The sequence below is a fragment of the Helianthus annuus genome, chromosome 8 (assembly GCF_002127325.2).
Source record: "Helianthus annuus cultivar XRQ/B chromosome 8, HanXRQr2.0-SUNRISE, whole genome shotgun sequence".
Classification (NCBI taxonomy): Eukaryota; Viridiplantae; Streptophyta; class Magnoliopsida; order Asterales; family Asteraceae; genus Helianthus; species Helianthus annuus.
Window position 1 is genome coordinate 23353251 of NC_035440.2, and position 72089 is coordinate 23425339.

Here is a 72089-nt window from a genome sequence, read left to right on the forward strand (position 1 = left end):
ACTGCTAAGTCGAAGCTGATATCTCTCTGCTGAACGGAAGTTCTGACCTGAGATCCCTCAGTTCTCGCATCTTTCCCCTAATTTATGTACAGACATCATTGTAGTGTTCATACCTGTAAGACTGAATATTGGGATTCTGGATACGGGAGTATATTCAAGAGGTGGGACACATGAATTGAACTAAGTTCATAAAATACCTAAATAGTATCCTGAATAGGTTGAAAATTGTATGAAAATTTAAGAGGACAAATATATCGTCAATCTACGTGAATCATTTAGAACTTAAAATGTCTAAAAGCTTAACGGTGTTGGTGATATGACTGAAAAACTGATATGATCCTCTTGCACAAACTCACAAAAATATGTTTGTTTTACATTTTATATTTTGAAAATCCAAAAAGATTTTCGACAACTGATGTTGAAGAGCTGATTTTCAAAATCTCAAAGGCTAAACTTGATGAACAGACAGGTTGGTTAAGTCATTTGAAATGTTTAAAATGATTCATTAATTTGAATTAGAAATCGGAATGTTTCAAATTTGTAATCAGTGCTTAAATTGTAAAAATTCTCAAATGTTTAGTTGATTCATTAAATTGAATCACAACATTATTTGTTTGTGATAGAGTGTTTGAGATGTATGCAGATGATGCAGATGATGAGCTGAACAGAGAGAAGTCAGGAGATAATTTCTATGGTGGTAACAAATCCCAGACGACTATCCTAGCAGGGTGATAGGGGAGTCTGATGAAAGTTATAGCCAAAGAAAGACAGATCCAGGCAGAATTCTTGAAGAAGACCGAACAATATCCGAGAATGTCATGGTGAAGACTCTCACTGAAGATTCCGTCAACATTCAAGGGGGAGTCTGTTGGTGCAGTTGTCTGTCGACTACATCTTCGTTCGAGTCTTAGAATAGGATTGATAGTAAAATGAACGAAATACGAGAAATAGTCAAATTGTATAGGTTTAAATGGTTGAATCGCTCATATGGACCATTAGGGTTTGGACCGCTCGAACAGTCATATGCTGGACCGCTCGAACGGCAAGTAGGCTGGTCCGCTCGAATAGCAACTAGCTTGAACCGCTCGAGTGACAATCATACTGGACCGCTTATGTGTCTTGTGTATGGACCGCTTATTGGGCCTGTCCAATAAGCGGTTCCAGATCTTTATAAATACCCTATGAGCGATTTCAGTTGTAACAGTTAGAGAAATCGTGCCGAAGTGCTGCCGGTGCGAGATTTGAAGTGTAATCAGCGTCAAATCAGTAAAACAAGTAGTTAAAGTGATCTGTGTGCTATTTCTACCTTAGTTTCTTGTTATTCCGCACCTGAAACCAAGGAGAAAGCCTCTGAACGACTCGTTTGGGTCAGAATACGATCCTACAGTCGTAAATTTTGTTTGGAAACAAATAGGGTGAAATATAATAGGTTTTCATTCGACGATATAAATTTGATTAACTATACGTTTCAACGTAAATTTAGTTCAGTAATGAGTCGGGTCGGGTCGATTGTAGTCTATACTTTATCACGCCGCCTACGACGCCAACACATGTATATATTTTGTGTACATTTTGAGTTGATCTACGTTTCAACGTAAATTTTGTTTGGAAACAAGTCGGGTTAGATATAATACATTTTCATTCAACGGTATGAATTCGGATCGTTCTACGTTTAAATGTAAATTTAGTTCAGAAACGAGTTGGGTTGATTATAATCTATAATTTATCACGTCGCATACGACGCTGCCGATCGCGGCGAGTAAGAAACCTAGTTAGATTATATAAGCCTATTCTAATTTACCTAGTTAGACCCCATTCAAAATAATAAGAGCTTATATTTAAAGTCCAAAATAACCCAAATCTAAGAGCATTAATATCCTTTTAACCATTTTTACCGTATAATTACACTAAAAACAACTACATTTTCTCTCAACCTTCAATTATATTTTTATGCCTTTATCATTACCTTTTCTCTCTTTTCCACTCATTACTACTTTCAAAATATATTAAAAAATTATATAAGGTGAACACTGTCCCCTCACATATACAGATGAACAGTATCATTTTCTCTCCCCTTCACTCACAACCACGTCCTATAACCACTTTTTATAATATATAAATCTCTCGTTATTTGATGGAAGGATTGTGAATGCTGGTATTGTTCATTTAATGGATGTAATAGAATCGGAAATGGAATTAGATTTTAAAGAATTATGTTGAAATCCCATAATGTGTTTGGTTGGTAAAATGACAACCATTTTGTATCCACAAAGAAGGATGTAAACCGGCAATTTAGATGCAATTGCAATTCCATTCAGAATCTATTTCATTACATGAAACAAACACTACCTAAGGGTTTGAGGGTTTGAACAAAGATTATCAGGCCTAAATTTTACCAATTGACACATCATATAACTCAAAACCTAGGAAGGAGCCTGGCCTCAAAATATCAGCCTAACACCATCATCAGTGAGACTATAATATTATCAGGGTGGCCTGAGTTAAAAGACTTAAAAAAGGCATGCATGTTATTACTTCCATTCAGTGAGTAAATATACTTCAATCACACCATACATAGATGTACAATTTCCAGTGATCAAATGTCTCACTTAAAAGACAAAGGTCCATAAAATAAATAAACTACACACCTAATGAAGAGAAAAACAGAAAAAAAGAATAAGAACAAAACCAAACCATAAAAAAAGCCTGTTGCAAGATAGATTGTTTTTTTTTCTTAGATAAAACAAATTTCTCAGGAGAATCCAACTATTCTTAGGATTCCCAAGGTACAACATTAATGTTACATGAAAAGAATGTGTAAACAAACAAATTAAAATATAAATCACCGATTTTGAAGGGCCTCGATCGCCTTTTTCCACTGATATGCTCTCTGTTTTGGATCCTCAAATGTAATGACTTTCTTGGGCTGCATCAACAACCGTAAAATTATTAAAAAAACCGGATTTTGACACATTTACTCATGAGTGAGTTGATATGGGTTCTGTTTGATTTGAAATGAATCCCATGGGTCAGATGAAAAATGTTAACCAAAATCAAAATTTAAAGCACACAACCTCCTTTACCATATCATAACAAATATGTAAGTTATTACTGTCATAACATTGTTTTTAAATCATAACAACACATTTGTTATTGATTTAAAATTTACAAATTGACATAAAGTGTGTGTGTGTCAACCCAGCCTGACCCGTTTTGACCATTACCCAAACCACCTTGACCCGTCCATAATTTAGGGGTGTCAATTGTGTCGGGTTAGTGGGTTGACAGGTTGGTGGGTTGAAATGTGCAAACCCGAACCCGACCCATATTACTATTCGCGTCAAAGGGTTCAACCCTAACCCGCACTCACATAATTTCGGGTCAACCGAACACGACCCTAACCCATTTTTTTAAATTAGTCATACATGTTGACGATTTATGAGCAGGTTGTTGAGTTTTAAGTGGATTATCAGTAACGTGTTTCATGGTGAGTATAAGTTGGACAAGTAGATAATATGGTGTGACAAAACTAACATTATATTATATTAATTATAACTAACCATGTAAAATGGAAAAGGAAAAAAAAACAAAAAAAAGAAAAGTTTCCTTTTTTAACGCTTAAATGGGTTAACGGGTCAACCCGAACCTGACCCGTTTTTAATACGGGTCAACCCTTACCCGACCCGTTTTTTATACATGCCGTGTTAGTCGACCCAAAACCAATATTTTTTCGTGTCGGGTTTCTGGTTGTCTCAAGAATTGCCGCCCCTAGTCCATCCACCATATTGAGTAAAATTCGTGCACATTTTAAACGATTTGATTGAACGAAGGTTATGAATTGACCAACGGAAAAATAGCAACAAAGTGGAAAACAAACTCACAATGCAAATTTTGAAACTTGATGGGCTTGTAACTTGGATGCTAAGGTCATTAGGATCATCAGACCAGATTATAGTCCCTTTACCGGCTAGCTTTGAAGGGTCAACATATATCAACTTCGGCTTGTTAGTTAGGATAAGTTGTACTTTCTTATTCGATAGTTTCTGCAGTTTCTTCACCATTGAGATCATAAGAATGGATTCACCTGGCTCCAAAAATTGTTGCCTGTCAACGATTTAAATGTTTTGAGTCATAATAAAACAAAAAAAAATATTGTACAAAATTGATCAGACTTAATAACACGATTATATACCATTTTGAATCAAAGGAATCTATTGAAGCGAGTTTAGTTATATGGCTTGCATCTGAGGAAGATGTGACGTCAGCAACCATGTTTCCTGTTGTTGTGACATCACCGATATGTGTCGGGTTCCATGATGAATCTGGAGTGTCGTCACCTCCACTTGAGCGGCCACTGGCGGGACCCTGTAGAAAGTTGAAATGAAATGGATAATGTATTAAGATAGAATTACTTCTTCCCCTATTAGTAATCGTTAAAAAATTGAAGCCATTTAAAAAATAGTCAAGATTTACGTAAAGTAATAATCAAAATCTGAACTTCCATACATATGCAAAATTTAAAAATACTTATATTTTATTTATATAAAGGTTGACAAAACGACAAAAAATTACCTTCTCTGGTACAAGTCTTGGAGGGGTTTTTGACCTTATATTACGCCAATCAATTCCTCGAAAAAAAGGATGATTCTTTAGAGACTCGTAGCCATCGGGGCCCGCACCTGGTCTTTTCAACGGATCAATATCCTACATTATTATTTACGAAATCTAAGTTAAGTCTATATGAAAAGATCGGGAAACTTTACACTTTTAGCATCTTATATAGTGACACTCAAGAAAGAACAAAAAAATAAGTGTATTCGTTTGCTTACCAATAATTTATCAATCAGATCTTTAGCATCTTTCGAAAAGTAATCCGGAAATCTGACATCTCGGGCTATAATTCGTTGAAAAATGAGCCACTCACTTGCATCTTTAAACGGAGAAGTTCCCGATAACATCTGAAACAAGGTGCAGCCAAGAGCCCAAAGATCATTTCTGCCAACATAGCAAAAAAGTCATTTTACAATACAAAAACAATTAGAGCAATAATTACAGGTGAATAATAAAATGGAGATAATAATACTCACCCGATAGTTGCAGGTGAAGAATTTAATACCTCTGGAGGGACATATGCAGCCGTCCCCACAAACGTGCTGGCCTTCTCCTCCTCTGAAGAAGAAGAATACCATGCTTAAATTCAAGGTTGTAGAGTCCAGACACGCACTCACACAGACACTAATATTATATATATATATATATATATAGGGTAGGGATCCTAAGAGAAATGCACCTTATTTGAGAAACTTGAGAAGCATTCTGAACCACACATTTTCCTCAAGCAGTCATGCCAAAAAAAATTACTTCTAACCGTACGTTTTTAAGATTTGTTCTTTTTTTTTTTTTTGCATATATGTATAATGTCAATTTTGAATTATACACATATGTATATAGTCAATTTTTAAACTACACATATGTGCATATTATGAAAAATATATATATCCTTAACCTAAGAAGTGTAGGAAACCGGGTCAAACGAACCGATTGAGGTCATTCCAGCGGCATTGGAACCGGCTCGTCGAACACTAACCAAAAACTCTAAACCGTAAATCTAAACCCTAAGGCTAAACCCTATGCTAAAATCTAAAAACTAAACCCTAAAGCCTAAAGCCAAACCCTAAATACTAATGCTAAACACTAAAACTAAATCCTAAATACTAATGCTAAAAATAAATCCTTCCCCTCGAACATAGATGTACAATACTTAATTTTTAATTTTGAACATGTATATACATATATGTATCGTTAAAAGATTGACAATATACACATGTGTATACCCCCCCCCCCCCCCCCAAAAAAAAAAAAAAAAAAGAAAAAAAACTGAAAAAAAAGCTGCGATTTTTTCACACAATTTTTTTCTTTTTTTTTTTTTTTGCATTTTTGCTTAAGATAAAATGTGTGGGCCAGAATGCTTCTCAAGTTTCTCAATCAGCCTAGTGCTTCTCACACAATCCTAACCCTATATATATATATATAGAGAGAGACAGCACCTGATGTTGCGTTTGGAAGTACTGTTATCTGGCTATCTTGCATGGGCTTTACGCTTCCAAAATCAGCAATTTTAATATGTCCATCTGATGTAAGAAGCAAGTTTTCTGGCTGTCATTAAAAGGCTGTCAGCAACAGTCATTGTAGCACATGTGGAGTCTGACGTAAACGATAAAACCATAAACATGCATGTTTGGGCCCACGCGAGTCAACTAGTCAAATCAAAGCAATTTGACCAGTTTCGACAGATTGAGAACTATTTAATAAGGCTCATTGTTCGAAATGGTTAACAATGAGCCATTAAGTCAATCCTAATAGTAACATGAGTTAACTGCCATTTTCGTCCCTGTGGTTTGGTGGAAAATGTCATTTCAGTCCAAAAAAAATTTGCGCCAGTTCCGTCCTCAACATTTTTGAAACGTGCCACTTCAGTCCAAAAAGATAACGCCTAGCGCCAGTTCCGTCCTCAACGTTTTTAATGGCGTGTTATCTTTTTGGACTAAAGTGGCATGTTTCAAAAATGTTAAGGACGGAACTGGCGCAAATTTTTTTTTGGGGACTGAAGTGTCATTTTCCACCAAACCACAGGGATGAAAATGGCAGTTAACTCTAGTAACATTGTAGGTAAAAGAAAATATATAACTGAAATACCTTAATGTCTCGATGTATCAAACCCATATTATGCATGTATTCCAGAGCATCCACGATTTCAGCTACATAAAAGCGAGCTTCATCCTCAGTCAAACGACCTTTCTGTAAAGACCAAATAAATATATATATTAATTATCTTGCAACAAAACCAATACAAATTAATAGTACATGATAAGTTTGGATCATATTAATAGTTATGTGAGTTTGACTTGATCAAACATTAGTACGCATACACCAATAACAATATGTCTCTGAAGCATAGTTATCGATAGCGAATAGCGACAAGGTACCTATATGCTACGTAGCGATAGCGACGAAATAGCGCCCACTGTTTCGTGTTTAGCGACAAGGTAGTTAAAAATTTAAGAAATAAAAATAGCTATTTATAAATTTTTTATATATATAATGTTAATTTTATACTTTTTATGTATAAATTTTGAAGTTTAAGGACCAAATGTAAACTAGTGATGATAGAGGGGGTTAAATGTTAAAATACTCAAACTAGTTTTACACTTTTATGTACATTTTTACAAGTTTTAGGGACTATATGTTAACTAGTGAAAAGATAGAGGGGTTAAAGGTTTAAATCAAAAAAGTTATTTAACCCTAAAAAGCTAAAACACGTAAACAACAGCCGCTCTTTTCTCTTCTTCTTCCTCCTGGCTTCCGGCAGAATATACAGCACAAGAGCCGAAATTCGTCTCCGAAATCTCGCTATAATCACGCTATGGAGTCGCTAAGTAACATATTGCGAGATACGGTCGATTCGCTACGAAGCGAGCGATAGCGAACGCTATCTTCGCTATCGATAACTATGCTCTGAAGTTCATCCAGAATTGATGACATAATTATGTATACTATATCGATAACTATGCTCTGAAGTTCATCTAGAATTGATGACATAATTATGTATACTTAAAATGTATATACATACACACACACTGACACACACACACAAAAAAAAAACTTACCCTGGTTATTTGATCAAATAGTTCTCCACCTTCACAGGACTCAAGTGCCATGTCTTCAGTATATATAACCAAATGCACATGTCAATATACATATCATAATAGAATATATCCGAACGAAAACAAATAACATAAAGGGATTGTAGCCTATTCATAAGACTTAACAAAATCCATAAAATTTTAACACGATGTACTTATATATCATAAGAGAATATATCCGAACGAAAACAAATAACATAAAGGGAATGTAGCCTATTCATAAGACTTAACAAAATCCATAAAATTTTAACACGATGTACTTACATAGTGAATAAGTGTCTTGGAATGTAAAGTGAAGCTGAATTATTCCAGGATGAGTCAACTGATCCAATACAATCCTCTCTAACTTCACATAAGCAGTTTTGTTTTCTTTTGTTATGAATTTTTTATCCATGATCTTTAAGGCGTAAACCTTTCCAGTGTCTTTCTTTTTTGCTCTCACGACCTGACGATGTCAAATTTTAACCAATAAGCATACACCAATGAGTAAGTAATTTGCAAGAAAGAAGCAAACTGCCATATTCGAAGGCAAGAACAAACAGATACCAAGAACTAAAAATGGGCCAAAACAACCCGACCCGGCCCTTTAATCTGTCCTAAAATCCTCATGGGTGGATAAAAATGGTCAACTTATTTCATTTAAACTGATTAAAGAATGCTTAAGATCATATACTTAACCTTGGGCATAACAATATCATATTTCTATGCAACAATATAAAAACATATCAAAAAAAAAAAAAAAAAACAGTAAAATAAAAGCATATAAATAACAGTTAAGGGCATAAATTAAACTCCAATGAATAATCCAAATTACTACACAACCTTACTATATAAGCAACATGAACAAACTACCATTAAAAGAACAAAACCAAACCTTAGAATAAGATCCAACACCATAGATCTTCCCCATTTCAAAATCCTGAACAGTAAAATTCTCCTGTGGTGCCCTAAACTTAAAGCTCTTAGCTTTATTCACATCTGTACCTCCATTATCAGCTAAATTATCCTGAACATTCAACTTAGACTCAAACTCCTTCTCCATTTCACCCCCAATCATTGCCATCATACCTGCCCTAATTTCCCCCAATTTCAAACCCTAGAAAACCGAACAAGTCCATACGAAAATCGCGCACGAAATTTGTTTGCTTTTTAACAAAAACTAAGGCTAGCAAGCATCAATTGGAAGTTTGAAGCAACAGAAAGAAGCTATTGTGGTGATTGAAAACCCTAGAAAGTGAAATTGAAGGGGGAAATTGGGGATCGAAGCATTGGTGAGGGTTTCTTTATCGGGTAATTGATTTTGGTTTTGTGATACTTTTTTGGTTTTTTGTGAATTATTTTGGAGGAGTGATGGAGGGGATAAAGTTAGAGAGAGAAAGTAGGGGTAGAGAGAGAGAGGATGGACACGTGGAAGCATAAAAAGGATGAATATTGGAAATACAAATGTGTAGATGTTGACGATGAGATTTGGCTGTTGGTTTCTTTTTTAACTTTTTTCCGTTTTTGGTCATCACTACAAATTATTATTTTCCATATTTGGATATACAAATAAGTAAATATTAGTTTTTTTTATGAGTTTACTCGTACCTTACGGCAGGATTGTTAAATCATACAAAAAGTGGACGTAAAAACGGTGAACCACGTACGTGCACTTAGAGCGAAATGTAAAATATAAAAAAAGAATAACTAAGTCGACATATGACTAGCGCGTCGGAGTCGTTAAATTGCAAAAAAGTACATTGAACCACACACGCGCCTTGCAGCTTATACCGAGTCTAAGGGAAAAAAAGGAAAATTACACAAACAGAATGACCAACAAAACACAATTTACAACCACATAAAGTACAAACTTGTTTGTAAAAATTGAATAATAATAATATTGTCAAAAAAAATAATGTTTATATAAGAAAAACGACAGTATATGGCAAAACTGAAACTTTAAAACCTATGGATTTAAAGTGTAAATTATATACAAAATAAGAATAAAAAACTGAAACTTGAAAAAAAAACTAACTTGAGTCGATCACATTAAAAAAAACCTTGAGTCACCTACATGTGACTCAATACCTACAAAGTTGAATAGCGAGTGTAAGACACAATTCAAACTTGCAATAAATGTAAGACACAAGTCAAACTTGCAACTTAATATATAGGAAATTACACACAGTATTAGATTTAAGTCTCACAAATGATAGAATTAAAAGAAATTTGTCATTTTAAAAAGAGTAAAATAGAAAGGTTTCATAAAGAAGCTAGAGATCAAGGTTTTAAAAACCGGTTAAACTAGATGCCGAAAGCTTGGCAGGACAAATCATACTGGTAAACTGAGGGAACGACAAAGAAATTATATCGCCGGTAAATTAGGTTATACCGGTATATTGGTACGAGGCTAAAGTTAAAATTGGACTTTTAATTTTTATGCACCCAAAAAAGTGACAATTTACCTTCTTAGGTGGTGTTTGTTTTCTAAAAAAGATTTGTGCAACCTCTTCTGTCTGCGCCGCTCAGACCACGCGCAAACAGTGTCATCTGCAGACTGTTTGTTTTTCGGAAGACGTTTCATTAAAAAACGTATGCGCGAGCTCTTCTTGTTGCAGACTTGGCCCAACCACTTATAAAATCTTCTAAGGTCTGCAGAGGGTTAAACATCACCACCCACAACCCACCACCGTCGATCAGCACCACCACCCACCACCGTCTACAACAACCACCATCCACCACCACTATCGTCTGTACATCACCACCAGTTTATTTTAGAGATCTACATACGTTAAAAATAAAACAGCCTTCTTCTTGCAGACTGCATAGATTTGGTCCACATCTTCATCTACAGATATATGCAGACGTGGTCCGCAAACTACAGACATTTTACCTTTTAGAAAACAAACAAAAACTTAGTAAAACCTAGCGCTCAAAAAGGTACCAACAGTGAACTTTTGGATTATTTTTTTTATTATAGATTAACTTTTGGAATATTTTTATTAAGGAATGATGTAGTTTTGGATTATTTTTTGAGTTAAATTTGCATTTTATGGATTTATAGAGTTAATTAGCCAACCCGTTTACAATACCTTAGTAAAACCCAGCGCTCAAAAAGGTACCAACAGTGAACTTTTGGATTATTTTTTTATTATAGATTAACTTTTGGAATATTTTTAGTATAGAATGATGTAGTTTTGGATTATTTTTTGAGTTAAAATTGTATTTTATGGATTTATAAAAGTTAAATAGCCAACCCGTTTGCATCATCTGATACAACTTGGTTCAACCAATTAAACTATTTATAAACCTAACCCAATATGATTTAAAAACCGGTTTTGAAAACATTGCTAGAGATGCAACAAACAAAGTAATATGTTAGCAAAATTAAATTATTTCAAGCAGACCACTTAAGGATAGTTTTTCCATCTTTTTTATGAATTACTGGGATTGGGATTCGCCCACGCTTCGTCAACCCAAATATACCACCACATACATAATTTACATCCAGGACCTCAGAGAATACTCCAAAACGATCGCAGTCCCTGAAAACTTTCACATAAGCCCCTCAGATGTTGCACATAGGTCCTTATCATACATATGATACCTGTACAATCTGGTCCAACAGAATTAGTAACAACAATATAACACATTATCAACATTACATGTGACAAGGACATAATGAATGATAAACCACATTAAGTGGTATCTTTTTAACAGACACCAACATCAGTCAGTCTTTTGTATAAAGTTCATTTCATAATACTAAATAAATAAATCACCATTGTCCATTATCAAAATTTGCTCATATAACTTATTTTCTTTCATAATTACGCCTCTATACAAAAACATTTTTGCATCCAGCAGCAAAACCGGGTTGTTTTGCCGGTCGACAGACCACCATGGCTCAACCATAGCAATCCGCCGTAAAACTACAAATCCCACCCGTCCTTCCTCCGCCGAAACTCAACTTTCCGATCAGTCAATCCTCCATACAACCTGCTAAACTTCTCCAAACACTGGCTTCTCACCCGGTAATGTGCCTGCGTGTTCCCACTTATCGCCACACCCGAAAACTTCGACGTATCGATAGCCCAAGCCGGTTTCACATACTCCACCGACACGCCCCCCACCGTGGCATTTGCGTATAAAAAGTTCATCAAAACATCCTCACAGTTGAAAACCTCATCTACCATGTTCCGCCCAGGTTCCGCCTCTTTTCCCCAATACCTCTCAAATGCCACGTCATGGTCAACGAACGCCGCCCCGGTCAAAACCATGTTATACCCGTTGTGTTTTCGGGCGTGTTTCTCGGGTCGATACATCAATGGTGGTGGTCCAGTGACTAAGCGCGGGTAAAACCCGACTAGCCGTTGAGGGTTTTCCCGCCATATTTTAAACCCACGTTCGAGATCGTCACAGTTCATCATGATATCATCGTCTAGCTCGAGAACCGCTTTGGTCTTTATTAATGGGTCGGGCCTAAACCGGTTGTTTAACGAGTTTTGCTCCTCGACCCGGAACCTGACCGGAACCGTCGAGTCCAGATCGTTTAGGTCCGGCAGCTTCCCTTTGTTCCAAACCACCACGATTTCGCGAACCGAGGCACATCGAGAGTAATGTTTTACGTACATTTTTAAGTTCCAGATTCGAGCATCGTACGTCATTGCTAATAACGTAAACTGAGAAAACCGACTGTTAACGGAATACGGTTTATCCGCCCCGTTTCCGCCGTAGATGTACCAAAATCCGACGCACATTATCATAACTGAGATCATCACTAGTAATGCAAAAATAAACTTACCCGTGTAAGTATTCGGGTTTATATTCAACCGTAACCTCAACTTTAATCTCTCCCAGACTAAATACGCGGGATTTTTCCTCTTCAAATTGTGGGTGACTAAGCATTTGACAAACCCAAGTAGCCAGCATATAACGTAAATGATCGAACCAGCGGTTACAACTAAACCGCACCCAACTATGCGTCTACGCGTAACGTCACCATAAAGAGTCCTATCTCCGTCTGCAACCGCGAGCCACTTCCCGGTTCTTAACCGGTGAACATTAAGGTGATGAGATCGTGCCCCGTTCCATGCATTTTTACCTTTTGTGGGGTTCTTCATTCCCAAATCAACTTCTACTTCTTTGTAGTTGTTTACCGAAAAAATTTCAATTTTGAAAACACGAACACGTTCGTCATGAGCTAATCTATAGAGATTCCCGTTGTATAAAAAGGGTCGGCCTCCGTTTAGTGGTCCTGAAATGGGGTTTTTCCTGTGTGCGGTCCATGGGCCGAATGGCGAGTTACTATACCAGATTTCAAGATGTTGGCAGGTGATTCGACTTCGAATAGAACCGAATATCCAGTACTTTTCTTCGTGTTGTATGATAAACGCATCCACGAGTGGGCGGCCCAAGATGATCTTTTCAAGTTTCCACTTTAAAGGAAATTCTGTTGCTCGGTAAAGACGAAGATCCCCATTTCTACTTCCATCAGGCATCATATATATCTATAACGATCATGTAAAAGTAAAAAAAAAAACAATCATAAATAAAGAATTTTAACTTCCAATAGGTCTCTTGGTTGGTCGGCCAGCCATTTTTAGCGGTTTGAAAATATTTTTTTTTCCATTATTGTTAGGTTTGCATTAGAAGTTTTGAAATATCAAGATAATTCATGGATATAATGCATACACATAATTGTATATCCCAAAACAATTCGGTTTACAAAGCATGTTTCAGGTTTTAAGCTGCTGACCACACTCCTAAACCGCCAAAACCGAACCGCATAAATCTCGAATTCGCCTACTTGCTTTGGTTTTAGTGGTTCAGTAAATTTCAACGGTTTATAACCCCCCCCCCTCTCTCCCAAGTCACTTCCATCATATTTGTTGATATCATATCTCCCTACAAGTTACGTTTTACTACAATATTCTAATCCATAAAGAATTAGCATGGCCATAAATATTTTACAAGACATATAGATCATGTTTATCGAGCCAGGGGTCTCACTGGAAGCAGCCTCTCTATTTCTAACGGGTAGAGGTAAGGCTATCTACATCTTACCCTCCTCAGACCCTACCTTAGCTTTGCTATTGGTGGGATTTACTGAGTATGATGATGATGATGACATATAGATCATGTTTGATATACTTACTTGACCATTGTAGTCGAATACATATGGATGTGAAAGATGCCAATCTTTATCCAATGCCACACCCAAATGTTCCCATGTTGCTCCATCATCCATGCTTCTTGCAACACCGATATCTCCTTGCCTTGTTATCGGATTCTTGCTTTCAAAGAACATGTAAAGCATATCATCCTGAATCATCCAATTAAATACCAAGTTTTAGAATTGGTACATAAAAATGATATGAAAAGTGAAAACGATGATCTTGTTCACATGCTATTAGCCTATTACAAAGCGGTAACAACACCCGTAACAAGACCAAGTGAATATAAAAGACAAAGATAAGACTATAGGGACGTTCTCATGTTCATGAACGCTTGAAACCGATTAAACTTCATAAACCAAACAGAGTAAATTAAGCAAAATAATAAAGAATTCACCTTAGCATAAAGAAAGGGGTCAAGAACAAAATTACTCGGGATCCCAGCGTCGGTGACTGAAGCACAAGTCAAAACTGGGTTTGCTACAGGCCATGCTGCACTTCTATTGTCCCATATATTCATCTACAAATCATTCAAACCAAAACCCACTTCATACATCAACACCCCACAAAAAAGGTCCAATCTTTTTTAGATTAAAATAAATAATTCAAGCTAAAGATTCTATAAACATTGAGACCCACTTCAAATATCACAAAATACAACAAAAAGGACCTAAATTCTTCAATTTATTTGATTCCCAAATCAGAAACTTTATGTTAATTTCACTTCAAATATAAAAAAAAGGTAAACTTCAAGGGGTTGGCAAAGTTTCTGTCTTTAACCCCTTGAAGGCCACCTACATAGCGTAAGCTGCGTTTTTTTTTTTTCAAGAACTAGTTAGCAGGGTATTGGTGGGGCGTCGTGAGCTTTCCAACAACGGTTTCTAATGGTTGTCAAAAAGTCCATAAAAGATCACATCATCTTTCAAACTAATTAATATAGAGTTGAAATTGAAATAAAAAAATCCAAAAACAGTAACACTCACTTCACACATCAAAAAAGTCAACCAAAGAATACCATTCCTTTGACTATCTTGATTTCCAAATCAAAATAATCATACCAGACCCACTCCACACATCAGAAGCCAAAAAAGTACTACTTTTTTCCTAATAATATTAATAAAACCCTTCAACCCCAAAAGAAAACATCAACACTAAACCACTTGATATATCAAAGAACTCCATTAAAAAAAAAAAAAAAAAAATCTTTAATCATCATAACCCCCAAAAATCACATAAAAGAATTCATCACACACCCACAAAAAAGTTCAATGAAGAACCCTAAACTTAAAAATGATAAAAAATCAAACAAATTAATTAAAAAACTTACATCTTCAATGGGTTTAAGAGAAAAGGGTGAATCCCCATAGAAAACTCCAATCCCCCATGACCCTTCATTATCATCTTGACAACCAACTGATATCTCATAACCCAAATTACTGCCACTAAACAAATAAAACATATAAAAAACCCCAAATGAAATACACAGCAGAAACGAAACAAACAGAGGATGCAAGATGCACGCGCCACCGCCATTGTCGTGCACGCGCCACCGCGACCCGTGGGTTTTATCCGACGTCGGACTCCAACCCATGTATAAATAACCCTTGAACCGTAACCGATTATTATTATTATTATTCAAAACCAATTAATAATCGGTGGAAAAGAAAAGAAATGAATTTCAAGACCAAATCTTGAAAGAATTAAAGGGTTTTGTTGAGGATATTGATGGTGATGGGGATTAGGAAGAAATTTGAGTGGGTGGCGATGGTTTATTCATCTGAAATTTGATAACATTTGCGTAAAATGAGGGTGAAAAAAGGTGGCAGAGACTCAAACGACGGTGATATTGTTGGGATAACGTGACGTGCGTCTATGTGTACGTATTGATTTGGGGGTTTCTTATTTAATTTAATAAATATTTACGAAATTAAATTAAAAAAAAAAAAGAAATGTTTTTAAGAAAATGGATTTTTCTGAAGGGTTACTCATGATATCGAAGACGCCAAATGTCTATTTTGTCTTCCATTTGCCGCATACAAAGTTTCATTTTTGGCCCTTTGAGTAGTTTTTGATTTACAGATTTGGTAAGGAATCATATATAATTAATTTTAATTTTAAGTAGTATTAAGCTTCTCCGTATTGCGGTAGGGACGTAAAACCATGACAAATAGCATCAATGCCACATCATCGCCAATAACCATCAACACTGAAGTTGTGACGGGTTAATGTGAAGAGATTAGACCGAAACATAAAACACAGAAAATAATAACTAAGTCGATTATGACCCGCACGTCGCGATGAACCTATCAAACGAGAAAAAACAGACGGCTATAAAAACGTTAAACCACACACGCACGTTGCGTAATATTAACTTGTAAAATTTAGAATGAAGCTTAAAACAAACATTTTGCGAATTATGAAAAGTGTAGGGTAATAAAGTTGAAAGTAAAAAAGTTGTGAGATTAAATTGGCAAAGATAGAAAACTTTTGGGTTAAAAGTAAAAAAACAAAGTAACTTTAAGTTAAAAGTGTAATTATATAATTTTTTTTGAAAACCCTGTTAAATATAGAATACAACTTAACTATGCACAACAATGTTGTTAATTTATGATGGGTTAATTTTATTTTTTAAGGTAAAGCGATGAGATACTTGGATTAAAATTTAGAAAATAAAAATTGACGGAGGAAAGCTTGAATTGTTAACGTGTACGAGAAGACAAAAAGGTGTGGCGAGGAGGAAATCATAACTGCCGGAACAATCTACTTAACATAAAAGAACATGCAACATGCATGTGTTTTGTTTTAAGGAGGGATCTACACACAATTAGATTACTTTTAGTAGCTAACTCATTAAATATATTTATAAACTAGGTTAATGCTCGCGTAATATGCGGGCTTCAACCAAAACTATATTAATATCCATATATAATCTCATATTCTATAACACGTCTGTAAAGTTTATTAATACGTAGTCTTATACTGTTGCATAAAAAATTCTGTTGATCAATATACATCGGTCGAGTAAAAAAGAAATTATCAAAATATGAACCAAATGTTATAAAATGTGAATGTATTAAATGGTTGAAAATAAAGAACATTATATAAAAAAGATAAAGTCATTTATTCATGTATAACAACTAATTATAGAAATTTTATCTTAAATATATTTTCAAATCAAGTAGTAAAAAGGACTAATCATTCATCACAAATTTAAATCAAGTAATTTTATAGAATCAATACACAAATCATATTAAGTAATAATTGTTATAGAAAGTGTTTAAGAGCATGAATATCATCCAAACACTTGCTAGTTGTCTGAACATCTTGACAATTTGAGATCATTCGACTTCTTCTTTGTACCTAATATGAACAAAATAAATGTCACACATAATGAATCTAGTCATATAAAAGAATTGAATTTATAATCCTAAGAAATCTGTAAAATGAAAGGTAAATGAATAAAAAAAAATTAAATGTTCCAAGGACTTACATATCATTTCCCAAAAATCGCAGCTGAAACCTAGATGTCGATTAAGATGGCTACACAAATGAATTAATCCTGAAAATTAAAAGAAATAATAAAACGAAAAAATTTGATATTCAAGAGCAAGTAATCAATTCAGAAGAACAATAAATCAAACCCGAAAGTTCCAGCGTAATATAACCAACCCGACCCGGCCCGACCCAGGTGACCACTTGTACACATCAAGCATCAGCTTGAATGATCCAATCATATACCCGAGCCGACCCAAATGACCAGTTGTCCTCATCAACCATCAACTCGAAATATCCAGCGTGATATATAACCAACCCGACCAGAATGAATAGTTGTATCCATTAAGCATCAAACAGTCAATCTTGGCCCGTTTAGTACAAACATTTTTTAACAGAATAATCCAAACATAAAAACATATAAAAAAGATGCCAAAAAGAATATACCTTCTTTAATCTTCTTGTAAGGCTTTAAAATTTAGCAAATCATGTGAATTAGTCAAGGTATAAAATAAAGCATCTAAGGTGATCAAAACTGAACCAATCAATTTTCAAAATCAAAAAAATCCTAATTGATCTTAATGTAACAACACATACAGGGTCAGTCAACACATTTAAGATGATACAGGTTCAGTCAAAACATTTATATTGTCAGACTGTCAGGCTCAGATTGTGCATAAAGATAACACCATGGCTGCAAGAGAGGTTGCATGAACAACTGCCATCCTACGACCTTGCCATGCCATAATGCTATCTTCATTCAATTTTTACTCTGATCTACAAAATCATCATAGCCTCATGTTGAAAGGACAAGAAAAATGCACTTTGAATTCACTTTTTTATTCATCTTCACAGTCAACACTAAATGATTTGCTAAAGTAATTCAAATGATTTGAAAATGTCAGACCTCACTTATTCGGGCAGACGTTTGCTTCATCATAGTTTTAGTCTCAGGTGAGAAGCATCTCATCAACATCATTGACTGAATATCCCTTAGGTGACATCGATCTAATTATCATCAACCAAACATCGATTACACCCAACGCTACCTAGAACAGCCGCGAACGGCAGCCAGCAACGATTAGGGCATGTTGCAACAACACGGCAGATCTTGATGTAACAACACATACAGGGTCAATCAACACAGTTGAGATGATACAGGTTCAGGTAATAAAAAGAAACCCTCTGTTGTAGAAGCAACCAGTGAGAGAGTTTTGATGGAATTTTTAAGAAGGGTCGGTTACATTGTCGAGGAGTTTCAGGAAATGCTATCACTTAGCATTTCCTGACACTCCTCGACAACGTCACCGACCCCTCCATGTTTCCAGCAAAACACTCTCACTGGTTGCTTCTTCAACAGAGGGTTTCTTCTTATTACCTTAAACATGTATCATCTAAACTGTGTTTGACACATCCTTTGTGTCTTCCTCTCTTCCTTAATAGCTAAGAACGTGACACGTAGGCAAATCGAGGTCATCCTCTAATCTCCTTTAATAGATAGTATAGATTGTGAAAACACTACATGTAATCAAAATCCCCGAATTAGAACTGTAATTTATAAAATTAAGCAAATTACTACAAAAAAGTAATTAAATTATATAAAAGTGAACATTTCTAATTAGATAAAACTTTAAATTCATTCAAATTGTACCACAAGGCAAACTTTTAAAGAAAATGTGTTAAAAATATCAAAAATAATAAATTACCACAAGGCAAACTTTCAAAATTTACATTTTAAATTTTATTTATGATATTACGCTAATTGGCGATGCGACAATGGGGAATACAGCATTACTTAAAACATATATTAAACTTTTTACACTTAGAATATTTGTATAATATGTTGTCAGTATAGTCGTTGAAACAACAGGTAAAATAATAAAACTTGTGGTAAATTAAACTTCAAAACCATAATCATTGTTAAATATAATAACCATTACTATTTTAATATATATCATATCAAAACCAAACGACTATTAGTAAATGTCAAAAAAGTACTAAGTACGCCTAATATGAGGAACAACCCTTTCAACAATCAAAACTTGTTCAAATTCATCAAAACAAAAATAAACCGTGTCACCCACCTCAAGGCCAGCGGTATTCATGAATCTTGACCAACTCCTAAAAAGCATAACGATAACCTTTCTCTTTCATCTCTCGTCTAGTACCGTTAGGAAACTCTATTGGAGGACTAAGATGCATAAGTCTGATAGTGATACTTTTTAAACCCAAATGCAGTTTGGCCATTGCTGAAACATCATCAGGCAGCATCTGTATTGTTTTAAAAAATATCTGCTTAGAAAATTAATATTAAAAAATCTATGTATTATGTCAATAAAAAGTATAAAATATTTAATATTTATTAATTACTAAAAACATATTAACACTTACAAAATCTTCAGCAACCATACGAACAAAACGAATATAACGTCCAACTTCTTGTTCAGCCAAAACAGGCGGATCATCTGAAATCGGATTACCATCTTTTACACAATCAACAGGTGCAACTTCAACCTGAAAACATTACATATAAAAATTATTAAATGTATTAAAACAAATATAGTAACATATAATTAATATTATATAAAGAATCAACGAAATGTATAGTTACCTCATCGACATTTACATCATCAAAATTCATTTCAACACCATTTTTACCAAAAATTGTTAGATGGAAAGAATAACCAAACCATTTCGTAAAATAAAAATAACAACCGGCCTCCAATTGATATAGACTAACAATAACATCAATACCGTTGGTAAAGGAAACTTTACCACCAACAGTTTCTATCTTAACATGAAACGTCTTGTTGCTTACATAAAAACATATAAAAAAATGCCAAAAAGAATATACATTCTTTAATCTTCTTATAAGGCTTCAAAATTTAGCAAATCATGTGAATTAGTCAAGGTATAAAATAAAGCATCTAAGGTGATCAAAACTGAACCGATCAATTTTCAAAATAAAAAAAATCCTAATTGAATCTTAATTTAACAACACATACAGGGTCAGTCAACACATTAAGCAGCAAACAGTCAATCTTGGCCTGTTTAATTATTAAAAGATAACAATCCATATGAATATAGTTTTCAAATAAGATTCCAACTGTAAACAAAAAACACATAAATCAAGGTTTAATTCTCAACAATAACTTCAAACAGGGGCTGTGTTAATCAAAATTAAGTGGCCATTTGAAAAACTTTTGTTTCTGCATCCCTACATTATCAGTTTTGTTCAAATCAAAACTGGAAGATGCTTGAATGCTTTTAAAAACAATTAAACAAATGAACCCTGTTCCTTCAACCATAACTGGAAACATGTGGAAACATGTAGTATTTCATCATAGCTTCAAAATCCTAAAACTGAAACACACTAATATCAAAAATCAAACAAAATAAACACAAAATCGAGAATCTCAAATAAAACCGAACCCCTAAATCGAGAATCTCGCTAAAAATGTAAACAGACAAAACCCTAAAAGTTCAAATCAAGGGTTAAGAGCTGACAATCTTACCTTGAATATATGATGTTGAAGTGAGACGATTATAATAACCTTCAGCTTGAATATATGAACAGAGGACGTCGGCGAAAACTTCAAACCAATCGAAAACTGTTGCCAAAAACCAATACCAAACAGAGAATCAAACATGGATCTTTAACTAACATTCAGTGCCTAAATCAATAAATAACGAAACCAACGATTATTCTTTAAATCAATCGGAAAAGAAGAGCATATCGGAATCCTTACCGTCGATTATCACTGATGAAGGTGAGGAGATTGATAAACGCCGTGGAACAGGATCGATTGAAACGGTGAGAAGAAGAATCGCCGTGGAAGAAGATCGAATGAAAAGGCGATAATCAAAATCGCTGTTTAGGGTTTTAGGGGTAAACGGTTGATGTGAATGATTGAATGAGATAGAGAATATCAAAGAAACGTACCAAAGAAGCTTGCCCAATCCTTCAATTCTAGTTATGCCACATGTACTGCCACATATGCAGCTGAGTTGTCTTAAACCATAGGGTGACAAGTGTCCCCCAATGGTTTTGTTTATTATATATATAGATTTTTATGAATGTCTAGGGTAGGGTTGATGTAAAAACTAGTTTTAAAGAAAGAACTTGAAAGCTACTGTTAACACAAACAAAATAAACCTAAAATAAAAATAAATAAATAAAACACAAACAATGAATCCCCCACCCCCAGAAAAAAAATCTAATTCCCCACCCCCTCACCCAAGCCGAAAACGAAACCTAAACTAAATGCCATTAAATCGATACTTTTTATTAATAAAAAGTCTCAATTTTAATGGAATTTTTTTTTAAATTGTGTGTTTTTTAAAGTTTTTTAGATAGTTTTGTTTGTGTTCACACTAGTTTTCAAGTTCCCAATCTAAATGGTGATTCCTGAATAATCTTCACCCTCAATGTCTATTGTGATATGTTATATGTTATATGTGAGGTCAGAACTCTCTAATTACTTGGTGAAAAACACATTTATTAAAGAGTAAACTTTCGTACTCCCTATGGTTTGGTCGTTTTAACGGATTTTGCCTCAATCCTTTAAATATAGCCATTTTACTCCCTGATCTTTTGGTTTGTTGCCAATTTGCTCCACGACCTTAACTCCATCCATATTGTATGTTAACTGAAAGAGTATTTTGATAATTTCAAGTATAAAATAAGGGTACTTTGGTAATTTATATTTAAATGTAAAGTATTAATATATATACCACACAAATAACAAATACAGTATTTACTCTCTCTGCAAGATCTCCCCCTCTCTCTCTCCCTCTCTTCTACACCACCACCCACCACCTGACACTACTTGCCACCCACCAACCGCCGTGCCACCACCCGACATCACCACCACCCTTCACCACCTCACCCGACATCACCACCACCATTCCCCCTAGCCTATATTGCTTAGATTTACAGTCTCACTCTCCCTCTCTCTTGTGACAACCGTCAAATTTGCATACATCCGTACAATTAATTAATACTGATTTATGCTTATGACTGTGCTTAATTACAACTGATGACTTAAACTGTTTTCTGATTTCTGTATCATACATACATATGCATCACATTTCATACTGTCACGCCATTCATTACACACAAACTTTAGTGACAAACTTGATGCACAAAGCACAGTTAGCACAGTGAGCGGATAACTCAGAAATGTACTGACAGTGCCAGTACATAGACAGACAATGTTTTGAGGCCAGTATGAGCCAGAGACAAGGTACTACACTAGTATGGAGTGTAGGGAAGTAAGGACCATAAAACTGCGTCACTAGGTGATAGTTTAAGTGTCGGAAAGTGCCTAAAACTCACTAATAATGCTGAATTCTGCATTATTTATCAAAAATTCAGCACTTTATCATGCTAGTAATGTGCAAAAATATGGCAAAATGATCCTGTATGCTTTCCTAAGTATTGGGAATTAAATGTGACACAAAAAGGTACATAAAAGACACTACGGTATCTAACCGAACAACCGGACATTACCCGGGACACCAAATTTTTGCCAATGACATTGTTTTATTATTTTTGGACTAGTTATGGTCCCCGAATACCCCAACACATTGTGTAATATAACATACACATAATACACTAGATTTTTACACTTAACCTCCTAAATATTTACCTACTATCATTCAAATTTTACAATTACCCCCCCCCATACCTATCTACGGTCACCAAAGGGACCCACCAAATTCACCCCCTTACCTCTTAGATTTGTTTCCATTTTATATTAGATCCTTACTTGTGATTATGAACAAAATATTGAAATGAATCTTATAAGTATGGAGTGAATATTCATAAGATCTTTACATATCTTCACAAGATCACACTCCATCTTTCTCACTCTCTATCTCTCTCTCTCGGCTCTACTAAGAACGACCACCACCACCATACAACCCTCATTCACCCATTTTAAACCCATTTCAAAGTGCAAGTAGGTGTTACATGGAGCTTAGTGCTTGTGGAACTTGAAGAACTTTCATCACTTGCTTTCATCGTCCTTTTTCCTCATCTTTTCTTTAGTAATCTTCCCTAGCCTTTGAGCTAGTTGTAAGACTTCTTTGAACTCTTGTTTACTTCTATTTTGAGTAGTTAAAAGATATAGTATGTTGAAATTTACAAGAACACTAAAAGGTTTAAACAAGAAACATGAACATAAAGCTTTACATAAAGATGCAACATAATGAAATATTGTTAGTAGGATGTTGTTGTAATTATGTTGATTTCTTATTGATTCTTGGTTATGTGATGTTAATCACCATATGGAACTTGTTAAATGATGTTTAGAAACATGATTTAACAAGATTAGGAGGTGGTTATGTGATACATGAAATAATCATCTTCTAGTTAAATATGGACTTGATAAAAATGATTCTTGAAATAAGTAAACAAAGTAAGTTGATGATCATGTAGATCCGAGGTTTCCAAAAGACTTTTCTAAACAAACCAAGTTCAAGAATCGATTTTAAAAAGATTATAACTTCTACTTGCATTTATACCACTTTTGGTGATAAAATAAGTGTAAGAACATTTTATTTACAAGAAGAGTTCAAAAGATTAATTTTTGTAAAAATTGTTTACAAGTTGTAAACACTTAACTCTTTTAAGAAAATGATTTTTAAAGAAGTGAATACACTTTGGAAGGTGACTAAGGCCACTAAACGCTTTACCAAGTTACTACGCGTTTTTGTGATATATCAAGTCCATGATTAATATGAAACGTATATAGTTTTTGCTCTTGGTGATGTAAAATTGTTTAAGGATTGATTGTTGATTGATTTTGAAAAGAAAATGATATGCTTAATAGCATGGACACCTCCGTTTTTTAGGGGAAACTATGGTGAAATTTTCTGAAAAATATAAACACTTAGAAATTATTTTCTAACAAGTGTTTACAAATATGTTTTAAACTTTGTTTTTCAAAAATAAACTTCGCCATAGGTTTTGTTACAAAAATACAAAGTATCGGAGGTTGGTTTTTGTAAATAAAAATGGACAAATATATATTTAGAATATATATTTTATAACAAGACGCTTGTGTGAATATTTGTACGAATTGTGAACTAGTTATATTATTTTAGGATAGAAAAATATATCTTAACAAAATACCATGGGAATTACAACTCCAAAACAATACCAAAAATCTCACGGAAGAAATATTTAAGTTACACACTTAATATTGTGAAGCCAAACGATAAAACGTAACTTATAGAATATCCCGAAAAACACCGTTACAATAAATTTTTGGTGAGTATTATTTTGGACATGAAAGAATGACTTTATTTCAAAATATATCATACTGTTGGGCAAGGAGAAAATATGTTATTTTTGGGAGATAAAAATATATTTTATTGGGTTTATTTAGAAGATATATGATTTTTGGGAAAAATATATATTTTCGGGAGATACAGTATTTTTGGGCAAAATAAGTTTATACATTTTCTAAATGAGATTTGAAAATATATTGTTTTGGAAATATATATGGAATACTTATTAAGAAAATACGTACAAACCGAAATATGACGCCAATACATGGCAAGGTATACCAATACAAGAATACGAATACACAAGTATGAGGTACTCCCATCCTTGGGAAGGAAATACGAATAACAATACTTGAGAAGTATTATTACAAAAATATTGAAGACACTTTGAAACGTAACTCAAAAACGTAAATACAAAGGCAAAGCACGACCCGTTCATCTAATCGACCCTAGTACATTGTAGGAGTCGTATTTGCTAAAGAGACTTGAGTTACAAGCACAGAAGACGCAAAACAGTAAGTTCATGTCCCCCTTTTCTTTTAACCGTTTTCAGTTTTATACTTCGGGGGTGAAATACATGTTACGATGACGTACAAACATTTTATACATGGTATGGTTAGCTTAAGGAGGGTTACTACTTAGATCATGTGAATGAGTAGGGCGATTAAGGCCATCAATCCTCGTTGTAGGACCGAGGGGCATGAGTGATAGATCTATTTGGGTGTAGCGAGCCCCACTCCTGAGTCCGCTGAATGGACCATGTGGTGACTATGTCTTACAGCCGGAAGCCCGGTACGAAATCTGCTAGGTTTGAGTCTTCCTGCATCACTTCACACATACCATTGGCTTTGCAACCCAGTGGTGATCTCTTTTTCCTTATTGCTACATACCAGGGACTTACATACATACTTACAATGTTTCAAAGGTTTATACATACACACAAACGAACACATGAACCCGCTCAACTTTCGTTGATGTTTTTCAAACTACATGTGTTTCAGGGGATTCATAAAGTGGATCTGGCGGGCGTTGGAAGTTTTATGCTGTGTTAAGAATAAAGATGTCATCCATGGTCTTTGAGTTTGGTTAGTGTGTCTTATTCCTGGACAAGACACGTCTTCCAAACCTTGGTGTTATTCATTAACTTTCTGACTAGTCTTTAATGAACTCATAATCAATTTGTAAGATTTGTGAAACTTGAATCTGAAGTCTATGTTTTAAAACGATTTTGTTATGTTTTACACTTATGTAGTGGATGGCAAACCTATGGTTTTATCATATAGTTGATGTTATGATTGAATGCAATGATATTAAGAAAGTCACACCATAATCACGCTTCCGCAAAAAGTCAGGGTGTGACATCTCTCACTTTCTTTCTCTCTCATCCCAACTACCACCACCTGCCACATCGCCACCGCATGTCGTCTTTCTCTCTTTCCCTCTCTCTCTCACTCACTCACTCACAAGAGCACAACCATCTCAACCCGATCCGACCACTGCATATGGTTTTAAACGGATCTCAAACCAAATCCGTCGATATCATCATACATCATTACTAGTCTGCTCTGATGTCAAAATCCCATTGCCTCCGTTGTTCCATTTCTTTAGGGCTTCTTTTAAAAGCTCAGACAACCACCATATGGGTGTGTAGGGCTTAGATTTAGGGTCGTCGTCGTTCCATAACATCTAGGTTTGCGATGGTCTGAGATTAGGGCTCCGATTACCGATTGTTAGCGTTTGCAAATGAAATCATATGCGTGTGTAAAAGTTTGGGGATAAACAGGTTGTTTGTTTGGGGGTTATGGTCTGAAGGTTGGGTGTGCGTTGGTCTGAGATTAGAGACTCACATTTTCATATGGAATATTTGGGGATAGGGACAGTGAGAGAGAGGCAGTGAGCAAGAGAGTCGCCGGTGGTGGTCGACATGTGATTGTGGTGGTGGGTGGTTGGTGTCAGCAGGCGGTGGCCGATGAGGTTGTTGATGGTGAGGGGGTGGTAATGGCGGCAGCGTCGGTGGTAGGAGCTAGTGGGTGGTTGTGGTGGTGAGGGGGTGGTAATGGCAGGGGCTGGTGGTGGCATTGTCTAGTGGGTGTTATAGAAGGTAGAGGGAGAGAAGGAGATATGGATAGAGAAAGTGGGTGGTGAAGTGAGGAAGAAAATGATCTGATTGATTTTGTTATACATGCTTATATTTTTTATTTTTATCTCAACAAAAAGACAAAACGAATAGATTTTAAAAATCAATATAAATACATATTTATAGAATTACTGTAATACCCTTATATTTAACAAACATTTTAGATAGAGTTAGGGGCGGGGAGTGAAATGGAAATAAGTTAAATAGATCAAGGAGTAAAATGGTTATTTTTAAAGGATTTGGGCAAAATCGTTAAAACGACCAAACCACGGGGCTCAAACCAGAAGTTTACTCTTTACTAAATTTTCTTGTGTTGTATTACAAACCCTTTTGATATGTATCGGCTATTAGAGACATAATGTGTATATTTGTCTCCATTTTTTTAATTACACTAAAACTTACTATATTTTATATTTTTTATGAATATTAGTATTTTTTTTACTTTTATCATTGTACTTCATGTCTCCTTCACTCACAATCACTTTCAAAAAATGTTAAAAAATTAATAATGGGTTAACACTTTTCCCCAAATATATGTTGGGGAATTTCGGTTTGCCGGATGATCAGAGAGGCGTGTAATCACTCTCAGGTCAAATTATTTCGGTGGTTCACTCGAAAAATTCAATCGGATACAACTCTGATTTTATGAGAAATTGAACCAGGGTATGTTCGTGTGTGTGAATTTTCAAACCAGAGGATTGTGACCAAAGAAACTGTCTACGAAATTGGAATTATTGGGGTGTAACTGCCTAGTGGCAGTTATCTCGATTTGGAACTCCCGTAGAGTACGGGCTCCGCCCGTACACTTTGAATTATAATAACTCAAACAAGCGTGCACTCACGCACCTCCTAACTTGCTTGATGTGTATTATTATTATTCGCTTTGATCACCAAGTCAATTCTCGATTACACTAAAATATCTAACATTCCTCCCCCATTTTAGCGTAATCCTTGATTAACTTAAACAAATTCACAACAATCAAACTTATGCATAAATGAAATATCGCGACGATTGAATTTCACATTAGTATATTACACATTCCAAATATTCGAATATAGGGGTGTCGCTAAGGATTGAACCCTTTCTATTCAGTGAATACATGAAGATAATATACACACAAGTTTACATACTCTAATGGTTTTTGTTGACACTATTTTTACTAGCCCGTGTCCCATCCTTTAATGAACATATCAAAGCCAAGTCCTAGCTTCTTGAAGCGGCTAAACTTCATGCTCATATAGGTAGCTCTTTATTCTTGCACCCGCATATGCAATTTTTCAAAGAACTATTAAGAAGAAAACCTTCAACCTCCTTTAACTTGCAGGTCTGAACACATACCTTGGGATGATGCTACTAATGTGTTCCAATTTCTAGATGTTAAGCTTTCCACATTGAATTCAGCACCTAACGTCATATTAGGTGGGAATTGGGTATCTTAACACGAGAAATCTCAGGTGGACTTTAATCCCATCCCTACAGCCGCCTTGTGCACAAGATCTCTACATAACTCTTTGGTTAAGTGGTCGGCTAAATTCTCTTGAGTTCTCACAAACTCCACCGATATCACCCCTTGCATGATGAGCTCACGAATCATGCTGTGTCTAACACCTAAGTGTCTAGACTTCCCATTATACACTTGGCTATAGGCCTTAGCCAAGGTAGCAGCACTATCACATCTGATAGATATTTGTGATATAGGTTTAGGCCACAATGGAATCTCATAAATCAAGTTTCTTAGCCACTCAGCTTCTTTGCCAGCTGCGGCTAATGCTACAAACTCAGACTCCATTGTCGAATCAATAATGCAAGTCTGTTTCTTAGATGCCCAAGATATGGCAGCTCCTCCAAGTAGAAAACTACATCCACTTGTGGAAGAATGATCTTCCTTGTTCTTAATCCAGCTTGCATCTGAATAACCTTCTAGAACTGAAGGAAATCCGGTACAAGTCAAACCATATTTCATGGCTCCTTTCAAGTACCTAAATACTCTTTTCATTGCTTGCGAATGACTTACACCTGGATTGCTAGTATACCTACTAAGCTTTCCAACAGCATAAGCTATATCCGGTCTAGTGCTAATCATGGCATACATGAGAGATCCAATAGCCCTTGAATATTCAAGTTGGCTTACAGCTACACCTTCATTAAGTGAGAGCTTGAAAGCAGGATCCATTGGAGTGCTAACCGGAGAACTATCATGAAAATTGAACTTTTTCAATATCTTCTCAATATAATGAGATTAAGAGATAGATATGCCATTGTTCTCTCGTTTGATCCTTATACCAAGGATCACTTCCGCCTCCCCCATGTCTTTCATATCAAAACAAGATGACAAAAATTTCTTTGTTTTATCAACTTGATCCTGGTCAGTACCGAAGATCAACATGTCATCTACATATAGACAAATTATGACTCCTTTCCTAGAATCATCAAATTTGCTAAATACACACTTGTCTGCTTGGTTTAATACAAAACCATTAGACAAAACCAGATCATCGAACTTTTGATGCCACTGTTTTGGTGCTTACTTTAAGCCATATAATGACTTAACTAGCTTACACACCTTAAGATCATTGCCAGGCATAACAAAACCCTCTGGTTGTTTCATATATATCTCCTCATCTAAATCACCATTCAGGAAAGCAGTTTTCACATCCATTTGGTGAATAACAAGATTGTGTATTGCAGCTAAGGCAACCAACAATCTAACAGTGGATATTCTTGCTACAGGAGCATATGTATCAAAGTAGTCAATTCCTTCCTTTTATCTAAAGCCTTGGATAACCAATCGGGCTTTAAACTTATCAATTGAACCATCTAATTTCATCTTCTTCTTGAAGATCCATTCACAACCAAGTGGTTTACACCCAAGGGGTAGATCACACAATTTCCAAGTGTTATTATGCATAATAGAGTCCATCTCATCATAGCTTCTTTCCAGAAAGCTACGTCCCGAGATGCCATGACTTCACTATAGGTTTTAGGATCTTCCTCAATATTGAAGCAATATTGATATTGAATTTTAATTTCATCTCTAGATCCTTCAACCAAGTATAGCTGAAAATCATCACCAAATGATTTAGCTTTTCTTGCTCTACCACTCCTCCTAGGATCCGGAGGAGTATCAATCACTTGATCAGCCAAGTGAGAGTTACTAGAGCTTGGAACCATGTCTCTAGGACTAGGTATTGAAGATAATTTATTCTCATCACACTCTTCAGTTCTTGCCTCAATTACCGTATGCACAGGCACGTAGTCATTTGGTTCTATAACATAGAACCTATGAGCAAATGAATGTTCCGCATACCCAATGAAAATGCAGTCTATACCTCTTTCCCCTAAGTTCCTTATCTTAGGATCAGTGAGCCTTACCACGGCTCTACAACCCCAAACTCTCAGCTTATGCAGCTCAGGTGGTTTTTTATACCAAAGCTCAAAAGGGGTGGTCTTGTTCCTTTTATTTGGTACCCTATTTAGCAAATAGCAGACTGTCAACATAGCCTCACCCCAAAAGCCATCACTTAGGCCCGAATAGGACAACATGGTATTGACCATTTCCTTTAAAGTCTTATTTTTCCTTTCCGCCACACCATTTTGTTCCGGTGTGTAAGGAGCTGTGGTATGGTGTATTATTCCAGTAGATTGGAAATACACCGGATCAAAATACTCACCACCTCTGTCCGTATGTAGGGTTTTGAACAACCCACTCCGATGAAGCTCTACTTCTTGTTTATAAATCTTAAACTTTTCAAGAGCTTCATCCTTAGCATGCAACAAATAAACGTAACAAAATCTAGTAGCATCATCTATAAATGTTACTACATATTTTTTATTACCTAGAGATGGTGTAGCATGAAAATCACATAGATCACTATGTATCAAATCTAACACTTTAGTTTCCCTATGAACATGTTGCATGAAAGGCTTTTTGGTTATCTTATTCAACTTACAAACATGGCATTTATCATTGTTTATGTTAATAGGCGGAATTAAGCTCATTTTAGACATTTCTATAACTCTTTTATAATGTACATGTCCTAGTCTAGCATGCCATAATTCCGATTCAGTCAAGTTGTTTCTACTACTAGTTGAAGCTATGCAATTTGCATTACTAGTTGAAGGTACATCATTAACATTACTAGTTGAAGCAACACAAACAGATTCATTCATAAACGAGACATCAACATTCAACATAAACATACCATTACATAGATGACCAAAACCAACAAAGGTACCATGTCTTGACAAGATATACTTGTCACTTTCCAATACTTGTTTGTACCCACAATTATTCAACACAATGCCACTTAACAGATTCTTTCGAATTCCAGGCACATACAAAACATTGTTCAAAAGTAAACATTTTCCAGAAGTAAAAAACAAGATTCACAGTTCCTATTCCCTTGATTGGTTCAGTTGCAACGTTCCCCGTCTTGATGATAGATCCGTCTTCGATTGGTTGAAAGTCTTTAAACCAACGAAGATCCTTGCATACATGACTTGTTGCACCTGAATCAACCCACCAAGCAATGTTATCATCCTGCACATAAAATGCCTCAGAAATTAGTGACACATAGTTCTGAACCGAATTATTTAATTGTACTAAATTCTGACCTTGCTTGCCCGGGGCCTTGGGCCCGCTAGAACCAGCCTCATTCTTGTTCTTTGAACCAGACTTATTATTATTCATCATCATCTTACAGTCCCTCTTAAGGTGATCAACCTTACCACATTTCCAGCAACGGTAATTCGGCTTTTTGTTTGAACCCGAATTGTTGTTTCCTTGAAATTTGCGTTTCCCTTTGAACTTACTGTTTCCTTTGGATGATTCACCCATTTCAACCATGTTCACAGAACTTGATCCAGCCCGTTTCTTATCATCATTGACCAACACATTTTCCTGTGCTCTCAAGCCTTCTTCAATTCTGAAGTGGCTTCCAAGTTCAACCAAAGTTAACTCTCCTTTCTAATGTTTCAAATTATGTTTAACATCTCTCCAGGAAGGATGTAACTTGTCAATGATACTCGAAACAGAGATGGATTCATCCATCTTCATACCATGTTGGGCAAACTGCCCCATAATTCGTAACAATTCATGATATTGTTCCATCACAGGCCTTTCATCAACCATTCTGTAATTATTGAAATTACTGACAAGAAATTTCTTACTAGAAGAATCTTCTGCCAAGTATTTGGCTTCCAACGTGTCCCACAGTAACTTTGCAGTTTCAACATTTTGATAAACATCAAATAAGGGATCAGACATACCATTCAGAATGTGGCCAAGACATATATAGTTGTTGTTCTCCCACTTCGACCTCTTCCTAATTTGCTCCAGATTGCCCTCCTCCAGTATCTCCGGGATTAGAGTAGTCAACATGTACACAACCTTCAACGAAGTCAGAAGAAAGTGCATCTTCTTCTGCTATCTTCAGAAGTCCTGCCCTTCGAACTTCTCCAGTTTGTCAACCTTGCTTGTCATATCCTTCATCGATCCGCTTGCCATCTTCACAGAAAATAATTTGATCTTTGTTGGGGAATTTCGGTTTGCCGGATGATCAGAGAGGCGTGTAATCACTCTCAGATCAAATTATTTCGGTGGTTCACCCGAAAAATTCAATCGGATACAACTCTAATTTTATGAGAAATTGAACCAGGGTATGTTCGTGTGTGTGAATTTTCGAACCAGAGGATTGTGACCAAAGAAACTGTCTACGAAATTGGAATTTTTTGGTGTATCTGCCTAGTGGCAGTTATCTCGATTTTCAGACAAAATTGCCAAAAAACCGCCAATTTTTTGTCATTTCGAAAATGTGACAAATTCCAGAAAATAAAATTTTCGGATGCAGCTCGACCCCAGCCAGGGGCTCTCCCCCTTGGACCCCGCCAGGGGCTGCCGCCCCTTGGTCCCTGCTCCCAGGGGTGCTGCCCCTTGGAACCCCCGTAGAGTACGGGCTCCGCCCGTACACTTCGAATTATAATAACTCAAACAAGCGTGCACTTCTGCACCTCCTAACTTGCTTGATGTGTATTATTATTCGCTTTGATCACCAAGTCAATCCTCGATTACACTAAAAATGTTTAATGATAATGATCTTTGATTAGTAGTTGTTTCTGCTTCAATTTGAAGCTACTAATTTGGAAACTGATGGAGTAAACAACCGGTGTGGAACTGTTGTTCGGCATAAACAGCTGCTGTGAAACAATTGTTTGGCCTTATCAGTAGTTGTGCTGCCGTCATCTAAGCGCCGAATTACGCCCACGCCACGCGCAAATATATATACCACTCAATTGTTAGTTCTTCCTACGTGGGACAAGTTCACACATTTCCACCATTTTCTATCTTTCTTTTCTCAGCTTTTAACATCAATACCTCATTCATCTTAGATCTAATTTGGACGTGATTTAGACTGCGGGGGGTGGGGGCGTTGGTTGGGCGGGGGAAGCCAGGCAACGCTGGCTAACCCACTCTGTGCTAGGCGTTGGGTGGCTTTGAAACCCGGCGTGGAGCGGGGGGCGGGGTGAGCTAGCTAGCTAGCTAGGATTGGATGTTCAATTTTGATCGTTAGCCATAACCGTTAGCCATAGCCGTTTGGCATGGCGGTTTCAATAAAAATGCAAATTTTCAAAAAAACATACAAATTTTTACATATAAATTGTGACAACTCGAGTTTCCGACTTTCACTTTCGCATTAAATGCACGTTGACTTTGACTATTAGTTGTTGACTCTCTGCTGCATGCCTTGCAGGACCTTAGGTACATATGGAGCTTGCACAAGGAGGAGCAGGTCGTTGTGGGCACGGATCGTGAATGTTTCGTTAAAACACTTTATGACATTTCGTACTTTATTATGTTGGGTTTTATTTATACGCTTCCGCTAAACAGTGATAACATACTTATATTTTGAACACCTTTCATATTGGTGGTTGAATGACATTTACTTTTACTTATTAATTACATGTTCAATATGATTGGTGGCTTGATCCTGGTCATGTCACGCCTCCAAGCGGTCGTATTTATGGATCTGATGAAGATTGGTATCAGAGCCATTGGTTATAGAGAACTTGGTTTTAATATGGGAAAAACGTTTTTATTAAAACCAGACTATAACCAGAACAGTGCTCTCAACGATCCACAACGACGCTTCTCTCCACGTGCAAGACTCAACATCTTAGGTAATAAGGTTTATGTTTATTACCTGCTTGCTAGAACTATATAGAACTTTGCTCGTAGTATGCTTAGATTACATTGCCTACTATACGTCATTACATGAGAATACCTATGTGCTTACACTCTTCTGTCATCGCACTACTTGCGAACCTTTCTCACTTACTCTACTTTTACTATGAAGATCATGTCTGGACGTGTGAACATGACTCAAGCCCAGTTGACGGCTCTTATCAATGAACAAGTAGCTGCGGTACTTGCAGCTGCACAAGCAGGTAGTATACCCTGCGGATGGGATACACACTAGGATTTTTGAATCCTACATTCCTAAATCAACCTTTGTATTCAATATTGTCCTATTCTATCCACAATAGGTCAAAACGCTCCACAACCTGTCTGCACATTCAAGAACTTCATGGACTGTCGTCCAAGCATATTCAGTGGCACGGAAGGAGCAGTGGGACTACTCCATTGGTTTGAGAAGCTCGAGTCGGTATTCGAGATGTGTGAATGCCCTGAGGCTCGCAGGGTCAAGTACGCCACTGGTACTTTGGAAGGAATTGCGCTAACTTGGTGGAACGCGCAAGTACAGATCATAGGGTTGGCAGCTGCTAACGCCACACCTTGGAACGAATTCAAAGAACTTATCAAAAGGGAATACTGCACACGGGAAGACATCCACAAGTTGGAAGACGAGTTTTACCATTTGAAAATGACTGGGTCAGAAATTGAAGCTTATACCAAAAGGTCAAACGAGCTGGCCGTGCTGTGTCCAACGATGGTGGACCCTCCAATCAAGCGCATTGAGTTGTATCTCAAGGGGTTAGCGCCAGAAATCCAGAGCCATGTGACATCGGCTAATCTTGACAACATCCAAGCTATTCAGCGCCTTGCTCATCGTATTACGGATCAGGCAGTAGAGCAGAACAAGCTGCCAAAACGCATCAGTGCTACCACTACTGCTGTTACTACTTCTGCTACTCCCAGTGACAACAAAAGAAAATGGGATGGGGATTCCAGCAAAAGATCAGCTTCAGTCCAGTCACAGGTTCAGCAGCGAAAGACTGACAGTTATCAGAGTCCCAGTCAGCACTCTTCAGGCAATCAGGGGCAGGGTGGATATCGGGGAATTCACCCACTATGTAATAAGTGCAACAGACACCACAGTGGACGGTGTCGCAAGGAACGTTGTCAGAGATGCCTCAAGTTAGGGCATGAAGCTAAAGACTGCAGGAGTGTGTGACCTGCGAATCAGAACCAGCAACTACAACTACCAGCTCCACGGAACCAACAGCAGCAGCCACAGCGTGGAAACCGGGGGTGTTTCCAGTGTGGAGCAGAAGGTCATTTCAAACGTGATTGCCCTCAATTGAACCAGAACCAGAATCGCAACAACAACAACAACCAGGGCAACGGGAACAACAACAACGGGGGAAACAACAACAACAATGGCAACAAAGCTCGGGGTCGTGCTTTCGTGCTGGGTCGGGGCGACGCAATGAAGGATCCCAATGTGGTTATGGGTAAGTTCCTTCTCGACGATATTTATGTTACTGTCTTATTTGATTCGGGTGTGGATACAAGTTATATATTGTTAAAAGTGAGTAAAATGTTAAAACGTACACCAACACCTCTAAACACCAAACATGTCGTAGAGTTAGTAAATGGTAAAAGTGTAGAAGCCGCACATGTAGTCAAGGGTTGTAGCATCGTTTTAGCTGGTCAGACCTTCTCGATTGATCTTATACCCATAGTTTTGGGTAGTTTCGACATCGTTATCGGTATGGATTGGTTATCCCAACATCACGCAGAGATTTTATGCAAGGAAAAGATAGTTCGCATTCCTCGTTCTGGCAAGGAACCTCTCGAAGTTCAAGGCGACAAGAGTGGCACTGTGGTTAGTATCATCTCTTTCTTGAAGGCTCAGAAATGTCTACGAAAGGGGCACACTGCCATTTTGGCACTTGTTACTGATGCATCAGCGAAAGAAAAGAAGTTGGAGGATATTCCAGTAGTACGCGACTTTCCTCAGGTGTTTCCTGAAGATTTACCTGGGCTACCGCCTCATCGCCAGGTCGAATTCCAGATTGAGTTAGCTCCTGGAGCAGCACCAATAGCCCGCGCACCGTATCGTTTGGCTCCAACTGAACTGGAAGAATTGTCAAAGCAACTACAAGAGCTTTTGGAAAAGGGATTCATTCATCCAAGCTCTTCGCCTTGGGGAGCTCCAGTGTTATTCGTGAAAAAGAAGGACGGTACCTTCAGGATGTGCATAGACTACCGGGAACTCAACAAGGTAACGGTGAAGAACCGTTATCCTCTTCCGCGTATAGACGACTTATTCGACCAGTTGCAAGGGTCGAGTTACTACTCCAAGATAGACCCGAGGTCAGGGTATCATCAGTTGAGAGTCCGGGATGAGGACGTCTCCAAAACCGCATTCAGAACTCGCTACGGTTACTACGAGTTCCTTGTCATGCCATTTGGGTTAACGAACGCGCCTGCCATATTCATGGATTTAATGAACAGGGTATGCAAGCCCTACCTGGATAAATTTGTGATAGTTTTTATCGACGACATTCTGATCTACTCCAAGAGTCAGGAGGAACACGAGCATCACCTGCGTCTGATATTGGATCTTCTTCGAAAGGAACAGTTGTACGCCAAGTTTTCAAAATGTGACTTCTGGCTTTGTGAAGTCCACTTCTTAGGCCATGTGGTGAACAGGGATGGGATCCATGTCGATCCATCCAAGGTAGATTCGATCAGGAACTGGCCTGCACCGCGTACACCAACGGAAATACGCCAATTCTTGGGTTTGGCGGGTTATTACAGACGATTCATCAAAGACTTCTCGAAGATCGCACAACCGCTTACACTACTGACACAGAAAGGTGTCACCTACCGTTGGGGAGATTCCCAGGAAACCGCTTTCCAGTATCTGAAGGATAGGCTTTGCAGCGCACCTATTCTCTCATTGCCAGAGGGCACGGATGATTTTGTGGTCTACTGTGACGCATCGATACAGGGGCTTGGGTGTGTATTGATGCAACGGGATAAAGTTATTGCCTACGCTTCGCGGCAACTCAAGGTTCACGAACGGAACTACGCGACACACGATTTTGTGGTCTACCAACACGCCCCCCTGTTCACCTTCTGTAAGTTTTCATTACTGGCAGTTCACCACGGGGTCGTGTCCAGCGGACACGGGGCCGTGTCCAGACTGCCAGTAACATAAATCTTTGCTTTTTAACACCACATTACACATCCAATCAACCTAAAATTTTATTTTTGGGACACATTGAGGACAATGTGTAATTTAAGTGTGGGGGGGAAGCTAACACCTTGAAATTTTGCAAGTCCTAACAACAAGCCTTACACAAAACTCTATTGGAACCGCTAAACACCCCAAATTTTTTTCAAAATTTTTCATTTTTTTTACTTGTCTAAAGTTTAAGTTAGAAATCCTAAGATTAATAAGGTTATATTTTTATAAATTTTACAACCGAGAGCGTCGTGATAACAAGAACCAACATAAGAAAATTATGAAATGGCATAACAAGTCTAGTTAAAATTTGATTATATATACTTGATCACATTAAAAACCCATTCCCACAAAAGTGAGTTTTGAGCCTTTATTGAGCATACAAATTTACATCCTTAGACTAAATGCTCATTTTTCGTTTCTTGTGTGAATAGCCGCTTGGTTCTTACAACTCTAGAACTTGCCACAACGATTCATTCCCGGTCCTTACCAACTTAAACCCAAGTAAGTAAATGATGAAGGCATTAGGACTAACTATTTTTCTTTCTACACCATTATTTTTCATTTTTTTTACCACCTACCCAAAATCCCCTTAATTAACCCCTTTGAGCCTAAACCTTTCGTTTCTTTACCCTAAACCCTTTTTACCCACCAAAAACCCTTTTTCTTTTTACCCTGTATTTTAGTAACAAGCTCGGTTTTTTTCGCAAGCTCGTTCTTTTGTGTGACATCAAAAAAAAAAAAAAAAAAAATTGATGAAGTTAAAAACAAACAAAGCTATGCAAACAAAAGCTTGTTTGGAGAAATACTTCAAAATAAAAAGTCACTAAAAACAAAGTGTTTTACGAAAACCGACGCTTTTTACGCTTTTCGCCCTTTTACTAACCACTAACCCAACCACCCACCTTTAGCCCAAGCCTAACCCTTCACCCAAAAAGTCCTCTTGATATTTACAAAGGTATAAAGTTAAAAAGGAGGAGGATTGATTGCTTGGCAAGCCTATGGTAGGCGTAAGTTCCATGCCGCTCTCGAGTGATTCACTAAAAATACACCTTCGGCCGAGGGTTGAGTGATTTCTCCCGTGAGGTATGTGAACTTGTATATAAATGAAATTTTAAAAAGGCATGTTATGCCCAAATAAGTAATTTATCTTATGAAACGTTCTAAATAAATCATAACGAATAGGATTGTAAATAAATAAAAATAAAACCCAAAAAGATCTTGGATTCCCGACACTCTATGACAAGCCAAAAACCTTCTCTTCTACCCATTCCATTTGGGAGTGTAAGCCACATTTAAAGAGTTTTGCTTGAGGACAAGCAAAAGTTCAAGTGTGGGGGTATTTGATGTGTGTAAAATGCAACATATAAATTACATCAAATAAGGCATAAAACTAACCCTTTTTAAGTACTAATGTTGGAAAAAGAGTGTTTTTGTCTTCCTTTTGTATTTTCAGGATTAAATGAGCTCAAATTCACAAAAGAAGCAAAAAGACAGCTAATTCTAACATAAAATACAAGAAAAGGAACAAAAGTAGACTGCCCGAACCCTCAACGGCATCCTCCCAAGCAAAGAAGAGAAAACAGAAGCCTGAACACGTCCCGTGCTCAGCCAGCACGGGCCGTGCCCAAGAAGCAGCAGAAAAGACAAACCTGTAGAAGCTTCTATTGCCCACCACGGGGCCGTGTCCAGTGAGCACGGGGGCGTGGCGAAAGTACAGCAGGCGCATTAATTGTAATTGCGAATTACAATTAATGAAGAGAGAGAGTGTCAGACGGGCACGGGGGCGTGTCCAGCGGACACGGGGCCGTGCCCAGCCTTCTGTTCAGCCTATAAATAGGAGTGCTTGGTTTCATTCCAACTCATCCCTTGGCACACCACCTCTCTCACACTTCATCCACCACCCACCACCACCATAACACCATCATCCACCACCATCATCCATTGTCCATCGTAGAGTGTGTGAGTCGTCTCGGGATCCAAGATTGATCGTAAGAGTTCTTGACAATCAAGGCCATGTTTGCCTAAGTCTCTTACATCACTTGGTGAAGACAAGTGTTTAGTATAATACTTTTTATTTTTAATCTTTTGCACTTTTTATTTGGTTTTGTATTAATGACTTTAATAACTAGTTGCTTATGTTGAAGGTGATCTTTCCTTATCGTTTGTCCGTGGTGTCTTGGCATTATTTTACTGTCTATATAAAATAAAAGATTTTCACCATTCATATCTCCACGGTCTATATGGAGATATGTTGGCTACCTGGTCGGGGGTTAAGGGAACGGTTTGGTAAGGGTCTTGCCCTTGTTCAGCGTTTAGAGGTCCTGCAAGGGACCTGGGTCAAATTTAGTAGGATCTCCTTCAATGCCCATAGGTATTTGATGGCGGGGATCCAAACTCTTTGACCCCCTCATAAGTTAACTACTATTAATACTATAACCCGGCTATTTAGGACTGTATCCCTGCTGACTCAGACTACTTAGCCGAGGGTAACGTCACCGCCAAAAGCGGGGCCTACCACAATTTGCATTAATAACTTAATTCGTTATCTTCCAATAATCCAACCCTTTAGGATTGTATCCTTGCTGACTCAAACTACTGGGTTGAGGGTAACGTCGCCTTCAAAAGAGGGGCCTACTACAATAACTAAGATAATCTCTTAAACAAGTGCAAAAGTGCGAAAATAATCAAAGGTTATACTAATACACGAGTCGGATCCAAGTGATTCATCTTGTCTATCTGTTTTTATTTTATTTTTATTTTTCAGCATTTAGTTAGTTTTTATTTTTCTAGTTTAAAAACATTTTTCTAACTTTTTGATTTGATTAGACGTTGAGGATAAACCGGTACTAAAAGCTCTTGTGTCCTTGGACGACCTCGGTATCTTACCAACACTATACTACGTCCACGATGGGTGCACTTGCCCATATGTGTGTTTAGTGTTAGTAAATATCGTGTTTTATAAATTTAAAACTTGGCTAAAAGTGTAAAAGGGCTTAAAATATATATCAAAGATATAACACACTTCACGCACATCAAGTTTTTGGCGCCGTTGCCGGGGACACAAGGATTTTAAGAAAGCTTAAAATCGACGGCCTAATCAGTTTTTCAAAACCTTTTTAAAACGCGCGCACATTTTTCTGCATTTTAGTTTAGTTTGCATTTACAGTAGCCTGAACACGGGGCCGTGCTCGTTGAACACGCCCCCGTGCTGCATATTTTTAGTTAGATACCCAGATACAGAGTCTGAACACGGGGTCGTGCTCACTGAACACGCCCCCGTGCTCAACGTGACCAGTAACTTTAATTAAAACGCCCAGATACAGATCCTGACCACGGGGCCGTGTTCACTGAACACGGGGCCGTGTCCAGCTTCTGTTTCCGTCATTATTTTTGTTTTCTGGTCCCGAGACTCAGTTGTGGTCTGCTGAGTGATTCTTATGGATCAATACTCAGGAGGTTACAACTACACCTATGATGAGGATGATTATAGGGGTAATTATTGCACTAATTGTCGTAACACACGCTCGGTTCAATATAATAACTCATATCAACCATCCAATTCATACAACCATTATGAGGAGCCCAGGTACGAACCATCAACTTCATACACACCATATGAAGACCAAAGGTATGAACCTCCTCCCTCATACTCATATTTCGATGAACCAAGGTATGAACCTTCATACTCATACTTTGAAGATTCAAGATATGAGCCACCACCTTCATATTCTTATTATGAGGAACCATGGCGTGAACAACCCACCTCATATGATTATTATGAAGAACAAAGTTTCGACCCTTATCCATCATATACTTACAATGAAGAACAATGGTGTGAACCATCTACTTCATATGAGTACTATGAGGAGCCAAGGATCGAACAACCGGATTTAAGCTTTGAGGATCCCAATTCTTTTTCTCTCACCGAAGTGACCAATAGGATATTAGAACACATTAAAACTATCGAACGTTACATGAAAGAATCTCGCGCAAGGGAAGAGGAGTCCCGTGCAAGAAAAGAACTAAATTGTAATAATAACGTAGAGATAGTTGAAAGTGTAAAAATGGAAGAACAAGAAAGTGAAAAACCGACACATGAGTTAAACAACGAAAAAGGTGAGTCCGATAATGTTAAAATGCAAGAAGAGTCTAATTTTGAAGAAATTAATCTCTTGTCACCTACTTTCGAAAATCATTGTTTAGTAACCCCTCATGCCAAGTTTTTAAAAGAGTTAAACACTAGTGCTAAAATCAAAGAAATAGTGAGTGTTAAGTTAACTAATGATCAAACTTCACTAATAAAAGAAGACCCTTTTGAAATTAACATTACACCGGTTCCATGTTTCTTTCAGAATTCATTTATTAGTAATATCACCATTGATAAAGATCTTTGTGTTAACATAATGCTTAACTACATTTTTGAAAAATTAAGTATTAGTGATTTTACTCCACTTCAAATACCCATTTTTCTATCCGATCGAAAAGTGATAAAATCAATCGGTGTAGTTGAAGACATTTTGGTACAAACAAATCAAATGGTAATCCCAACCGACTTTGTCATCCTCAATGACGCTCCTTTAGTCTTGGGAAAACCTTTTGTACAAACTCATAAAGCTTTGAAAAACCGGAAATTCAACAATCTACCTCTTCAGTTAGGGGCATTCAAAAGGAGCATAGATCTTGAGCGTTCAATGAAATATCCTTTTGGCAATAATGACCCCCTAATTGAAGATGAAGCTGAACCACCCGATACAACTAAGGAAGATGACCACTTTGTTGAAGAAGAGATCGCCATAGAACAAACCTTTAAGGTTCTCGATCTAGATGAGCCACAGAATAAGGTGTCTTCTAAAGACCCACCCATTGAGCTCAAAGAACTTCCTAAAGGTTTGGAATATGCTTTTCTAGACAAAGATGGTAGTTTACCTGTAATTATTTCTTCTAAATTAAGTAGCATAGAAAAAGAGAAATTAGTTAATCTTCTTAAAAAACACAAAAACGCGATCGCTTGGAAGCTTGTAGATATTAAAGGAATAAGTCCTTCCATGTGCACGCACAAAATTTTAATGAATGATGACTACAAAACAGTAATTCAACCACAACGAAGAGTAAATCCCAATGTTCAAGAAGTGGTTAAAAATGAAGTCATCAAGCTACTTGACGCCGGACTAATCTACCCTATCTCCGATAGTCCGTGGGTAAGTCCAGTCCAAGTAGTCCCAAAGAAAGGAGGTATGACGGTAATAACTAATGAGAAAAATGAATTACTACCAACAAGAACCGTCACAGGATGGAGAGTTTGTATAGACTATAGACGATTAAATGAAGCAACAAGGAAAGACCACTTTCCTTTGCCCTTCATTGATCAAATGTTAGAACGACTATCCGGTCATAAATTTTATTGTTTCTTAGATGGTTTTTCAGGTTACTTTCAAATACCGATAGCACCAGAAGACCAAGAGAAAACAACTTTCACATGCCCCTACGGAACTTTCGCATATCGACGCATGCCATTCGGTCTATGTAATGCACCTGCAACATTCCAACGTTGTATGGTAGCCATTTTCCATGATATGATAGAAAAGACAATGGAAGTTTTCATGGACGACTTTTCTATCTTTGGAGACTCATATGACCAATGCCTCGATAATCTTGAACGAATGCTATCCCGATGTGAGGAAACTAACCTCGCCCTTAACTGGGAAAAATGCCATTTCATGGTAACAGAGGGAATAGTACTCGGTCACAAAATCTCAAGCGAAGGAATGGAAGTCGATCGAGCAAAAATAGAAACTATTTCTCGATTACCTCCACCATCCTCCGTAAGAGCAATCAGAAGTTTCTTAGGGAATGCCGGATTCTATAGAAGATTTATCAAGGACTTTTCGAAAATTTCAAGACCTCTAACAAAATTACTTGAAAAAGATGCACCTTTCATCTTTGACAAGGAATGCAATCAAGCATTTCTAACCCTAAAGGAAATGCTAGTCAATGCACCTATCATGATAGCGCCCGATTGGAAATTTCCTTTCGAGATCATGTGTGATGCAAGTGACTTTGCCGTTGGAGCAGTCTTGGGACAAAGAAAAGAAAAGCATTTCCACCCAATTTATTATGCTAGTAAAACGCTTAATGATGCACAAGAAAATTATACAACTACAGAAAAAGAATTACTAGCAGTGCTGTTTGCTTTTGATAAATTCCGTTCTTACCTTGTTCTTTCTAAAACTGTAGTCTATACAGACCATGAAGATATCAGGTACCTCTTCAAGAAACAAGACGCAAAACCCTGTTTGATCAGATGGATTCTACTCCTCCAAGAATTCGACATCGAAATCAAGGACAAAAGAGGAGCAGAAAACACAGCTGCAGATCATCTCTCACACCTAGAAGACCCAGCTTTGGAAGCAACCAGGGACGAGCAAATCAACAAAAAATTTCCCACAGAGTCCTTGGAGATGATGGAGAGTAGACAATGTAACACCTCGAAAAATTTCGTCCAATGATGTCTTGACACGTGTCATAAGGTTCCGGTATGTGAAAATATACATTAGAGGGACTAAAAGTGACAAACAGTGAAAACTATGGAACGTAAGGGTCCAAAGTGTCAACAATGGATAAATAGACTCTATGATAACCCTACATAATGTTTATAACCTTAAACGGATGGTTCATGGATCATACGACGCGGAAATTGCACAAAAGTGAGGAATTACAAACTATAGGGGCCAAAAGTGTCAACATGTTGAATTTATACCTCTGAGTGAACTTTTGGCAGACCCGAAGCTTTATAATGCTAAAATATACTCACTAGAATATGTGGTAAAAATTTCGTGAAGTTTCGATAACGTATGAGAAAGTTATGGCCAAAACCATACTTGAGGGACTAAAAGCGTCAACGTCGAATTTCATGGCTTTTCGGTTGAGCGCAAAGTTATCCGAGGACATTACCATGTTGGTAAATGTCCCAAGGTTCTTAGAAACCAAGTTTGGGGGTTTACGCATCATGATAATTAGCCGAAACATCAATTGCGAAGACAGGGACCAAAACTGCCAACAAGTGGCAAAGTTTGACAGCAGCAGAAGCCAGGCGGCCCGCCTGGACAGGCCTAAGCGGGCCGCGACCCAGGCCCAGTAACAGAATTCGTGAACTGTTGTGATTTGGGTCCGAATTTGAGTGTGTAACAGCTGTTAGCACCTCCAAAATGCTCCAATAATAGTCCATGCATGCCTAGAACAACAGTAACCTCACTTCAACCTCTGATTACACCATAAAACAGATCAATTGTTCAATTCTAGAGGCACTTGTGCTTGTAAACAAGAACACACATCTTACAAAACACTCTCAAGACTTCTGGAGCATTTCTGAACGTCAAGGCAGCCTCTAAGGGTTAACTAAGCTTCATTAGGACCTTTGTAAGCCTTCATAACATTCTATAATTCGTTCTTGCATTGATTAATTGTTAAAAGTCAAACTGTTGTTCTTATACTTTGACTTTTCGATTAAACGAGTTTTACTCAGTCATTTCTCAAATTGAAACCACATATATGTTGGTATTTATGTGGGAAACAAACCCTCAAAAGGGTATTCTCTGATTCCCACTTTATGTATGCTAATTGTCGAGTCAAACTTGTTTCTAAAAAGTCAACAGAAATGGTTTTTGTGAAAAATAGCTTAAATGGTAATGTAGATGACATGCAATCAGTTTGATCATCAATAATAGCTTTATAATATATATAAGAATGTGTTTCACCATGATCAACTCGACAATCTATAGTATAAATACGAATCGGAACCGAAAGTCTTGTAAAACAACTTTTTCGTAGACTATCGATTCGGATCCGTACATGCATGTTTGAGATCTGTATTGGAGAGTATTTTTGACCATTTTTATTTTGGTAAAACTCTCTGGAATTTTTGTTGCTTGAGTCTATACTTAGCCGATTCATTTGCATGTTTCCGATTATGCTTAAAACGTGATTTTTGGAAAAGTGAAAGAGTAGAAATCTTTATTGCTAATATATAAACTTGCACCGAAAATTTCGGATCAGTGGGTGGTCCAGATTTTGAGTTATGGCCAATAGCGTAAAACTATATCTTAAAGTTACATAAACGGCGCATTTCGCGTATAACCTATTTCAGGCCACGTTTTGATATAAAACTTTTTACCCATTGATGTTATATAATATTTTGGGATTTTTGATGATTTTTATTTAATTTTTGGCTGATCGTATCTTAGATCACTAAGTTATTTCGGTTTATGCCGGTTTTGACCGTTTAAGCCATAAAATGAGTTTTACACATCCTTTTGACCCGAAACCTTTTTCTACTGATTTTATATGTTAAATAAATTATTTTGAGCATTCTGGAAATATAAAAATACCAGCTTTCTTTTAAAAACCCGGAAACGGCTCTAAATCGCATTTTTAGCGTTTTTAGCGCATAGTAAGCGTTATACCCGTTTTAAACATATAAGACTCATACCTACTGATGTAATTAGTATATTTTCATATAATAACAGTAAGTATAAGTATATGAACTCAGGTTTCCAGTTTTGGCATTTTTAGCCCTTGTGAAATTACTAAAATACCCCTACGGTGCATAGTTTGATTTTAAATGTTAAGTTTGGTATATGGGTCATACCCTACTGTTATAATATGTTAAATGAAGTATATTTACTGTATAAACCAGACCCGAAACTCAGATTTCTAATATGACTCTTTTATAATCTTTTAAATGACCAAAATGCCCTTCTAAGGCATAAATTGAGTTTAAAATTATTCCGGGCAATATAGAACATAACTTACTGATGTTATATCATATTTAAAGCATATTATCTCAGGGAACTTGCATTTGACTCTTTTGGCTACCCGTAACGCCCTTTTAGCGTTCGGTTCGGTTTACGTAACTAGTTTGCGTAAATTGACCGAAACGGGTCAAACGTTATCATTTTTATCTCAAAATCCAGAATGTATTTAGTATACCCATATTATACAAGTATTCCAACTTGTCGGGTCTAAATCACATTCTATCCGGTCTTTCGCTTAATCGTGCGCTTGTACCGTATCGTCCTTAAAACTAACCGGTCAAAGCTTAGGCTTAAATAAAAGACCCGTTAGGAATCTAATAGGTTATTATAAACCTTTGTTCCAGATTAGGAGGCCCAGTAAAAGCTACCTACACTTACCGTTTGTGATTCATACTTGCTCAGGTAAATACATTTTTGACTTATTTTCCCTATACGGGCTTGGGGTACGGTATTTAAAATACCGCTTGATCGGGCGCACAAGTCCTGCACCTTATGGGTGTACAGTCTTGAATAGCTTGTGCGACTCGTTTAAACAGTCTTGTCTTACTTTAGGCTTTGGGGGGTTATTGACCGTGTCCCGGATATCCTTGGCATTATCTTACGAGATGGCCACGACCAGAGCACAGGGTGTAGGCGTACACCCGGCGTGTATAACTCTTTAATGTGGTGTGCCATTTAACCTTTAGCCCGGACAGCAGATCCCGGGCCACCATAAGTACGGGTACATGTAAATCGTTCACAAGTTTATATTGCATAAATATCCCAAGTTAATAAAAATATTTATGCCTTGTGCATTTAAATCAATTTTCAATCATTTTCAAAATGAGTCAGTCGATTTATATTTACCAGTGTAAACTGACGTATTTTTCCCAAAAGGCTAAGTGCAGGTACTATACGAAATAGGCTGGCTGTTTCCTAAGAGCGTCCACTATAGTCTCGCAAGCTCGGACGACAAAATAAACTGTTGAACAATTTTATCTTATTTTTATTTGATCCGCCTGTGGATTCGTTTCAACTACTTATGATGTTATTATTACATTTAATTAAAGTTGAAATGTATCTATTCTGCTTCCGCTGTGCATTATTATATTGTGTTGTTTGTCTATGACGATGCCAACCACGTCACTGTACCCCACACCGGGCCCACCGGTGACACGTGGAGGTCGGGGTGTGACAGGTTGGTATCAGAGCCAACGCTGAGTGAATTAAACACTAGTCCTTTGTGTTTAATCTCAGTTACACAATTGCACATTCCTCGATTTTCGAGTCTAGACAAAGAACTTAGGAAATGTTCAACATTTCGTTTATTTTATCTTTATTTTTATTATTAGCTTTGTCTTATATATTTGTTGTGCAACTTGTTTAATTTTTGACAGGTTCATCATGCCGCCACGTATGCGAGGACGAGGAGGATTCGCCACATCACATGACCACGAGGCAGGACCCTCACACAGGCGAGCCCCATCAGCTTCGCACAACACTGCAGCCCATGATCTTTGGAGATCATTCGCCGAGCCAGCCAGGCACTCGGTATCTTTGAGCACCTCGCCATCCCTACCCCACTCGTTTGGGCCCCACTCTGAAAATGGGCCCCACGACTCCCATGGATCTTTCATTCCATTACACCAGTCACCTCACCACTACCCAGCACCAGCTTATCAGGGCCTATACAACCCTGATGCTTTCTTGGATGAACCAGTGGGTCATAACCCACTAGGACCTGAAGACCACTTCTCTGGTGGTAACGAGATGGAGGTCGACGAGGACACTGACCCTTCCCTGCCACCGTCCGACACGCCTAACCATCCCATTGAGATATCGGATGGGTCACCATACAGGGGATCACCATTCAATGGTGTTGACAGCTACGAGGAGAGGTTTAAACAGCATGATTGGTTTTACACCCCCAGCCACCACAACTCTCCCATGCACCAGTCTTACCACGGTTCTCCCGTGCATTCGCAGCACCACTCTCAGCAGCAGCAGCTTCAGCAGCCGCCTTTGCAGCAGGACCCATCTGAGGCCTTCTGGCGCGACGTGGTCACTCCGTCGCCACCACCACCACCGGTTTTGCCTCCTCCGCCTCAGAGGCCAAGGAGGAACGCGCGTATGTCTACGCGAGGAGGGATTCGCATTGCCACCCCTCGACATTCAGGTAGCGGCCGCTACTCGCCGCTCCACGAGGAGTCAGAGATGGGAGAGTCTCAGCATCCCGTCTCAGAGGTTACTTCTGCGACTATTGCACCACTACCGCCGCAGAACTTCGGAGAGCCCATCCCTGCGTATGCTAGCGCAGCACAGTTCAACCCTTTCGAGCCGACTTTTCCTCCCGGTTATGATTATACGGGAGATCCCTACTGGTTAGCTTCAGGCTACAACCCTCTCAACCAGGAGAGTGCTTTTGGAGGTCCCTGGGCTACGGGACAATCAGCTTTTGGATTCCCACCGCAGGGATACCAGCAGCCGCAGCCTCCACAGCCACAGCAGTATCAGCCACCGCCGCCGGCGCCGATGATGTCGCCACCGCAAGTCCAAGAAATCCTGCAATGGATACACGACGTGCGACGGGAATTGCAAAATGATCGCCGACACAACCGCGGTATGTTCAAGAAGATGGTTGACTTGATCAAGGGTAAGAGTAAGAAGGATTATTAAATCCTTTGTTGTTAGCTCTTTTACTCATGTCCCTGCGTGGACATTTATTCCTGTATTCTACCCCTGCGTGGGTATATTTCTCTTATTCCACCCCTGCGTGGGTATGTTATTTCTGTTTAACCCCTGCGTGGGTTTGTTTTGTTTTATTTGTTGTTGTTGTTATTGGTTTAGCCCCTGCGCGGGCATGTTATTCACGTTATTTGAATTAAAGTCCCGTTTAGGGCAAAGATGTACTAGTTACTTTATTTAAAATTTAAAATGGTTGATTTGAATTTCTCATTTTATTTATGTGCATGAATATAATATTCAAATAAATGGAAAATATCAATTTTTATTTGATTTGCCATTTTAATAAGAATCTTAGTAAGGTAGAACCTAGCTTGAATGCCTTATTAACAGGCCTAGCCAATATGGTAAAACCTGGTTGAAAAGATTCAAATCTCTGTTAACATCTGTAAACATGTTAACATTCCTGGCTAAACGTGATCTGTAGAATCACACAAGCCACCCTTTTTAATAAATTATCTACAGATTATATCTGTATACAAGTCTGGTTATGGCTTGATACCTACGGGTTATGACTATGTCATATAGTGGCAGTTGTGGTTTATGACTCTCTGTCTAGTAAAGGATTATTTGTTTAATTATACAATGCTAATCCTATAAAAATCTAAATTTATAATTTAGAAGTTGTCCGAAGTGACTAGGCCTATTGTGCCAATATATATTTCATTCCATAATATAGTTGCTAATAAAAGCCCTGAATGAAATTAAATAAATTAACTATTATGATTCTTAATATCATGGTTAATAAATCGTCTAGGACGATAAAACTGTTAGGTTTCTAAATAAGACCTTGTCCTTTTATGTAGCTTAAAGCTACATGGCCAAATCGGAGGAGACCAACAGTCATTCTGGAGAACACCCAGATAATCCCAGGATTCACGTCACTGGTGAAGAATTGCAAGCACTGATAGATAACGCTGTTGCCAAAGCTATGGATAGGCAATTCAGAGAATCTAGCGGTACTCGGAGTAGGACCCGAACAGTATCGCACGTAAAACCCAAGACTCATTCTGAGGCTCATAGTAAGCCACCTTCTAAAAAGAGTGAGCCGAAGAAAGATGAGGAGGATAATCACTCCTCCAACCACAGCAGTATTCCTAAGCAAGAAGTCAAGCTGAAGCATGATACGCACAGCAAGTCCTGTACGTACAAGTATTTCGTTTCATGCAAACCCAGGGATTTTACTGGGGAAAAAGGAGCAGTTGATTGCATGACATGGATTGATGAGATGGATACTGTGGTTGATATCAGCACGTGTGCTGATAGGGACGTCGTGAAGTACGTGTCCCAGTCGTTCAAGGGAGATGCGTTAGCATGGTGGAAGTCACTCCTACAAGCTGCCGGTAAGGCCACACTGTACGGTATGTCATGGGAACAGTTTGTGGCCCTGATCAAAGAGAATTTCTGCCCGCAGCACGAGGTCGAAAGGATTGAATCGGATTTCGTATCTCTGGTTATGAAGAACCTCGATTGTCAAGCGTATCTTACTACATTCAACACCTTATCTCGATTGGTGCCGTATTTGGTGACCCCTGAACCACGAAGGATCGCCCGTTTTATTGGGGGCTTGGCACCGGAGATAAAGGCGAGTGTTAAGGCTTCAAGGCCTACGACATTTAGATCCGTAGCTGATCTATCCCTCTCCCTCACTCAAGATGTAGTCAGATTGAGAGCTATGAAGAGCTCAGAGGAAAACAAAAGGAAACGTGAGGATGACACCTCACGAAGATCTGAGAAACGACACAGAGGAAACAATGACCATAAGAAAGGGTCGGGGTTCAAGAAAGGAGATCAGTCGGGTGAAAAACCCAGATGCAAGAACTGCAAGAGACACCATTTTAGGAAATGTCGTATGGAAGCGAAATCCCAGTCTCACGAAAAGCGATGTGGAATCTGCAAGTCCACAGACCATAAAGCTCTAGATTGCAAGAAGATGAAGGATGCAACTTGTTTTGGTTGCAACGAGAAAGGGCACATTCGGCCAAATTGCCCAAAGAATGCAAAGAAAGCTGACGACGGGAAGAAGACTAATGCGAGAGTCTTCAGAATGGACGCCAAGGAAGCAGTTCTAGACGACAACGTCATTACAGGTACGTTTCTTGTAAATGATGTTTTTGCTAGAGTCTTGTTTGATTCAGGAGCCGATAAGTCGTTTGTAGATGATAAGTTTTGTAAATTGTTAAACCTTCCTGTTAAAACCTTAAGTGTGAAATATGAGGTGGAATTAGCCGATGGAACCATAGAAACCGCCTCGACTGTTCTAGATGGATGTGTTATATCCATTAGGAATCATTCATTCCCGTTATCCTTGCTTCCCTTTAAGCTAGCTGGATTTGATATAGTGATAGGCATGGATTGGTTGTCGAGTAACCAAGCCCAGATTCTGTGCAACAGAAAGCAAGTGATAGTGAAGACTCCGTCAGGTGAGTCACTCACTATTCAAGGAGATACCCAGCATGGATTGCCTGAGCAAGTGTCCATGCTCAAGGCATCCAGATGCATGCAGAAAGGATGTGTCATTTATATGGCACAAGTTACCATTGATGAGCCGAAGCCGAAGATTGAGGATATCCCTGTTATTTCGGAATATCCTGAGGTATTCCCTGAAGAACTACCCGGGTTGCCACCAGATAGGCAGGTGGAGTTTCGGATAGACATCATTCCAGGCGCTGCGCCTGTAGCAAGAGCACCATATAGATTGGCACCAACGGAGATGAAGGAGTTGAGGACGCAGTTGGATGATTTGTTAGCTAAAGGTTTTATTAGACCTAGCTCGTCTCCTTGGGGAGCGCCAATCTTGTTCGTTAAAAAGAAGGATGGGTCGATGCGTCTGTGCATCGATTACCGTGAGCTTAACAAGGTCACTATCAAGAATAGATATCCGTTACCCAGGATCGACGATCTGTTCGATCAGTTGCAAGGAGCAAGCTATTTCTCCAAGATCGACCTGAGGTCAGGTTATCATCAGCTAAAGGTCAAAGACGAAGACGTACACAAGACAGCGTTTAGGACTCGATATGGACATTACGAGTTCCTAGTGATGCCGTTTGGGCTCACCAACGCACCAGCCGCATTCATGGATCTCATGAATCGTGTCTGCAAGCCCTATCTAGATAAATTCGTTATCGTCTTTATTGACGACATCCTTATCTACTCGAAGAGCCAAGCTGACCATGAGAAACACCTTCGTTGTATTCTCAAACTTCTGCATCAGGAGAAGCTTTATGCCAAATTTTCGAAGTGTGAATTTTGGCTTCGAGAAGTCCAATTCCTTGGACATGTAGTAAGCGAGCGTGGTATCCAAGTAGATCCCGCTAAAGTAGAAGCAGTCATGAACTGGCAGGAGCCGAAGACTCCTACCGAGATTCGCAGTTTCCTCGGATTGGCAGGATATTACAGGCGATTTATCGAGAACTTCTCAAGAATTGCTGCGCCCCTAACTTCGTTGACTCGTAAGAAGATTAAGTTCGATTGGGGCCCTAAGCAGCAGGAATCCTTCGATATTTTGAAGAGGAAGTTGAGCAATGCCCCAGTGTTGACATTGCCCGATGGCATAGAAGAATTTGTGGTATACTGTGATGCATCACACACTGGCATGGGCTGTGTACTCATGCAGAAAGGCAAAGTCATTGCCTACGCTTCTCGACAGCTAAAGGTACATGAGAAGAACTACACCACCCACGATTTGGAATTGGGTGCAGTAGTATTTGCTTTGAAGTTATGGAGACATTACTTGTACGGGACCAAGTGTATAATTTATTCGGATCACAAGAGTCTTCAACACTTGTTCAATCAGAAGGAATTGAACATGCGTCAGAGGCGATGGATGGAAACTCTAAATGATTATGACTGTGAGATAAGATACCATCCAGGCAAGGCCAATGTAGTTGCCGACGCCTTAAGCAGAAAGGAAAGGGTGAAACCGATCAGAATCAATGCCAAGCGCATTGAGATAAGGAATAATTTGAATGAAAGGGTGTTAGCTGCACAGAAGGAAGCTGTGCTGGAAGCTAACTATCCTGACGAGAAGTTAGGAGTAACTGAGGAGCAGTTATCCTACAACAAAGATGGAATGCTACGACTAAACGGACGAATATGGGTGCCAGTTTATGGAGGACTTCGGGATGTTATCCTCCAGGAAGCCCACAGCTCTAAATATTCCGTTCATCCTGGAGCTGATAAGATGTACCAGGATTTGAAAGCAAACTACTGGTGGATTGGTTTGAAAAAGTCAGTAGCTGAGCATGTAGCTAAATGCTTGACTTGTGCGCAAGTCAAGGCTGAGCATCAGAAGCCGTCAGGTTTGCTTCAACAACCTGAAATTCCCAAGTGGAAATGGGAAATGGTGACAATGGATTTCATCACCAAGTTGCCGAAGACGAAAAAGGGAAATGATACCATATGGGTCATAGTAGATAGACTGACTAAGTCAGCTCATTTTCTACCCATCAAGGAGACGTATAGCTCCGATATGTTAGCTCAATTATACGTCGATAAGATTGTAGCATTGCATGGTATACCTGTGTCTATTATCTCCGATAGAGATACTAGATATACGTCGCATTTTTGGAAGAGTTTCCAACAATCGTTGGGCACTCGTTTGAATTTTAGTACGGCTTATCATCCATAGACTGATGGTCAGAGTGAGCGTACCATTCAAACTTTGGAAGACATGCTTCGTGCATGTGCGATCGATTTGGGTGGTAGTTGGGATAAGAACCTACCGCTAATTGAATTCTCCTACAACAATAGCTACCATTCCAGCATAAAGGCTGCGCCTTTTGAGGCCTTATACGGTAGAAAGTGTAGATCGCCCATCTGTTGGGCAGAAGTTGGAGATGTCCAGTTGTCTGGACCAGATATCGTTTTTGAGACGACGGACAAGATCGTGCAGATACGTGATCGTTTGAAAGCTGCCAGGGATAGGCAGAAAAGTTATGCGGATCCTAAGCGCAAAGATTTTCACTTCGATGTAGGTGATAAAGTATTGCTTAAAGTATCGCCCTGGAAGGGTGTGATGCGATTTGGAAAGAAAGGCAAGCTAAGCCCGAGATATATAGGACCTTTCGAGATTATCGAACGTGTCGGGTCAGTCGCTTACAAGTTAAACTTGCCTGAAGAGCTTAGCGCTATTCATAATGTGTTCCACATCTGTAATTTGAAGAAGTGTTTCGCTGACGAATCACTGGTTATACCGCATACAGACGTACACATAGATGAGAGTTTGAAGTTCGTAGAAAAACCTTTGTCGATTGAGGATCGACAGGTGAAGAAGCTTCGAAGAAAGCACGTGCCTATTGTAAAGGTCAAATGGGATGCCCGTAGAGGTCCCGAATATACGTGGGAAGTGGAATCCACGATGCAAGAGAAATACCCTCATTTGTTTCAGTAAATCTCGGGGACGAGATTTCTTTTAAGGGGGTGAGGATGTAACACCTTGAAAAATTTCGTCCAATGATGTCTTGACACGTGTCATAAGGTTCCGGTATGTGAAAATATACATTAGAGGGACTAAAAGTGACAAACAGTGAAAACTATGGAACGTAAGGGTCCAAAGTGTCAACAATGGATAAATAGACTCTATGACAACCCTACATAATGTTTATAACCTTAAACGGATGGTTCATGGATCATACGACGCGGAAATTGCACAAAAGTGAAGAATTACAAACTATAGGGGCCAAAAGTGTCAACATGTTGAATTTATACCTCTGAGTGAACTTTTGGAAGACCCGAAGCTTTATAATGCTAAAATATACTCACTAGAATATGTGGTAAAAATTTCGTGAAGTTTCGATAACGTATGAGAAAGTTATGGCCAAAACCGTACTTGAGGGACTAAAAGCGTCAACGTCGAATTTCATGGCTTTTCGGTTGAGCGCAAAGTTATCCGAGGACATTACCATGTTGGTAAATGTCCCAAGGTTCTTAGAAACCAAGTTTGGGGGTTTACGCGTCATGATAATTAGCCGAAACATCAATTGCGAAGACAGGGACCAAAACTGCCAACAAGTGGCAAAGTTTGACAGCAGCAGAAGCCAGGCGGCCCGCCTGGACAGGCCTAAGCGGGCCGCGACCCAGGCCCAGTAACAGAATTCGCGAACTGTTGTGATTTGGGTCCGAATTTGAGTGTGTAACAGCTGTTAGCACCTCCAAAATGCTCCAATAATAGTCCATGCATGCCTAGAACAACAGTAACCTCACTTCAACCTCTGATTACACCATAAAACAGATCAATTGTTCAATTCTAGAAGCACTTGTGCTTGTAAACAAGAACACACATCTTACAAAACACTCTCAAGACTTCTGGAGCATTTCTGAACGTCAAGGCAGCCTCTAAGGGTTAACTAAGCTTCATTAGGACCTTTGTAAGCCTTCATAACATTCTATAATTCGTTCTTGCATTGATTAATTGTTAAAAGTCAAACTGTTGTTCTTATACTTTGACTTTTCGATTAAACGAGTTTTACTCAGTCATTTCTCAAATTGAAACCACATATATGTTGGTATTTATGTGGGAAACAAACCCTCAAAAGGGTATTCTCTCATTCCCACTTTATGTATGCTAATTGTCGAGTCAAACTTGTTTCTAAAAAGTCAACAGAAATGGTTTTTGTGAAAAATAGCTTAAATGGTAATGTAGATGACATGCAATCAGTTTGATCATCAATAATAGCTTTATAATATATATAAGAATGTGTTTCACCATGATCAACTCGACAATCTATAGTATAAATACGAATCGGAACCGAAAGTCTTGTAAAACGACTTTTTCGTTGACTATCGATTCGGATCCGTACATGCATGTTTGAGATCTGTATTGGAGAGTATTTTTAACCATTTTTATTTTGGTAAAACTCTCTGGAATTTTTGTTGCTTGAGTCTATACTTAGCCGATTCATTTGCATGTTTCCGATTATGCTTAAAAGTTGACTATTTTGCCCTTTTTGACATAAAACGTGATTTTTGGAAAAGTGAAAGAGTAGAAATCTTTATTGCTAATATATAAACTTGCACCGAAAATTTCGGATCAGTGGGTGGTCCAGATTTTGAGTTATGGCCAATAGCGTAAAACTATATCTTAAAGTTACATAAACGGCGCATTTCGCGTATAACCTATTTCAGGCCACGTTTTGATATAAAACATTTTTCCCACTGATGTTATATAATATTTTGGGATTTTTGATGATTTTTATTTAATTTTTGGCTGATCGTATCTTAGATCACTAAGTTATTTCGGTTTATGCCGGTTTTGACCGTTTAAGCCATAAAATGAGTTTTACACATCCTTTTGACCCGAAACCTTTTTCTACTGATTTTATATGTTAAATAAATTATTTTGAGAATTCTGGAAATATAAAAATACCAGCTTTCTTTTAAAAACCCGGAAACGGCTCTAAATCGCATTTTTAGCGTTTTTAGCGCATAGTAAGCGTTATACCCGTTTTAAACATATAAGACTCATACCTACTGATGTAATTAGTATATTTTCATATAATAACAGTAAGTATAAGTATATGAACTCAGGTTTCCAGTTTTGGCATTTTTAGCCCTTGTGAAATTACTAAAATACCCCTACGGTGCATAGTTTGATTTTAAATGTTAAGTTTGGTATATGGGTCATACCCTACTGTTATAATATGTTAAATGAAGTATATTTACTGTATAAACCAGACCCGAAACTCAGATTTCTAATATGACTCTTTTATAATCTTTTAAATGACCAAAATGCCCTTCTAAGGCATAAATTGAGTTTAAAATTATTCCGGGCAATATAGAACATAACTTACTGATGTTATATCATATTTAAAGCATATTATCTCAGGGAACTTGCATTTGACTCTTTTGGCTACCCGTAACGCCCTTTTAGCGTTCGGTTCGGTTTACGTAACTAGTTTGCGTAAATTGACCGAAACGGGTCAAACGTTATCATTTTTATCTCAAAATCCAGAATGTATTTAGTATACCCATATTATACAAGTATTCCAACTTGTCGGGTCTAAATCACATTCTATCCGGTCTTTCGCTTAATCGTGCGCTTGTACCGTATCGTCCTTAAAACTAACCGGTCAAAGCTTAGGCTTAAATAAAAGACCCGTTAGGAATCTAATAGGTTATTATAAACCTTTGTTCCAGATTAGGAGGCCCAGTAAAAGCTACCTACACTTACCGTTTGTGATTCATACTTGCTCAGGTAAATACATTTTTGACTTATTTTCCCTATACGGGCTTGGGGTACGGTATTTAAAATACCGCTTGATCGGGCGCACAAGTCCTGCACCTTATGGGTGTACAGTCTTGAATAGCTTGTGCGACTCGTTTAAACAGTCTTGTCTTACTTTAGGCTTTGGGGGGTTATTGACCGTGTCCCGGATATCCTTGGCATTATCTTACGAGATGGCCACGACCAGAGCACGGGGTGTAGGCGTACACCCGGCGTGTATAACTCTTTAATGTGGTGTGTCATTTAACCTTTAGCCCGGACAGCAGATCCCGGGCCACCATAAGTACGGGTACATGTAAATCGTTCACAAGTTTATATTGCATAAATATCCCAAGTTAATAAAAATATTTATGCCTTGTGCATTTAAATCAATTTTCAATCATTTTCAAAATGAGTCAGTCGATTTATATTTACCAGTGTAAACTGACGTATTTTTCCCAAAAGGCTAAGTGCAGGTACTATACGAAATAGGCTGGCTGTTTCCTAAGAGCGTCCACTATAGTCTCGCAAGCTCGGACGACAAAATAAACTGTTGAACAATTTTATCTTATTTTTATTTGATCCGCCTGTGGATTCGTTTCAACTACTTATGATGTTATTATTACATTTAATTAAAGTTGAAATGTATCTATTCTGCTTCCGCTGTGCATTATTATATTGTGTTGTTTGTCTATGACGATGCCAACCACGTCACTGTACCCCACACCGGGCCCACCGGTGACACGTGGAGGTCGGGGTGTGACAGACAAGAACCATGGTATGCCGACTATGCTAATTATCTAGCTAGCGGTATAGTCACCAAAGGATGGCCGCATCATCAAAGAAAGAAATTCTTTGCTGATGTAAAGCATTACTTTTGGGAAGACCCTTATCTTTTCAAAATGTGTGCCGACCAGCTCATCCGAAGGTGTGTCCATGGTAATGAAGCACGAAGAATTCTCCGTCACTGTCATGAAGGTGCATACGGAGGACATCATGGTGCCGCGAGTACCACACGAAAGGTATTTGATTCAGGATTTTATTGGCCAACCATTTACAAGGATGCGCAAAACCTTGTAAACACATGTGATGCTTGCCAAAGATCAAGTAATATTTCTTCCGAAAACGAAATGCCTCAGAATGGCATTCTCGTTTGTGAAATCTTTGATGTATGGGGACTCGATTTCATGGGACCTTTCCCACCGTCAAAAGGAAACAAATATATACTTGTGGCAGTCGATTATTTGTCTAAATGGGCAGAGGTCGAAGCTCTTCCAACAAATGATGGAAGAGTAGTGGTAAAATTTCTGAAAAAAATATTTTCTCGTTTCATAACACCAAAAGCTTTGATAAGTGATAGAGGTACTCATTTTTGCAATCATCAACTCGAAAAAATATTAACAAGGTATGGGGTATATCACCGGGTCTCAACAGCGTATCACCCTCAAACAAATGGGCAAGCCGAAGTGACTAATCGAGGTTTAAAACGAATACTTGAAAAAACCGTAGGACTAAATAAAAAGGAATGGGCTGACAAATTAGACGATGCTTTATGGGCCTTTCGAACTGCTTATAAAACCACTATAGGCACAACCCCATGTAAGCTCGTCTATGGAAAGAGTTGTCACTTGCCGGTAGAAATAGCTCACAGAGCCTACTGGGCAATAAAAAATGTAAACTTAGACTTAGAAACTGCCGGTAAAAATCGATTTTGTCAAATGAATGAATTAGACGAACTAAGAAACTATGCATATTCTAACTCCGAAATTTATAAAGAAAGAATGAAAAATTTACATGATAAATATATTAAGTCTAATGAATTTCGGGTAGGAGATCAAGTTCTATTGTTTAATTCATGACTTCGATTATTTCCTGGTAAACTAAAATCTTGGTGGTCAGGACCTTTTTCCGTCACCCATGTTTTTCCTCACGGTGCAGTAGAAATTAAAGCTCGAAATGGGATACCATTTAAAGTCAATGGCCAACGGCTAAAACTCTACCGAGGATCCATTGAGGATGAAGAAGAGGAGATCTCGCTTCAAACGGTTAACGAATAAAATCAACATCATACCCGACATGTTACGAACAGGCAAGTGTACATCAAAAACCGGTAAGTCTTCTAACCATTTTCGAAAAAAAAGGGGCATGCACACGAGCAAAAAAAAAAAAAAAATTTGCTCGGCACGAGGCCGTGTCCGCTGGACACGGGGCCGTGTCGAGGCAACTGTCGGGATAAAACCCTCTTTTCATAACAGTTACCTCATTCCACACGCCCCGTTTTGCCGAAAACGCTCTGGTTCCAGGCGATTTTCCGCAGATTTTCGACGTCACTACCACGTTTAACAACATCAAGGTATGATTCTATCATCTTTAGTAGTTAGATTAGTTACTTGCATGTAGTTAAAACATCAAAAATTGGGGAAAAATCTAGGGTTCTTCATGTTCATCCGGATCAAACTTCAAATTTTTGATCCAATCTGTTAGTAGTAGTTTAGATTAGTGTAGTAGGAAGTAAATAAACATGTATTGTTGATAGATTCGTTCGATTTCCTACTAAAACCTCAAACCCTTGTTTTTGAACCGAAAAAGACGAAATTGGAAGGGTAAACGGTTTGTTTTGGGAAAAACGACACTTAGGGTTTCATTTTCGGGGGAAACCGCAACTACTTGGCTAAAAATTTTCAAGTTTTCAGAACCGGGACGAAAAATGAAGTTTTTAGGTTACAGACGCCTGGACACGGGGCCGTGTCCGCTGAACACGGGTCCGTGTCCAGCCCACTGTTTGCAGTTTCTTTAAAAATTTCTTTGTTTCGTACTGACTTTTGGTGTATTCTTTCAGATGTCAAAGTTCACGAGGTTCAATGCAAGCGAACTCGATGCTAGGGCGAGATATGAAATACTCCAAACAAGACCCGAGGAGTACCCTAGGCGAGCATGTACGGACTTGTTAACCATGGTGAACCAGCTAGACCGATTCAACAACATCGTGACAGGGCCACTAGCAGTTGCATTGAACACTCGGCTTCGGTCGGTGCATCAATGCACAATGGAGTTTTACAGTACTTTCGCTTTCAACTCAAGGTGTGACCCGTTTGACAATGAAGGGGTCGCATTTCGGTGTGGCGGGACAAAGTACTCGATCTCCATGGCACAGTTTGGAGCTATAATAGGACTATACGGTGAAGAGGAATCGCGAAATGAGGAAAACACCGGGGGATTACGAGACTTGGATGAGACCGAACGTCAAGCCGCATGGGCCCAAATCGGTGAAGGAATCTACAACCCTAGCAGCACCAAGAGTACCAAACTGAGGGACCCGCTATACCGCTACATTCACAGGCTCCTCACCTACTCGCTAAACCAGCGCCATGACAGTAGTGGCGTTGTAGGGTTGAAAGATTTGGTTTTCCTTCATTGCATTCACAACCGGAAGCCTCTCGATGTTCCATATCTCCTGTTACGAAACATGCATCTCAATCGCCTTGCTCGAGCTCCAACACCTATCTTCTTTGGGGGATGGGTGTACCGTCTTTTCAATCACTTCACGAACATTCCAAGGTCCTTTGAAAGAAGTCCATGGTCGGGACGAGTTGACTACCACATTTGCCGAGCCATGAACTTGCTCTATGAGGCGGAAGACGGGACGGTGAGCTTCCAAAGAACACAAGGCTATGCATGGAACCCACAGGAGGCCCTAGTTCTTCATGCACCACCTCCCCAATACCAGTACCAACCCCATGGCGATCCGGGTCAATCCTCCTCACAAGGAGGCGGTTTTCCTAACTTTCAAAGTTTACATGATCTTTTGTAGGAAAACCTCATGTGTACCAGGAACACCTACAATCTCGCCAACAACACATACCACCGGGTCGGAGCTATTGAGCGCAACATCAACGATATACAAGATGATATCGGTAGCATCCGGGAGTATATGGCGGGGCATGGTGGTGGAGGTGAGGATAGCGATGAAGACATGGAGTAGGAGGTTTGAAGGAACAAGGAGCGGGTTGATGGTGAGCCCACAGGTTTAAGTACCCCTTTTCTATCGAACAATTTATGGCCTGCGTGCCAAATGTTGAACAATTTACTTTCCTTGACTACTTTTTATTTCCGTTTTATTTTTTTTTTCTTTTACTTTATGCTTGGAGACAATTAACTTTGGTAATGTAGGATGTTTATGTTGCTTGGTGTGGTATTGAGTGATGAAACAGGTACAAATCAAGGGTTGGAGTGCTAAACCTTAGCACTTACAGGCCCAAAATGGAGAAACCGGGAGACGAAACCTGTTTTTCAGGCTTACAGACTGTCCACACGGGGACGTGTCCAGCTGACACGCCCCCGTGTTCACCTCCCAGACCTGCTGTTTGGTTACTGACCTGCAATTATTTGCCAGACACGGGGCCGTGTCTAACCAACACGCCCCCGTGTTCACCTTCTGTAAGTTTTCATTACTGGCAGTTCACCACGGGGTTGTGTCCAGCGGACACGGGGCCGTGTCCAGACTGCCAGTAACATAAATCTTTGCTTTTTAACACCATATTACACATCCAATCAACCTAAAAATTTATTTTTGGGACACATTGAGGACAATGTGTAATTTAAGTGTAGGGGGGAAGCTAACACCTTGAAATTTTGCAAGTCCTAACAACAAGCCTTACACAAAACTCTATTGGAACCGCTAAACACCCCAAATTTTTTTCAAAAATTTTCATTTTTTTTTACTTGTCTAAAGTTTAAGTTAGAAATCCTAAGACTAATAAGGTTATATTTTTATAAATTTTACTACCGAGAGCGTCGTGATAACAAGAACCAACATAAGAAAATTATGAAACGGCATAACAAGTCTAGTTAAAATTTGATTATATATACTTGATCACATTAAAAACCCATTCCCACAAAAGTGAGTTTTGAGCCTTTATTGAGCATATAAATTTACATCCTTAGACTAAATGCTCACTTTTCGTTTCTTGTGTGAATAGCCGCTTGGTTCTTACAACTCTAGAACTTGCCACGACGATTCATTCCCGATCCTTACCAACTTAAACCCAATTAAGTAAATGATGGAGGCATTAGGACTAACCATTTTTCTTTCTACACCATTATTTTTCATTTTTTTTACCACCTACCCAAAATCCCCTTAGTTAACCCCTTTGGAGCCTAAACCTTTCGTTTCTTTACCCTAAACCCTTTTTACCCACCAAAACCCCTTTTTCTTTTTACCCTTTATTTTAGTAACAAGCTCGGTTTTTTTCGCAAGCTCGTTCTTTTGTGTGACATCAAAAAAAAAAAAAAAAAAAACAAAATTGATGAAGTTAAAAACAAACAAAGCTATGCAAACAAAAGCTTGTTTGGAGAAATACTTCAAAATAAAAAGTCACTAAAAACAAAGTGTTTTACGAAAACCGACGCTTTTTACGCTTTTCGCCCTTTTACTAACCACTAACCCAACCACCCACCTTTAGCCCAAGCCTAACCCTTCACCCAAAAAGTCCTCTTGATATTTACAAAGGTATAAAGTTAAAAAGGAGGAGGATTGATTGCTTGGCAAGCCTATGGTAGGCGTAAGTTCCATGCCGCTCTCGAGTGATTCACTAAAAATACACCTTCGGCCGAGTGTTGAGTGATTTCTCCCGTGAGGTATGTGAACTTGTATATAAATGAAATTTTAAAAAGGCATGTTATGCCCAAATAAGTAATTTATCTTATGAAACGTTCTAAATAAATCATAACGAATAGGATTGTAAATAAATAAAAATAAAACCCAAAAAGATCTTGGATTCCCGACACTCTATGACAAGCCAAAAACCTTCTCTTCTACCCATTCCATTTGGGAGTGTAAGCCACATTTAAAGAGTTTTGCTTGAGGACAAGCAAAAGTTCAAGTGTGGGGGTATTTGATGTGTGTAAAATGCAACATAAAAATTACATCAAATAAGGCATAAAACTAACCCTTTTTAAGTACTAATGTTGGAAAAAGAGTGTTTTTGTCTTCCTTTTGTATTTTCAGGATTAAATGAGCTCAAATTCACAAAAGAAGCAAAAAGACAGCTAATTCTAACATAAAATACAAGAAAAGGAACAAAAGTAGACTGCCCGAACCCTCAACGGCATCCTCCCAAGCAAAGAAGAGAAAACAGAAGCCTGAACACGTCCCGTGCTCAGCCAGCACGGGGCCGTGCCCAAGAAGCAGCAGAAAAGACAAACCTGTAGAAGCTTCTATTGCCCACCACGGGGCCGTGTCCAGTGAGCACGGGGGCGTGGCGAAAGTACAGCAGGCGCATTAATTGTAATTGCGAATTACAATTAATGAAGAGAGAGAGTGTCAGACGGGCACGGGGGCGTGTCCAGCGGACACGGGGCCGTGCCCAGCCTTCTGTTCAGCCTATAAATAGGAGTGCTTGGTTTCATTCCAACTCATCCCTTGGCACACCACCTCTCTCACACTTCATCCACCACCCACCACCACCATAACACCATCATCCACCACCATCATCCATTGTCCATCGTAGAGTGTGTGAGTCGTCTCGGGATCCAAGATTGATCGTAAGAGTTCTTGACAATCAAGGCCATGTTTGCCTAAGTCTCTTACATCACTTGGTGAAGACAAGTGTTTAGTATAATACTTTTTATTTTTAATCTTTTGCACTTTTTATTTGGTTTTGTATTAATGACTTTAATAACTAGTTGCTTATGTTGAAGGTGATCTTTCCTTATCGTTTGTCCGTGGTGTCTTGGCATTATTTTACTGTCTATATAAAATAAAAGATTTTCACCATTCATATCTCCACGGTCTATATGGAGATATGTTGGCTACCTGGTCGGGGGTTAAGGGAACGGTTTGGTAAGGGTCTTGCCCTTGTTCAGCGTTTAGAGGTCCTGCAAGGGACCTGGGTCAAATTTAGTAGGATCTCCTTCAATGCCCATAGGTATTGGATGGCGGGGATCCAAACTCTTTGACCCCCCTCATAAGTTAACTACTATTAATACTATAACCCGGCTATTTAGGACTGTATCCCTGCTGACTCAGACTACTTAGCCGAGGGTAACGTCACCGCCAAAAGCGGGGCCTACCACAATTTGCATTAATAACTTAATTCATTATCTTCCAATAATCCAACCCTTTAGGATTGTATCCTTGCTGACTCAAACTACTGGGTTGAGGGTAACGTCGCCTTCAAAAGAGGGGCCTACTACAATAACTAAGATAATCTCTTAAACAAGTGCAAAAGTGCGAAAATAATCAAAGGTTATACTAATACACGAGTCGGATCCAAGTGATTCATCTTGTCTATCTGTTTTTATTTTATTTTTATTTTTCAGCATTTAGTTAGTTTTTATTTTTCTAGTTTAAAAACATTTTTCTAACTTTTTGATTTGATTAGACGTTGAGGATAAACCGGTACTAAAAGCTCTTGTGTCCTTGGACGACCTCGGTATCTTACCAACACTATACTACGTCCACGATGGGTGCACTTGCCCATATGTGTGTTTAGTGTTAGTAAATATCGTGTTTTATAAATTTAAAACTTGGCTAAAAGTGTAAAAGGGCTTAAAATATATATCAAAGATATAACACACTTCACGCACATCAAGCCTTACGCGGCTCAAGGCAACGAATGGAACAAAAGGAAGACGGCGCCTACTATGTAACAGGGCGTATTTGGGTCCCACTATATGGCGGATTACGGGAACTTGTGATGGATGAAGCACACAAGTCCCGCTACTCGGTACATCCAGGGTCGGATAAAATGTACCACGATCTCAAAACAACATACTGGTGGCCTAGCATGAAAGCCCACATCGCTACTTACGTCGGCAAGTGTTTGACATGTGCAAAAGTCAAAGTGGAGTATTAGAAACCAGCGGGCCTACTTCAGCAACCCAAGATACCGCAATGGAAATGGGAAGAAATTTCTATGGATTTTGTTACAGGCCTACCCAGATCCCAGCGTGGGAATGATACTATATGGGAGATCGTGGATCGACTCACCAAGTCTGCACACTTCCTGGCTATAAAGGAAACGGATAAGTTCTCCACTCTCGCAGACGTTTATCTTAAAGAAGTTGTTTCGAGGCACGGGGTGCCCACCTCTATCATTTCGGATCAGGATGCACGATTCACGTCAGAGCTATGGCAAGCGATGCACAAATCTTTTGGCTCACGGTTAGACATGAGCACAGCATATCATCCTCAGACGGATGGGCAGTCTGAGCGAACGATCCAGACTCTCGAAGACATGTTTCGGGCATGCGTTATCGACTTCGGCAACAGCTGGGAAAAGCATCTCTCTTTGGTGGAGTTCTCATACAATAACAGTTATCACACCAGCATACAAGCCGCCCCATTCGAGGCATTGTACGGGCGTAAATGTCGGTCACCTCTCTGTTGGGCAGAGGTGGGGGATAGTCAGATCACGGGTCCAGAGATTGTAGTGAATGCCACGGAAAAGATTGCGCAGATACGGCAATGATGCGTGTGTAGTGTAATATATTTTTTATGTATATTTAAGCCCCTTTTTACACTTTTAGCCAAGTTTTAAATTTATAAAACACGATATTCACTAACACTAAACACACATATGGGCAAGTGCACCCATCGTGGACGTAGTATAGTGTTGGTAAGATACCGAGGTCGTCCAAGGACACAAGAGCTTTTAATACCGGTTTATCCTCAACGTCTAATCAAATCAAAAAGTGAGAAAAATGTTTTAAACTAAGAAAAATAAAAACTAACTAAATGCTGAAAATAAAAATAAAGTAAAAACAGATAGACAAGATGAATCACTTGGATCCGACACGTGTATTAGTATAACCTTTGATTATTTTCGCACTTTTGCACTTGTTTAAGAGATTATCTTAGTTATTGTAGTAGGCCCCTCTTTTGAAGGCGACGTTACCCTCAACCCAGTAGTTTGAGTCAGCAAGGATACAATCCTAAAGGGTCGGATTATTGAAAGATAATGAATTAAGTTATTAATGCAAATTGTGGTAGGCCCCGCTTTTGGCGGTGACGTTACCCTCGGCTAAGTAGTCTGAGTCAGCAGGGATACAGTCCTAAATAGCCGGGTTATAGTATTAATAGTAGTTAACTTATGAGGGGGTCAAAGAGTTTGGATCCCCGCCATCCAATACCTATGGGCATTGAAGGAGATCCTACTAAATTTGACCCAGGTCCCAAGCAGGACCTCTAAACGCTGAACAAGGGCAAGACCCTTACCAAACCGTTCCCTTAACCCCCGACCAGGTAGCCAACATACCTCCATATAGACCGTGGAGATATGAATGGTGAAAATCTTTTATTTTATATAGACAGTAAAATAATGCCAAGACATCACGGACAAACGATAAGGAAAGATCACCTTCAACATAAGTAACTAGTTATTAAAGTCATTAATACAAAACCAAATAAAAAGTGCAAAAGATTAAAAATAAAAAGTATTATACTAAACACTTGTCTTCACCAAGTGATGTAAGAGACTTAGGCAAACATGGCCTTGATTGTCAAGAACTCTTACGATCAATCTTGGATCCCGAGACGACTCACACACTCTACGATGGACAATGGATGATGGTGGTGGATGATGGTGTTATGGTGGTGGTGGGTGGTGGATGAGGTGTGAGAGAGGTGGTGTGCCAAGGGATGAGAGAGAATGAAGCCAAGCTCCTCTATTTATAGGCTGAACAGAAGGCTGGACACGGCCCCGTGCCCGTCTGACATTCTCTCACTTCATTAATTGTAATTGCGAATTACAATTAATGCGCCTGCTGTACTTTCACCACGCCCCCGTGCTCGCTGGACACGGCCCCGTGGTGGGCAATGGAAGCTTCTACTGGTTTGTCTTTTCTGCTGCTTCCTGGGCACGCCCTCGTGTTCGCTGGACACGGGGCGTGTTCAGACTCTGTTTCTTCTCCTTTGCCTTGGGAGGTGCCATTGAGGGTCCGGGCAGTCCACTTTTGTTCCTTTTCTTGTATTTATGGTAGAATTAATAGTCTTTTTGCTTCTTTTGTGATTTTGAGCTCATTTCATCCTGAAAATACAAAAGGAAGACAAAAACACTCTTTTTCCAACATTAGTACTTAAAAAGGGTTAGTTTTATGCCTTAATTGATGTGATTTATATGTTGCATTTTACACACATCAGCAACGTATGGCGGCAGCTCGCGACCGTCAGAAAAGCTACGCGGATAAGCGTAGGAAACCGTTGGAATTTCAGGTCGGGGACCGGGTTTTACTTAAAGTTTCACCCTGGAAGGGTGTGGTTCGCTTTGGCAAGCGAGGCAAACTAAATCCACGGTATGTCGGACCGTTCGAGATCATTGAGAAGATTGGCAAAGTGGCATACAAGCTAAACCTACCAGCTGAACTCAGTGCAGTTCACAATGTTTTCCACGTGTCGAATCTGAAGAAGTGCCTGTCAGATGAGACCCTCATAGTTCCCTTGAAGGAGCTCACTATCGACGAGCGGTTGCAGTTCGTCGAGTAACCAGTTGAAATCACGGACCGGGATGTTAAGGTCCTCAAGAACACGAGAATCCCTCTTGTTCGCGTTCGTTGGAACTCCCGTCGCGGCCCAGAGTTCACCTGGGAGCGTGAAGATCAAATGAAACTCAAGTATCCCCAGTTATTCGGAACCAATGCAACCACTACTGAGGCTGAAGCTACTACTGCAGAATTTCGGGACGAAATTCCAAATCAACGGGGGGATGATGTGACACCCTAGGAAAACCAGTGAACGATACAACTTACCTAGCTTCCTCAGTAACCGCATGCTAAATTTCGGGACAAAATTTCTTTCAAGTTGGGGATAATGTGACAACTCGAGTTTCCGACTTTCACTTTCGCATTAAATGCACGTTGACTTTGACTATTAGTTGTTAACTCTCTGCTGCATGCCTTGCAGGACCTTAGGTACATATGGAGCTTGCACAAGGAGGAGCAGGTCGTTGTGGGCACGGATCGTGAATGTTTCGTTAAAACACTTTATGACATTTCGTACTTTATTATGTAGGGTTTTATTTATACGCTTCCGCTAAACAGTGATAACATACTTATATTTTGAACACCTTTCATATTGGTGGTTGAATGACATTTACTTTTACTTATTAATTACATGTTCAATATGATTGGTGGCTTGATCCTGGTCATGTCACGCCTCCAAGCGGTGGTACTCCGCGGGTGGATTTTGGGGGTGTGACATAAATACCTCCACACCTACAATTTTTTACAAAATTTTTCAACCAATCTCACACCAAACTTTCAATTTTTTTTCAACCGAACAACAAAAACGAAAATGGTGCACTGGACGGAGGAGGAGGAGATCACACTTGTCACTTCGATCGTCGATGCACAACGTACGTTACAACGCAGTCAAACCGCGTATTGGGGACAAGCGTTGCAACAATACCAACAACACGTTGGTAACAATCGCCACAATTTAAACGTCTGCCAACACAAGTGGCGTGAACTAAAACAGAAGCTGGATCGATTTAAAGTTTGTTTCAAACGTATCCCTACGGAGGACCGAAGCCACGACGATCCAATGGATATCGCGAAGATCGAGTGGTTTTGAGGTTGTTGAAAATTTGTTATTTTGATTTTATAGTTGGATGCGTTCAAATTAGGGGCTTTAACTATTTAAAGATGATTTTTCTTGTCAAAGCGAGTGAGATTTATATATGAACTTGAGTAGTAATTAATAAGACATACGTGAAACCTTTTGTTGTTGGGTTTAGAAAGGATTTAGGCATAGTTGTTAGGTTTAGAATGGATTTAGGCATATTCTAAAAACTATAGTGTTATGCTAGTGGGACGTGAATTGTGGCATAAATGGTAGAAAGGTTTAGTGGTATTTTGTGGATTTGAGACGCAAATAATAATAATAATAATAATAATAATAATAATAATAATAATAATAGTAATAATAATAGTAATAATAATAATAATAATAATAATAGTAATAATAATAGTAATAATAATAATATAAAAAAAACTATCACTTGGTTCCATGTTACTTCAACGCGATTAAGGGGCTGTTCGGCAACTTCAGAATAGATAAGTGCTGAACTAGTAAGAGATCTGAACCATTAAGACTCAATATAATGTTTTACCATTCAGAGGCAAATGTTTGACCAATTCAGATAAGAGGTCTTAACCATTTAAACTCGGTATCATGCTTAACCATTCAGAGGCAAATATCTGAATCATTCAGACATCTACTCGCAAAACAAATAATCTGAACTATTAAATGTTGAATCAGTAGTAATAAGTTTCAACTATTAAGAGCAGAAATAAGTTAAGTTTATGACACTGTCTTTACCTTGAAGAATATGAATAGCTAACTAGAATGGACATATTTGGGAGGTAGAAGCTCAAAGAATCAAAAACGCATCTTAGCTTCTCAGGTAACTAAAAAAACAAATTTTAAACTAGTGATTCATATTTTTTTTACTTAGCTTTAGTCCATGATTGGGAAATGTAATATTATGAAATAATAATAAAAATAATCTAATTGGATTTATCTTTTATTTATCTCAAAGTTGAATAAATTCCTTTTTACTTCATATACGTGACTTTTGATTGAATAATAAAATACTAAAAAAATTCTATGAGAGGATAAACGGAAATAATTAAGGATTGATATAAATTCAATAACATATTTGAAAGGGACTGAAACTGAATGAACGAATAAGACTTTGACCCCAAACCTTTTTCTTGTTCAACGTTACTAATTAGTTTTAAGATTTAGATTCATATCTCCTCAACGAACCCACAGATGTTTTTGGGATGATTCCTTGATCGTCAACCGTTTTATACCAATTCAGATTCCTTCATTATCCACAAAACCTCAATTTCATTAGCCACGACCGGTCGCACGTCCGTTCGTCACCGTAAACTCCGTCATCTGAAGCCTCTGATCTGCGACAAGTTGTGTTTCGATGATGTTGACAGCCTCCGCACAACCACCGGTCGTCGCATACATCCACCGTGAACCGGCTTTAATTTGGAACTATCATACCCCGCCTTTCTGCCACCGTGAACTAGCTCGTTGTCGGCGCGGACCAGGTACGGAATGAACCTCGTTTTTCTTTCTTTCGAACTTCGGTTTAGATGTGGTTGATTGATTCATACCATCTGGACGACCCAGATTCAACCACCTCACGTGTACGTGTATCACCGCTCTCGTCTCGACCCTTATTTGTTCGATTCGACTATTTGAGGTACGACGTCGAGTCCTTGCTAATTGTTGAATTTGGCCTGGTAGATTATCCTTTTGGCTATTTGGGTTGAACGATTTGGTACTCCGACAACATGATTTTATAACACTTTAAAAAAAAGATTGGTGTGCTTGCTAAATCATTTTTTTTTAATGTATAGGTATGTATAGATGCTTGTGTGTTCTTTAATATCTTTAAAAAAAATTAAGCACTTACATATGAATATTTAAATATCATGCATTAATCTCAAGTTATTATGTCATGATTTTCGCTCACCATTTCAAATAAGTATCTAAATGTTACTACGTCAAACCTTTTACTTATCATTAAAGCTTATGTTTAAGGAAAAAGAATGTGAAATTCATTTGAATGGATTAGGTTGATGATTTATAATTTTTATTAGAAATTATTATAAGTTGTGATTTGAATGGCTTGTGAATAAACATGTTAAGCGTGAAGTTTCGGTTGCCGGATCATCAATCAGTCTATAAGCCATGGATCAAATAATTGAAGTTCATGAATCTAATTCAACTAAAATGAATTGTAGGATTTCGTATTTTGTTAAGGATGACTTGATTTATTTGCTTTGCTTGCTAGTAAGGTACGGATTCTGTTTCTTTTACATCATAGTATTTTTTTTTTTTGTCGTCACTTGTTGGTACGGATTCTGCTTTCTTTTCATCGTAGTATACTTTTATATTTTCGTTACTCGTTGTTACGGATTCCTGTCCTTGTCAGCATAGTATTTTTATTCAAATTCGTTACTTTGTAGTACGGGTGTTTTCGTTAGATGGTTCGGTTCGTATTGTTATATGATTGGTATTTGTTGTAGCATGCAATAGACCTTAGATTTTGTGCTCGTTATTGCATGTTCCCTTTAGACTTATGTCAAGATACTTTTATTTCTGATACGCTTTGTACTCTGTCACCCGAGCAATTATAAGTTACTTGTCGTTGGGGCGTCAACGGCATGGCACTCATCGTGACGGTGCGTAACTAAAGTTCACGGCGTTTCTAGTTTGTGCTTGTGTAGCACATGGCCCCTAGAGGCGAATAGATCGATCTTAGCTTTGACTCCTGACTCCTGTTGAGATGGAATAATGTGTGTACGCCTACACGCACCGTCTCGGTACATGGACTAGCTAGCTATGTACCCCTCTGTTTAGGCTCGTGGGTGCTTCTATATTACGTGACTTGTTTTATTGTTATATGTTGTCACGTATGTCTTGTCTCTGTTATGATATGTTTGATATGATCATATGCGTCTGCTTATGTCCTGTATCTGTTATATGTTCAGTATAAGTTTTGGGATTCAAGTTATCGGTTTAGTTTCAAATGTAGTTCAATGTCAGTCTCAGTTCAGTTTCCGTATGCGATGTTTCGTTCTCATTTGCTCGTCTTTATATGTACTATTGATTTCTCCGTTATTGAGCAACTTTTTGGCTCAGCCGTAGTTTTCTTTTTGTATTTGTCTTGTTTGTTTGACAGGTAATTTGGGAAATGTGTGGATTAAGTGAAGAGTGCCGTGAAGATAAAGATTTATTTTATTTCGGTAATGTGTTGAAAATGTAATTAGGGTCTTTTTGTTTTAAACTTCGGAATTTGTTTTTTTTGAATTTGATATCTGTAATAGTGACACGTCAGCCTATTCCGGGTTGGGGTGTTACAAGAGCTATCCCTAATAACAATATCTCCCTAATTTTGATGAAATAAAAAAAAGAAACAAAGAAGTAAGGTGTTAAATATTCAAAAATAAAAAAAGACAAAGATATTGTTGGGGAAATTTCAGAAAACCAGATGATTAGTGAGGCGTGTAATCACTCTTAGATCAAATTATTTCGGTGGTTCACCCGAATAATTCGATCGGATACAACTCTGATTTTCAAGAAATTGAACCAGGGTATGTGTGTATGCGAAAATTGTC

The 72089-nt window shown here is 38.4% G+C and overlaps 2 protein-coding genes across 3 annotated transcripts; both read right to left on the reverse strand.

The window, feature by feature from the left end:
* Positions 1-2696: 2696 nt before the first annotated feature.
* LOC110872400 (3-phosphoinositide-dependent protein kinase 2) lies at positions 2697-9094 on the reverse strand. 2 transcript variants are annotated; one of them, XM_022121187.2, is made up of 11 exons: positions 8578-9094; positions 7968-8148; positions 7668-7720; positions 6697-6798; positions 6048-6156; positions 5088-5169; positions 4830-4995; positions 4573-4704; positions 4193-4365; positions 3882-4104; positions 2697-2926 (listed from the first exon to the last, which is right to left on the reverse strand). In XM_022121187.2, exons 1-11 carry the CDS (start codon positions 8767-8769, stop codon positions 2843-2845), a joined length of 1497 nt encoding a protein of 498 aa, XP_021976879.1. In that variant the 5' UTR covers positions 8770-9094; the 3' UTR covers positions 2697-2842. The 2 variants fall into 2 exon arrangements, with proteins under 2 accessions (XP_021976879.1, XP_021976880.1); XM_022121188.2 differs by having other exon boundaries at positions 5088-5164; positions 6046-6156.
* Positions 9095-11452: 2358 nt separating this feature from the next.
* LOC110872399 (glucosamine inositolphosphorylceramide transferase 1) lies at positions 11453-15727 on the reverse strand. Its single transcript, XM_022121186.2, has 4 exons — positions 15186-15727; positions 14256-14378; positions 13840-14007; positions 11453-13192 (listed from the first exon to the last, which is right to left on the reverse strand). The coding sequence occupies exons 1-4, from the start codon at positions 15447-15449 to the stop codon at positions 11615-11617; spliced, it is 2133 nt and encodes a 710-aa protein (XP_021976878.1). The 5' UTR covers positions 15450-15727; the 3' UTR covers positions 11453-11614.
* Between the last annotated feature and the right edge of the window lie 56362 nt (positions 15728-72089).

Coding starts and splice junctions, on each gene's coding strand:
- LOC110872400 (XM_022121187.2), bottom strand. CDS start 8,769: ATGATGGCAATGATTGGGGGTGAAATGGAGAAGGAGTTTGAGTCTAAG. Junction 4,366..4,572: donor CAAGACTTGTACCAGAGAAG/GTAATTTTTTGT, acceptor AACTTTCTACAG/GGTCCCGCCAGTGGCCGCTC. Junction 2,927..3,881: donor CAAGTTTCAAAATTTGCATT/GTGAGTTTGTTT, acceptor TTGTTGATGCAG/CCCAAGAAAGTCATTACATT.
- LOC110872399 (XM_022121186.2), bottom strand. CDS start 15,449: ATGGGTTGGAGTCCGACGTCGGATAAAACCCACGGGTCGCGGTGGCGC. Junction 14,008..14,255: donor ACCCCTTTCTTTATGCTAAG/GTGAATTCTTTA, acceptor TGGATGATTCAG/GATGATATGCTTTACATGTT. Junction 13,193..13,839: donor TATTCGACTACAATGGTCAA/GTAAGTATATCA, acceptor TGATCGTTATAG/ATATATATGATGCCTGATGG.